General features: G+C 37.4%; 3 protein-coding genes across 7 annotated transcripts; 2 read left to right on the forward strand and 1 right to left on the reverse strand.

Annotated features, from left to right (window-relative positions):
- Nucleotides 1-34,537: 34,537 nt before the first annotated feature.
- Nucleotides 34,538-43,785, forward strand: LOC113065050 (uncharacterized). Its single transcript, XM_026236166.1, has 10 exons — nt 34,538-34,768; nt 38,130-40,179; nt 40,364-40,463; nt 40,676-40,753; nt 40,845-40,943; nt 41,024-41,156; nt 41,254-41,368; nt 42,578-42,702; nt 43,382-43,465; nt 43,544-43,785. The coding sequence occupies exons 1-10, from the start codon at nt 34,729-34,731 to the stop codon at nt 43,633-43,635; spliced, it is 2,916 nt and encodes a 971-aa protein (XP_026091951.1). The 5' UTR covers nt 34,538-34,728; the 3' UTR covers nt 43,636-43,785.
- Nucleotides 43,786-44,562: 777 nt separating this feature from the next.
- LOC113065051 (xaa-Pro aminopeptidase 1-like) lies at nt 44,563-54,986 on the forward strand. 4 transcript variants are annotated; one of them, XM_026236167.1, is made up of 21 exons: nt 44,569-44,679; nt 45,561-45,732; nt 46,005-46,129; nt 47,171-47,234; nt 47,794-47,898; nt 48,173-48,265; nt 49,545-49,688; nt 49,814-49,909; nt 50,061-50,142; nt 50,220-50,430; nt 51,241-51,330; nt 51,413-51,463; nt 51,593-51,651; nt 51,897-51,974; nt 52,071-52,142; nt 53,011-53,071; nt 53,196-53,265; nt 53,344-53,517; nt 53,625-53,701; nt 53,950-54,048; nt 54,697-54,986. In XM_026236167.1, the coding sequence occupies exons 2-21, from the start codon at nt 45,723-45,725 to the stop codon at nt 54,814-54,816; spliced, it is 1,881 nt and encodes a 626-aa protein (XP_026091952.1). In that variant the 5' UTR covers nt 44,569-44,679; nt 45,561-45,722; the 3' UTR covers nt 54,817-54,986. The 4 variants fall into 4 exon arrangements, with proteins under 4 accessions (XP_026091954.1, XP_026091952.1, XP_026091953.1 ...); XM_026236168.1 differs by having other exon boundaries at nt 46,008-46,129; XM_026236169.1 differs by lacking the exon at nt 45,561-45,732 and having other exon boundaries at nt 44,563-44,679.
- Nucleotides 54,987-55,008: 22 nt separating this feature from the next.
- LOC113065053 (uncharacterized) lies at nt 55,009-58,915 on the reverse strand. 2 transcript variants are annotated; one of them, XM_026236172.1, is made up of 4 exons: nt 58,217-58,915; nt 56,823-56,961; nt 56,586-56,682; nt 55,009-55,437 (listed from the first exon to the last, which is right to left on the reverse strand). In XM_026236172.1, exons 2-4 carry the CDS (start codon nt 56,905-56,907, stop codon nt 55,125-55,127), a joined length of 495 nt encoding a protein of 164 aa, XP_026091957.1. In that variant the 5' UTR covers nt 56,908-56,961; nt 58,217-58,915; the 3' UTR covers nt 55,009-55,124. The 2 variants fall into 2 exon arrangements, with proteins under 2 accessions (XP_026091957.1, XP_026091956.1); XM_026236171.1 differs by lacking the exon at nt 58,217-58,915 and having other exon boundaries at nt 56,823-57,800.
- Between the last annotated feature and the right edge of the window lie 2,033 nt (nt 58,916-60,948).

The raw sequence follows: 60,948 nt of genomic DNA on the forward strand, positions 1-60,948 counted from the left end.
AACACAACTATGATCCTGATGTTGTTGTCTTCAGTAGCCTATCCTCGTTACAAGGCCTTACAAGATCAAAACACACAGATACCTTCACTTCAAAAATACCGTAATTCTGAACTTTCATGAATGACCTGCAGAGAATTTAGTTCTTTCTTTTTCTAAATCTTTATTTATATATTTGACTCTTCCATTATTGGTAATGGAAAAAAATGTATCACAGTATGTAGAGAATTATATTTAAATGTATAAGTGGTTTATATATTTATAAGTGGTCTCGTATTATTTTTCTTTCAGTTTGCTGAAATGGTTTTGTTGAAGCGTCTCAGTGAAGCAGCTCTTGTCTGACCGTGAAGCTTCTCTCTTCTAAAGAACAGTCAGAGAAAAGAAAATGATTTCTGAAAGTTCAAATATTAATAAATAATGCTTCATTTTGCTTAGAAAACCTTGTCATGAATAAACCGTCTTTTTACCGTTGCTGTTTTCCCCTGTTCGTTTAAGTACAACCTCTGAAAATGGCAAAAACAACACAAATTTAACATTTAAAAATAACCGACTTCCTGTTGGGATTCGGATTTAGTACCAGGAGACTTTTTTGTACATATTTGGTGTGTTACATGTTTGTACCAATTTTCGTACATGTTTATGAAATGTAGCTCGAGGAGCACTCCGTTGAAAGTGTATAGGTGGCGCTATAGAGAAATTTTGCCACACCCAATCGAATAATGGCCTTCAGATCTGTTCAGGCCAGGACTCTTATCACACATGTGAAGTTTGTGGAAGATCTGACATTTTATGCCTGAGTTATAACATCTTTTATTTCCATGCCGAAACATCGAACTCAAGTGTCGAACGCCGTGAACATCGAACGCCGCCATCTACATGCCTGTTAACAAAAACTCAAGATCTTTACAATTTTACATCGCACAGGCCTTTAGGTTAGACTTAGATTAGGCTTTGAAAATCGCCGTTTTCCCTTGTTTTTATTTTTTATTTATTTTTCATTACTTTTCCAGTGAAGGTCAAGTATGAATATTTAACAACAGCTTTGAAAGTTGAACTATGTTCAAAGCAATATAAAACGTGTGTAAAGATAGTGTGTAGATATAATGCAGGCTGCAGACAAACAATGCTGCTTTTTCCATCTGAGTTTAAGTTAACTGTCTGAGACACATAAACACACTGGTACTCAGTTATACCTTCACTCTACACAAAGGTGAGAGACTCTGTTTGTCATTGGCTGTCAAGGGACCAAGTGACCAACCAATGGAATATATTTATGGTTTTGGTTAGAGCTTCAGTCGAGTTTAACCGCACTGTAGCCTAGTTACAATGTGTAGATATTTGCTGAATACAAAACTACATTAAAGCTGCAAGCAGCGATGAATGGGCCCTCGCAACCAGGCTCAGTGCCAGCGGGTGGCTTTAGTAAAACAGCAAACAGTGAGAAATATGGATTTTAAGTGGTAAATATAAGAGGAATATGTCAAAGTCATTTATATGTGGAAATCTTCTTTGTGCCAGCTGGTGGCGCTATATGACTGGATTTTGGCTCTGGATTTAAAATATTTAAACAAAAACAACTTTTAATGAGTGCAACAGCAGCATAAGGGATCACATTATTAAAAATTGAGAAAAAACACATGATCAGTCTTAACATATTGTCTAAGTTTATTCTCTGAGATACAAAAAGTAATACAAAATGCTAATACAAATTTTTAAAACTAAATTAAAATAGTTATTTCTTCAGACATGCAAATATTATGTTTGTTAGATAATTAATCCATGTTTAATAAAGTATTAATGATGTCCAAAGGCTTTGAATGTTAATACTAGCTTAAATAAAGCAAGTAAGGACCAAAACAAACCAGACCAAACACAAATATGAGCACGCAGAATGACATGAGGTGTATCTGTACGGATCACAGCCGTTTCAAAGTGAAATGTGTGGGAAGTGAAGCATGTTTTGTGAAAACAGAAAAAGCATAAAAATACCAGATGATAGTGGTGCCCTGTTGTCATTAATATAAACTGTACACATTAAAAAGTATTGTTAGAGGTCTCCTTTTTCACATTTCCAGGGTTCTCAGTAACGGAAGTCATTATAGATTCATAAACCGTGTGATAAACCTCTGGTGAATGAGAGACTACAGAATATTATTATTATAATTATTATTATTTCCACAACTTTGCTTTCACTTCGTCAGCTGTTGTTTTAGAAACCAGGAGGTCAGGCTTTGGCTGTTTAACAGGTTCATGTTAGATGTTTCTGGTTACTGTTCCTCTAAACCCTGCTGGTTGATGCTGGAACTGTACACACAGATCCTGATTGCAAGTGCCAAACAAATGATTGTGTCAAACTAATGTGCAATATTGGTGTGGAAAATTTTGTCTACATTATTAGTTGAGTCCAAAGGTTTTGTTTGTTAATACTAGTTTAAATAAAGAAGATTGGGCTAAAAAAAAAAAATGCAAATGGAGAACAAATGAAGAAAATCCTGTAAAATCAAACAAGAATTCTGAACCTGATTTCATCCAATGATTAGATTTCTGTTCTGTAAATGTATGCAAATATTTAATAAGATAATTCCTCATTTCCATATTTAAACATAACATTTTAGACAACTTGTGCAGTAAAGTCTTTGTAAATTGTAATGTAATCAATCATTTGGGGAAGTATATGGTGCGTCTTCATCTTGTGTTTGCCATTGTTAAATATATTAAATTTTATTTGTGTATATAATTTTATGTTAGTTAATATTAAAACTGATAATTTAACAAATCTGATTAATTAATTTCCTGTAAGAGACCATTCATATGAATTATATTGATTTGGGTCATTCACTGGGACTCTTTGTAAAAAGGTTATGATGAAAATAAATTGATATACACAAAATGTGTGCCAATGTGTTCAATAATATAAAATAAAAAATAAACACACACACACAAAACTAAGTTTACAGGTGCTGGTCATATAATTAGAATATCGCAAAAAAGTTGATTTATTTCACTAATTCCATTCAAAAAGTGAAACTTGTAAATTATATTAATTTATTACACACAGACTGATATATTTCAAATGTTTATTTCTCTTAATTTTGATGATTATAAATGACAACAAATCCCAAATTCAATACACAGAAAATTAGAATATTGTGAAAAGGTTAAATATTGAAGCCACCTGGTGCCAGACTCTAATCAGCTAATTAACTCAAAACCCCTGCAAAGCCTTTAAATGGTCTCTCAGTCTAGTTCTGTAGGCTACACAATCATGGGGAAGACTGCTGACTTGACAGTTGTCCAAAAGACAACCATTGATACCTTGCACAAGGAGGACAAGACACAAAAGGTCACTGAAAAAAGAGACTGGCTGTTCACAGAGCTCAGTGTCCAAGCACATTAATAGAAAGGCGAAGGGAAGGAAAAGATGTGGTAGAAAAAAGTGTACAAGCAATAGGGATAACCACACCCTGGAGAGGATTGTGAAACAAAACCCATTCAAAAATGTGTGGGAGATTCACAAAGAGTGGACTGCAGCTGGAGTCAGTGTTTCAAGAACCATTATGCACAGACGTATGCAAGACCTGAGTTTCAGCTTCGCATTCCTTGTGTCAAGCCATTCTTGAACAACAGAAAGCGTCAGAAGCATCTCGCTTCAAAAGAACCGGACTGCTGCTGAGTGGTCCAAAGTTATGTGCTCTGATGAAAGTACATTTGCATTTCCTTTGGAAATCAAGTTCCAGAGACTGGAGGAAGAGAGGAGAGGCACACAATCAACATTGCTTGAGGTCCAGTGTAAAGTTTCTACAGTCAGTGATGGTTTGGGGTGCCATGTCATCTGTGGTGTTGGTCCACTGTGTTTTCTGAGGTCCAAGGTCAACGCAGGCGTATACCAAGAAGTTTTAGAGCACTTAATGCTTCCTGCTGCTGACCAACTTTATGGAGATGCAAATTTCATTTTCCAACAGAACTTGGCACCTGCACACAGTGCCAAAGCTTCCAGTACCTGGTTTAAGGACCATGGTATCCCTGTTCTTAATTGACCAGCAAACTCGCCTGACCTTAACCCCATAGATAATCTATGGGGTATTGTGAAGAGAAAGATGTGATATGCCAGACCCAACAATGCAGAAGAGCTGAAGGCCACTATCAGAGCAGCCTGGGCTCTCATAACACCTGAGCAGTGCCACAGACTGATCGACTTCATGACACGCCACATTACTGCAGTAATTCAGGCAAAAGGAGCCCCAACTAAGTATTAAGTGCTGTACATGCTCATACTATTCAAGTTCATACTTTTCAGTTGGCCAAGATTTCTAAAAATCCCTTCTTTGTATTGGTCTTAAGTTATATTCTAATTTTATAATTTTAAAATAAATTAACTTTGAAATATATCAGTCTGTGAGTAATAAATGAATATAATATACAAGTTTCAATGGAATTAGTGAAATAAATCAACTTTTTGGTGATATTCTAATTAGACAATCTGAACTAGATTTGAATGGCAAATTCATGAGAAAGCTGGTAAAGTGTGCTGCAGGTTGAGTGTGTGACGGTGATTGACAAAAGGAAGGCAGGCTACAGGTTTTTTTTTTTTTTTTCTCTTTAAGTTAATTAACCTATTCACCATTTAATTTGAGTTGTAAATCTGTTAACCCTAGTTACTCTATGTGAGTAGCCTATATGTGTAAAATAAAACAATCCTCTGCTGCCCTCTGCAGGTAATTTATGTTCGTAGTTCAGAAACTACAGCTGCAAACCATCAAGCATGAATAGGATTACACACTGCACATTGTTCAGCAAGGGAGAAGCTGTTTGAGGCCTAAATACCCTTTTACCATGTTACAACAAAACAACGTATGATGAGTCTGGCATGAAATTCAAGGTCCCACTTGAAATAAAGGCCTCCTTATCGGAAATTCCAGATTTCAAGTAATTTTTAAAAATCATTAAAAATCTTAAAAACCTTAAAAATCGAAAAAGTTAATTTAAGACATTTCAAGAATTTTTAAGGACCCGTGGGGACCCTGTCAATAAAACAATTGTTAGGCAAATATTTTTGTTGTGTTTATTAGACACATCTAAGCATTTTTGAAAGGTGTGCCATTGTAGATCATGCCTCATCAAAAAGAACAGAAATGTCTGGCCACTGTTCTGTGAAGTGCTGTTCCACACTGGCTCAGTCACTCTGGCTTTATCGTGTTCCAAAAAGACAAGGCACTCCTTTCCATAGGTCATTTTATTATTTTTAATAGGCTGTGTTTCAAATATTACCCTGCTTTTTTCAGGCCTTTTTCCAAAGGTGTTACTTTATGTGAATGTATACATTTTTTAACGGTTTCTAAACAAATGTCCTTGGTAAATTTGGCCCAAAGTAATCTGTGAATAACAGTATAGGCTACTATGTTTCATCTGCTTATTTAATATAGTCAAAATAATCCAGCAATTATGTTTTTTAGTATAACTTGTATGCCATATATCCAGGAATTATTAGCCGTATTTCCACTGGCTGGCCAAGTGCGAGCAAGGGCTATAATCAGCCCAAAGTAGTGATTTTGACTGCTTAAGGGGCCGTTCACATATCGCGCCTAAAAACGCGTGGAAAACGCTAGGCGCGTCGCTTTCTCCTTCTTTCCAAAGCGCTCAGGCAGTTGCGCTCCTGAGGCGTCTGTCGTTGCTAAGCAACCATGTCTTGCTCTCTCCATGAAGACGCGGAAATTCCAGCAAAGGATAAATGGATTTGCAGCACTAAAATAACTTGCAGTAACGTTAGCTCTGCTACTAAATTTATTTCACAATGTCAATCCATATACAGCTATGATGGGCTGTTGCTTCATCTTTGCTGAGCTTTGGGAAAGGATGAAGCTGATTGGTAAGTTTTTTGTCACATGACCCGTGGAGCGCTTGCAGCATTCTGAAAAAGAGTGAGATGTTTCAACTCGATGCGGTGCGCATGGAAGGCCAAGATGGTCAAATACACGTGAATTTTAACACGTCAACAACACGTTAAATACGTGTATTTCACTCGTAAACAACACGTATTTAACCCATTATATACGTGCTGTGCTGTTTACGTGTGAAAAATCAGTGCGTATTAAATGTTTATTTCATGTGTTAAATACGCGTTAAATGCACGTGAAATACACGTGAAGTACGTGTTAAAAATCAGTTTGAACGGGTCAATGTCATTGGCTGCTGAGGACTTCAAACCACTTCTGTGAGCTTAGAGGGGTGTACCATTCATAGACAGGCAACCACCATTTAACATGCTATAGGTCAGCTTATTCAGCCTTATTATTTTGTCTTTTTTTTTTTTTTTATAGCCTATAGAAAAAAAATATATTAATTGCATTTTTATGAAATATTAATTTTTTTTACCACTCATGCCTTTTTGTAAATAAACATATTAGTGGACATTCTAGCTTTAATAGTGGTTGAACTTAAAGACTTAGTAATTAAGCAACAAATCTTTTTTATGGATGGTAACTGTAAAATTATTACTGAAATATTATTAGTAATTAGTTAGTTACTGCAAAATAAATACAATTAAAATAACTAAATTACTAGTTACTGCTCAACTGTGACTTTCAGTGAAAAAAATTTTGAGTGCTCAAGAGACATTTTTCATATCCATCTTATTTGATATTCAATATCTCAGGACATAAATAAGGTAAGTTTAGATGTATATGTTTACAATTTTGTGGTGATAGTATAAAGTTTTTAAAAGTTACAGTATTTTGTAATGAAACAGGACTTTTTGTTTAGCTCGACTCGCAGAAGTATACTATTTAAATACTGTTGCTTTCTGAGTGCCATACACAAAAAGACCAACTCATAACTCCACGAATATAGCAAGGAGAGTCAAAAGTTATAGTCTGATTCTACTGTGATGATCCAAGGGGCTGTAATATTTTATTTTGTCCAGCAGGTGTCATGGGGTAACACTTTTAGTGTCTTTAGGTTAAGTGCTGTGATGCAGGTGTGGAAAATTGATTGCGATTAACCATGCTGCCTATAAGATGCTGGCTTTCTTACCCTCGGGAGGGAAGGAGATCGGGGCTTTTTCTCTGCTGGTCTTGCTGTTTGGTCTTCAGGCGGACTTTCTCACGCTCTCCAGTCCAAGGCTTTGTGTTGTGTTTTTGTATCTTTATATTTTTTATGTTTTACCTTAATTTAGTTATGTCTGTTTTCTGATTAAAATACATATTTGTGCAAATTTGATTATGTTGTATGGACTCTCCATTCATGTTGCTACTCCTTGAGCCCAGTGGCGGCTCCAGACATTTTTGAGGGGGGTCCTGATCATTTCAAGGGGGTCTCATGAAAACCAACAAAAAATAAAGTGGGCACCGCTAATAACTTCATATTACTGCATCGAAAATACATTTTGGTCCAAAAATAGCAAAAACTATGACTTTATTCAGCATTGTCTTCTCTTCAGTGTCTGGTGTGTGAGATTTCAATACACTGAAGTGCAGTGATATCTGGTTCACGAACGAATCATTCGATGTAACCGGATCTTCTTGAACCAATTCACCAAATCAAACTGAATTGTTTGAAATGGTTTCAAGCATTAATCCACAAAGGACTTAAGCGTTAAAAAAATTTTTACGTGACTGACACTCCCTCTGAACAGGGCCGTGTAGAGACCTTTGGAGGTGCAGGTGCTCAAAGTATAAAAGGGGCATTTAAATGGCGCTGTTTAAAATATCAATACAGTGTTACGTACTAGGATAGCAGCAAATACAGGCATAGAGTCATGAATCTGTTTCAATCATTTATCTGAAACCCATTTGAAATAAATTTACAGCTCACTATATTCGTGTTTAACGTGTTAACATTCGTGTTTTTTTTTCTTAAACAACAAAAAATTAGCTTCCCGAATGTTCTCCTCCGCGAATTCACGCGCTATCGCGTGTGATCAAGAATGAACCAAACACAAAACATACTGAGATGATCACTAGCCATTTGACCGTATCCAAACTCGTTGACCTGCTCATGAACTCTTTTGTATGTTTATTTAAACTCTGCTCTCCATGCAAACGAAACATAAGAGGATTAAACATTGCTAACACCTTTACCACTGTGTATTACTTATTTTTACGTTATTGCCCTGTACTTAATTAGACAAATAGATGACCTTATGACAAAATAAAATACAGAATCAAATCAAAATAAAACAATACAATAGAGAAATAAAATGTAAGTGTGGGTTCATCACACCTTCCCCCTTAAAAGGGAAAATTTTGATCCCATAGATCAAAATTTTCAGACAGGTCTATCAATAACTTTTTAACACCGAGATAGACAATCAGCAATAACATTATCTTTATCCTTAACATGCTTTATCACCATGTCATACTCTTGCAAAATTAAACAGTTTAACAGTCTTCTGTTTTTGTTCCTCATCTTACTCAAAAACACTAATGGATTATGATCAGTATAAACAATGAGGGGTTTCTGACATGTACATAAGTAAACATCAAACTGTTGTAGTGCTAGAATCAAAGCTAATAGCTCTTTCTCGATGGTTGAATAGTTTCTTTGATGCCGGTTGAACTTTTTTGAGAAATATGCAACAGGGTGCTCAACTTTGTCGCTTTCATCTTGTTGTAACAACACCGCACCAGCAGCATCATCGCTAGCATCTACGGCCACTGAAAATGGTTTATTAAAATCAGGAGACTGGAGCACAGGGTAATGACATAACATAGACTTAAGTTTGTCAAATGCCTTTTGGCAGGATTCGCTCCAGACAAACTTCTCTCTTTTCTTAAGTAAATTTGTCAGGGGTAAGGCGACATCAGCAAAGTTCTTGCAAAACTTGCGATAATATCCCACCATTCCCTAGAATCTCCTCAAAGCTTTCTTATTGATGGGAACAGGAAAGGCCAATACTGCCTGGATCTTAGCATCAACTGGAACTACCTGACCTTGACCAATAACATGTCCAAGATATGTTATATGAGCACATCCAAATTCACTCTTAGCCAAGTTAACTGTTAGGTTGGCTTCTGACAATTTCTCAAACAGTTTGCCAACATCTTTGAGATGACTTTCCCAAGTTTCATTCCCAGTCACCAAATCATCTATGTAAGCACTAGTGTTGGGCAAATCTTTGATCACTGAATGAATAATTCTTTGGAACGTGGCTGGTGAATTTTTAATTCCAAATGGGAGAACCTGATATTCATACAGCCCAGAATGTGTTACAAAAGCAGATATTTCTCTACCTCGTACAGTTAATGGAACACACCAATAACCTTTTAACAAATCGATCTTAGTGAGGAACTTTGATTGTCCCACTTTGTCAATACAATCATCTACCCTTGGGATTGGAAAAGCATCAGTCTTGCTAACAGCGTTGACTTTTCTATAGTCTGTACAAAATCTTGTACTACCATCAGGCTTGGGTACAAGAACACACGGAGAGCTCCAATTGGAGTGTGATGGCTGAATGATGTTGTTCTTTAACATGTAAGCCACTTCCTCTTCAGCTAGCCTACATTTCTCAGGACTCATCCTATACGGATGTTGTTTAAGTGGTTGAGCATTACCTACATCAACATCATGAACTGCTACATGAGTTCTTTTAGGAACATCAGGAAACAAATCTCGATGCTGAAGCACCAAGTCCATCATTTGAGCTTGTTGCCAAGGCTCTAAATGTGACATTTTCACATCAAGGTTCTGCAGAATCTCAGAATTGGACAATTTACAAGAAATGATTTCGGGTTTGATGGAGGGTGCCTCCTCCTGACAATTATCACCTACAGCACTTTCACTCTGGCTAACAACTGAGACAATCTGCACAGACCTATCATGGTAGGGTTTCAACATGTTGATGTGACATAACTGTCTGGCCTTTCTCCTATCTGGAGTTGTCACAATGTAATTGAGGTCATTAACCTTGGAATGGATCTCATAAGGTCCATGGAATCTAGCCTGTAGGGGATTGGACTGCAGTGGGAACAAAACAAGCACTCTCTCTCCCGGCTTAAATGTTCTTGCCCTGGCCTTGCGGTCGTACCAAGTTTTCATCTTCCCTTGAGTAGCCTCAGGATTCTCCTTGGCTAGTGCACAGGCTCTATTAAGTCTCTCTTTGAAATTAAGGACATAATCCAACAAATTAACATGAGTGTCGTTGTTAGTCCACTGCTCACCCAGCAGGGCTAACGGTCCCCTTACCTGGTGTCCAAAGACCAGCTCAAAAGGGCTGAAACCCAGAGACTCTTGGATTGACTCTCTAGCCGTGAACAACAACAAGTGAACACCTTCATCCCAATCCTTCTCATTCTCAAAGCAGTATGTCCGAATCATGGTTTTCAGGGTGGAATGAAATCTTTCTAAAGCACCTTGGCTCTCAGGATGATATGCACTGGATGTAATCTGCTTGATTCGCAACTGGTAAACAACCTGCTGGAATAATCCGGAGGTAAAATTACTACCCTGATCCGATTGAATCTCTTTTGGCAGCCAAAACAAAGAGAAAAACTTTATCAAGGCCCTAGAAATGGTGGCTGCTTTGATATTTCTGAGTGGAATTGCTTCAGGGAACCTTGTTGATGCACACATGATAGTCACCATGTACTCATTTCCAGTTCTTGTTCTGGGTAAAGGCCCCACACAATCCACAATAACCCTTGAAAAAGGCTCACCAAAGGCTGGGATAGGTTTCAATGGTGCCACAGGAGGGTCAAACTGGTGTTTACCCACCACCTAACAAGTGTGGCATGTGCGACAGAAGTTTGCAACATCTTTGCGCAAACCTGGCCAGAAGAATTGCTTCATGATCTTGTTAACAGTCTTGTTAACACCAAGATGACCACCTAGAGGTAAGTTATGTGCCATGGTTAGTATGTGCTTCCTATAAACTGTAGGTACAACAACTTGGTTAATAACTGCCCAATCTTCATTGGCAGGAATATCAGGAGGTCGCCATTTCCACATCAAAACCCCATCTTTCAGGTAAAACCCAACCGGCACTTTGACAATTTCCTCATCAGGGAGAGCTTTTTCTCTCAATTCAGCAATCTCAGGATCACTGCTTTGCTCAGTGATTAATTGCTTTCTTGACAAAGATAAACCATCAGACGAATTGTTCCCAACTTCTTGTGGCGAACTAATAACATCGTGATCAAAGACTGCTCCAAGAAAAGTATCTGACAACTCATTAAAACATGAACTCTTACTAGAGCCACTATCTAACCTATGACCTATTGTACCGAGTTCTCCTCTTCTCCTGCCTGGTTGGCCATAGCTCGAGTCACTGCACATGAAGGGAAAAACTCCAAGTCTAACTTAGACTCATCTTCAGTGCTTGGCTTAGAGGTCAACTGAACAGAGGGAACGACTTTTCCACCAGCTAAGTCATTGCCGAGTAAAAGAGATACACCTTTGACAGGGAGGCTGGACATAAGCCCCACTTTAACTTGTCCTGTTACTAAGTCTGACTTCAGAAACACGGAGTGCAAAGGTACGGTCACAATTCTCCCCTCAATACCCTGAACAAGAATAAAGTCCCCTATCGCCTTGTCTTCACTTCCACAGGAGGGCAATGCCTCTTTTAACAAAAGCGATTGGGAAGCCCCAGTATCACGGAGAATTCTAATGGGTTGAGAAGGAGAATTTTCACTTGGAGAAACAAATCCCTCTGACACGAAAGGAAGGAACTCTTCCCTCAGAAGATCAGACGACTCAGCCTTTTTAGCATCATAAGGACAAAATGATTCACGTGAACCAAACTCAATAGGCATTTCTGTGACAGACTTCACCAAAGCATTAGGCGAGGGCCCCTTTTCTCTCTTTCTTTGAAGAATTAGGCACTCCGACAAGACATGACCTGGTTTCTTGCAATAATGACACGTAGGACCCGTAGGCGCCTCCTTCCTGGTATCACCAAACTTTTTCTTAACATCAGCACTTCTGTCTTTAACCTCTGTGGTCTGGGCTGAATTAAATTTACCACCACTCTTCTTAGGTGGATATGGCCTATCATGAGATCCAAACTTAGTCTTATGAGTGAGGGAATACTCATCTGCCAACTTAGCAGCTTCATGTAGTGTGGACGCGTCTTTCTCATCCAGGTAAGACTTAATGTCATCCTTTACACACCGCTTAAATTCTTCAACCAACATCAAGTCTTTCAATTTCTTGAAATCACTATTGACTGCTCTAGATGTACACCAACGCTCAAAGTACACCTCCTTATCATGAGCAAATTCAAAATATGTCTGACTATCAATCTTTCTGAGACTCCTAAATTTCTGTCTGTAAGCTTCCGGAACCAACTCGTAAGCTGACAAAATGGCTTGCTTAACCACATCATAATTCGAAGCATCATCAACAGACAAAGCTGAATAAGCTTGTTGAGCTTTTCCTTTTATAACACTTTGCAGCATCAAAGGCCAATACTCAATGGGCCACTTCAAACTCTCAGCCACTTTTTCAAAATGCTGGAAATATTTGTCAACCTCCAGCTCATCAAAAGGAGGAACTAACCTAACTTCTCTGCTAGCACTGAATTTGTTTGTATTTAATGGATCTGCTTTTCCTAACTTTGCTAACTGAAGCTGTTTTTCTATTTTTTCTCTTTCCAGCTCTATTCTTTCTCTTTCAATCAGCATCCTTTCCTTTTCCATTCGTTCCTGTCTTTCTATTTCTCTATCTTCTCTTTCTCTTTCCAATTTCAATTTATCCAGTTCAAACTGTCTTTCTTTTTCTCTCTCATCGGCACGTTCTTTTTCTCTTTCTCTCTCCAACTGAATCAGTCGTATTTTTAACTCTATGTCTGAGCCACTTTTAGGTTGAGGCTCCACATCAGATGCTCCAAACTGAGCCAAGTCTTCACTTGTAAAAACACCCTCATCATGATAATGTTGTGCTATCACTTGTACAATCAAATTTTTCTGTAACTTACATTCAAACCAGCTAATTTTAGCATCTTAGCAACTTCCAATAAATCAGTTTTTCTCAATTGCTGCAGACCCTTAACAGTAGGTAATTCCAAAAACTCTTTTACTGCTGCTGCCATAATTACGAGAGGGAAAAAAAACAATCACTTGGATTCAATAAATGCCGACTTAATGCAAATGACTCGTCAAAATGGTAAATATCCCGGACCCAGCCCCCAATTTTTGTTACGTACTAGGATAGCAGCAAATACAGGCATGGAGTCATGAATCTGTTTCAATCATTTATCTGAAACCCATTTGAAATAAATTTACAGCTCACTATATAACATTTGTGTTTTTTTTTCTTAAACAAAAAAAAATTCACATTCAAATCACCCCCAAAACATATTAACATTACTAGTAGCCTTCTGATACATCTCACTGTCCTTTAGGCATGGCCATCTCAACTATCCTACCATACATGCATGCACGTAGTGTCTCAGTCACTGTTTCAAAAGGGTGACGGCGCGAAAGTCCTGGAAAACATCCAAAAGATATGGTATCCACTCCCGAGAAAGACCACGAGATCTGTGACAAAAAAAAGTATCCAAAAAGTAAGAAGTCATATGGTCCAACCATGTCCTTCGTGAAAACGGAGTGCATCCGTCATCCAACAGAAGTCGCGCTTCCCGAATGTTCTCCTCCGCGAATTCACGCGCTATCGCGTGTGATCAAGAATGAACCAAACACAAAACATACTGAGATGATCACTAGCCATTTGACCGTATCCAAACTCGTTGACCTGCTCATGAACTCTTTTGTATGTTTATTTAAACTCTGCTAACACCTTTACCACTGTGTATTACTTATTTTTACGTTATTGCCCTGTACTTAATTGGACAAATAGATGACCTTATGACAAAATAAAATACAGAATCAAATCAAAATAAAACAATACAATAGAGAAATAAAATGTAAGTGTGGGTTCATCACAACAGCAATACTTGCTGATTCGCGTATCGATATGGATGATTATGTATTGATACAGCAGCAAATGCTTTGATGCCGTTTTGAAAAAGAAACAATAGAGAAGACAATTTTAAGTTTAAAATAATAATAGCTCTGGGATTAGAAACTGAAATGTCTTAAATTGTCCCAACCTAATGGCTTTTTCTTCTCTGTTCTACAGAATAATTAAGAACAGCTGTTATAGTAAAAACTATAGAAAACACTTGTGCCTCTACATTATCTTCTTTCTCACCAGCCTCTGTCTCCTGGCTTGCTGTTACCTGCTCTCTTTCTTTCACTTGTTGCTGGGTCGAAGGACCGAGGAGGAGTCCAGGGCTCGGAGGCTGGAGGCAGAGACAGGGAATCCACACACCAAGGCGGAGCTGGAGACTGGAAGTCCTGCGGCTGGTCTAGGAGGAGATGAGAGAGGAAGGATGGGAGGAAACACATGATCAAGGCTGGACAGGGCCAGCAGAGAGACAGGAGATACGGAGCTGGATTGAACCAGCGGAAGTGGATCAGGGGAACTGGCAGGTCTAGGAGGAGGTGGGAGAGGGAGGCTGGGAGGGAATACAGGAGATTCAGGGCTGGGCGGAACCAGCGGAGACACAAGAGATTCAGGGCTGGGCAGAACCAGCGGAGAAACAGAAAATTCAGGGCTGAGCGGAACCAGCAGAAATGAAGCAGAGGAACTGACTGGAGGAGGTGGGAGTGGGAGACTGGGAGGGTAAATGGTAAATTGACTGCATTTATATAGCGCTTTCAACAGACCACATGGCCATCCAAAGTGCTTTACAATTTGCCTCACTTTCACCCATTCACACACTCATTCACACACCGACTGCGGTGTCAGCCATTCAAGGCGACATCCAGCTCGTCGGGAGCAGCTGGGGTTAGGTGTCTTGCTCAAGGACACCTCGACACTTGGTCAGGTGGAGCTGGGGATTGAACCACCAACCTTCCGGTTTGTAGACAACCTACATGAACCACTGCGCCCCTGTCTGTCAACGTATCTGTAAGTTGTTCTACTTGCTTTTTTAAATTGGTAACAATCCATCTATCCTCACATGCAGCCACTTGAACTGAATCAATCCGGTCACGTGCCTGCTTTGGTGTAGTAGCTAATATGTAAAATTCTGTTTTCAGAGCTTTAACAGAATCGTTGGTCGTTTGTATGTCCAGAAGCAGGTCACGCAATGCAGGGGATAATACAGAGTCTCCAGCTTTTCTTACTGTTGAGGCTACAATTTAATCCAAATTATGCTGTTGCTGCTCCAATGCTAACTTAATGCCATTCATGATAGCGAAATCAAGATCTCCTCTGGAGATTGAGTCTTTGAATTTTTTCTTAATTAGTAATTGCTCAATTTCTCTTTTCCAGCTGTCTTTGATTAATTAAGTATTCATGGTGGGTTAAATAGAAATTAGATCGATATTTACTGACAGGATTATAGTACATTTCAACAAAGTGAGCGGAGCAACTGACTATGCATTCATCGTAGCCAAAGGGTCTTGTGATCCTTCACTGCTGACATTTCTAAGCCAGTCAAGCCCACTCCAGCCATTTCTACAATTTTGCCTGAGTTGGACGAGTTGTCTGCAGATACTACAGAGGCAATCAAGTGCACAGTATCAACCCGTCGAAAGCAGACGAAAAGTAAAGCCTGTGCTATCTACTAGTCCTCCTTCTCAAGTCCCAGTAGAATCTAGTCATCTAGTCATTTTATGTGAGGTCCAGAATAGCTGTACTTGCTAGTCATGTCATGCCCTCAGAGTTCTTCCAGTCCTGTCATGTTCACAGAGTCCTTCTCTGGGATGTTGTCAATGCCTGCTGTCACATCCATGGAGTCCGTTCCCAGGCATCCTATTCTGATGGCCACAGAGGACTTTTCTGAATCTCTTGCCAGTCTCGTCCAGTCCGGGAAATAAATTCTTGCTACCAAGTATGAAATCCCTGAAAGTGAAACTCCAGAGTCTGCTCTAGTCATGGAGCCTGTAGATACCACTACAGAGGAAGTTGTTTCTGAGCCCACTGCAGAGGATGAAGTTTCTGGGCCCACTGTAGAGGAAGATGTAGTTTTAAAGCCCACTTTTGAGAGAGCAGTCGCAGAGTCCACTCCCACTACTGAAAGAGCAGTCCCAGTTTCGGCTCTAGCCCCTGAGTCTGCTCCAGTGATGGCTCCAGCTCCTGAGAAAGTTTTTAAGTCAATGTTGAAGTCTGATCCTACTACCGATGAGGACATCTGTCAGAACCTGTCTCTGAACATGTCTTCAAGACATATAACTTCCCTCTCATTTCTGTCTTAACCCCTGAATCTATCACTGCAACAAAGCCCAGTTGGAAGTCCAGACCAGTTAGGCTGATCCCTGTACCTAATGGTGCCTGCAGTCATGTTCCATATGTGCAAGGTTACACATGTAACCAAGATGTTTTCCTTCAGCTGATGTACAGCTAACAATGATGGTCCTTATTGATAATAGTTGATAATAAAGCTAAACTCTTTAGGAATATAGGTCTCAAAGAACATTTATAAAATAAACATAAAATATTAAATGGGTGTTGTATGTTATAAAATGGTCTTACGAAATAAAGTTGTTCCAAAAACTATAGACAAATCTTTTTTCATTTTTTTCATTAATTAATATTTTTCATTTAAATTCATTAAAATAATGAGATCATTATGATCATTGGTTTGTCAATGGGATTACATGCACTCTATTTTTTAAATAACAAAATAAAATTGACTCAAGAAAATAATTTGGTGGTGAATCAGATCAGGTGATCATTGTTGCAGTGCTTTTTGGTGGTGGGGGTAATGGGGACTAGTTACTAGTATTAGTTACTGAGGCAGGTTTATCTAATGTTTTAATGATGAAATATCATATGGAAAAACAGTGTGTAATATACAGTACACACACATACACACACACTGATATCATTATGGGGATATTACATAAATGGTATTTTCTATCCCCTTTACCCCTACCCTTAAACATACCCCCTCACACAAAACTCAGACAATCACATTCTGTATGATTTATCAGCTGTTTTCCTCATTGGAACCTAAAATGTTCCTACAAGGCCAAAATATACTGGTAATACTATACTTTTGGGGACATTTGGACCCCATAACATAGCTTATACCAGGTACACACAAATAAATGTGCTTAACTTGATACAGTAACTAAAGTGATGATGATGTGTGGTCAGCAAACTTCTTCCTATTGATGTGGCAGAAGTTTGTTCCTGTCTTTGCTTCAGAGCTGCACTAGACTTCAGCTTCAGTGTCGTGTGAAGGGAACAAGGTTCATTTACAGCAACAACATGAAGATCCTTCAGCTTCAGCTTTGTGAGTGTATTTCATACTATGAAAATAATTATGTGCTTACAAAAAAAAAAACGTTTAAAAAACGTTATGCTTTAAAGTGATTTAAAAAAATTAATAATAATTATGATGCATGTTTTTATTTTATTATTATTATTATTTTACCTTATAGATGTATTGATCTGTTGTCAAGCTGCAGTTTCAGATCTACTGACTGATTTAGGATCAAATGTGACCATAAACTGTGATCTTGATGAAAATGAGGTTTATTGGATTTTACTGAAAACAGCAGATCCTCCGACACTGATTCTACGAACATTTCCAACACCAAAATCACCTTTTTACCCAAATAAATCATTCAGAAATAAATATTCAGTGCAGTTTAAACATCGTCTGGTTATTAATAATGTGACTGCTGATGAATTAGGAGTTTATTACTGTATGAACACAGAAACACCTCCAAAACTCAGCAACAGCACCAGAATATACTTCACTGGTAAGTCTATTTATCCTTCAGTGAAAAAGATGTATTGATCATCAAATAAGTTTTTTGTCTCATTTTTTAAATACTTATAATTATATACATGTACTATCTCCAATGTTCAATCTATTTTCAGTTTCACAAAATTACAGCCAGTGTACCAACAGTCAAACTTGTTATAATAACAGACTGTGGACACTTTCTTTACAGAATCAGCTCATCTAACTGAGTGTCACAATCATACTGTGGTGAAGTTTATTGATCAGAATCAAACACAATGGCAGATTATTATAATCATTTCTGCTCTGATGAACGGACTTCTGATAATTCTTCTGATAGGTGAGTTAATCTGTAAAAACACTAATATGATGCTGTTCTCCTGTAAAGGTTCTTAATTTTCACAATTTCATTGGTATTTTGCCATTTATGTCACATATATGTCCTTATCATGTAATATATATATATATATATATATATATATATATATATATATATATATATATATATATATATATATATATATATATTTACAATGCAGTATTTGTAAATACTGAATCTGATTAAATCACTGTTCCTTTTAGGAGTAATAAAAGTTTTTGTTGTTGGGGAAAGAAGTTCAGCAGACAAATCAGAACAAATCAATACTAATCTACAGCAGATGCAAGTTATAGAACAGCATCAGGACCCGAACCTATTACAGGTAGATCATGTGAAACCACCATCAAACTTTTACATTTATAAAATGTGTTTCTATTAGCGAGGATTTTTGCTGACCTATTAATCCAACTATAGTATCTGAGACAACTTAACTTCTGAAATGATAAATGTGTTGCTCTCATTGCTCTTTCAGTACGCCGAGGTGGATTTTTCCAAGCTGCGTAGAAATGTTCGGTCAAGCCAAATCAACAGCACCTATGCTGCTCTAAAGCCACCAAAATCTTAAACACTTGTATGACTGCTCTTGTTGATGTTCATGTAAACATCTAACCACAAACTAGACAGATTTAACCTGCAAAATAACAGCCAGCCTAACATTCGACATTAGAAGATTTCAAAGTGGGTCGGTAGAAACATTTTTAAAAATAAAGTGTAAAAATGTGTTTTTGTTTTTTGTATCTTGTTTGTTTACTTAGTTTGTTTTATTCAAAATATTTTTATTGTTTAAATATTGTATGAATGACAGAATGTTATACATTAAAATATAACTGCCTTTATATTTTAGGGAATCATCATATTCTGGAATCTGGCATCAAACGTATGGAACCCCTGCTTCAGATTATATATGGGTTTAAGAATTTTTTGTTTACTATTTGGTTTACTTTCAATTCTGTTAGCAATCTTTCCTTGGTCTGTATATTAAATTTTAACACAAATGGAAGGCTCTTGAAATATAGAATGTGTAAATATGGAGCCTGTTTGGTTGAGTTTTTACATGCGTTTGGACCTAGAAGAGCTCGAAATATCTGGAAAATTTTCAAATTATTATTTTTATTTTATTTATATTATTATTATTATTATTTTTATAATAGACATAACTGTTTATACTGCTAATATGCTTTATTAATACCTGTGTAATTTAATATGTAAAAAAAAAAAAAAGGAAATCATCTTTGATAGTTAAAGATTTTGTGGATTCATAACAATTTATTATTGATTTGTTGAATTTTTGCATTTGTAAATATTTTCTGGATCTAAACAATTAAATAATATAAATATGACTTCCTTTAATTCCTTAAATTCTTATACCTACATTAAATTTGCAATTAGATTTACAATAGTTTTTAATATTAAAAACTATTGTAAATCTAATTGCACATTTATATAAGAATAAGAATTTAAAATAAATTATATTTGCATTATTTATGCACTATATATATATATATATATATATATATATATATATATATATATATATATATATATATATAGTACAGAAATAAATAATGTAAATATAATTTAATTTAAATAAATACTCAAGTAGTAAATGCGATTTTAGCGTCATAATAAATAAAGTCACAGTCTCTTTTGATGAGTTTATGACTGTATGAACTCAGTATGAAACACTGACTATATGAAACACATCCTTATCAGATACAGTGTGTAAATAAATAACAAATAAATAATAAGTAATAAGTAATAAGTAAACCTTATAAAAGTCTTATGAAAGTTGAATGTACTGTTTTGTGTGTGCTTAGGCCTATATAATACAAACTGCATTCAAATATACACACTGCACAGTGTGGTTAAACTCAACTGAAGTGCTAAACCAAAACCATAAATATGTTCCACTGGTTGTCACTTGACAGCCAATGACAAACAAGGTCTGTCACCTTTGTCTAGAGTGGAGGTTTAACCTTAATTGAGTGTAGGTTTTCTTTTTCCGGTACCTTTATATATTTATGTATCTCAGTTCTCATAGTTGTCTAAACCTCAAGCGGAAACCTAGCAGTGTTGCAGTTTGCTGTCTGTTTGTATACTACGTAGGTCTACATAATTATTGTCAGATAATTTGATTTTATTAAGTGCTTTAACACACTGACTCTTGATACTGAGTGTTCTATTGCTGTGAATATCCAACAGTTTATAGACACCAAATGTCAAAGCCATCTCACATGGATTTATAGAGTCCTTCTCAGAGGCTTTGATAAAAAAAAAAAAAAAAATGCTTCTACATTGTCGTACTATAATTGCTGAAAATCTAGGGCTCATTAAAAAGAAAAAGAAAAAAGAACATAAAATGAATGACTGCAGTTTTGCTAATGGATAGCTGGCATGTAGGGATTTTAACATATAGAAAACTGGTTTCATTTAATTTGACTATCATTGTTTAACCCATATAAAAATAAAGTTTCATACTAATGTATTAGATATATAATTCATGCACATTGCATTTACATAGTACTTCATGGTACATGTTTAGAAAATAATGATAATACATGGTGGTGAGTGTGATTTCACCAAGTACAACATGTGTGACATGTATACTATTAAGTGTGAGTCTGTCTTTCTTTGCAAACACGCAGAACCTGTGGCTTTGATCTAGGGCAGACCCTGTTTCCCGCCCATCTTACAAGCATTGGTCTATTCCAGTTTCAAGTCCCTTGAGCTAAACCCCCTTAATACTCATTTAAAGTTTTGGGTCACTTAAAAGCCCAGAGTTTGAAAACAAGCAGCCACATGTAACCAGCAATGTGCTTGTGTAGAGATGCACCATAGTTCAAGCAAATCTCAGTGACATTACACAGACATTCAGTACTGACAGCTGAGGGAAGATTTATTATTCGGCAAGACTGTGTCCAGTTGATCCCGCTACTGGGCTTCACTACTGGGGGTAAAGAGTGCATAGGGGTGGGAGGGGCCCAGAATGATGTTCTCTGGGGGTCTCGAGTATTGTATGTCTGTTGTGGTGGAGGGTGTGACATGGTGATTAGCAAAAGGAGGGCAAGTTGATTTTCTCTCATATCAAATTGTTTACTTGTATATAGTGCCCCACCTGAACCCTTTCCTCCATAACTCTGTGAATTACTGTTAACTCCTGAGTAGACTTGTGTGATAAAATCACATATATACACAGAGATGCAAAAGAATAAATTGACCTAACATTAATTTCCTTTTAATTTCTTTGTCTGTCTTCTCTGCTTCTTTAGACAACATTTGTCATCAATCCGAATGATTAAAATCAGGATAATTTTAATAACAAAATCAGTCAGGATAATACACATCCACAAATCTTCACTTTCAAGAAATACATTAGCACATGTACAAACTTAAATACTTTTTTTTTTTTACTATGTTGGTGCACATAATATTTCCAGATTTCTCTGCGATTAACTGTCATTAATTAGCTACAGAGGGCACCAGAGGAACTGCTTAGCTGCAGATAATCATTACCAGCACATTTTCAAAATATCAGTAAATGTTTTACTCATACAATTACATTTACTATCATATTATCTTGTTGTAGTGTTATAGTGAACTGTGTTAGTATTGTGCAAAAAAGTAACTGTTACTTTTCCAATAAAATATGATTTTGTGGTGGATAGTTTGAGTTGTCTAAGAAGACTGCTTTTGAAATATTTATTTCTATTTTCTGTTATCACATAAACTTGTTGTTCTGTCTCAGCTCAATGTTACTAAAAATAGAAAGATTACCAATAATTTAAACAATGAATTAGCTTATAAAATGCTAAATTCTTCATGTACACCAACATCAATGGTAATTGTAAATTAAAGCTGCAGTAGGGAACTTTTGATGCTCTAGCGGTTAATAAACAGAACTGCTTGCGTCTTGCGGAAGAACATTGTAGCCGGAGCTTCTTCTCTCTGTTTATGTCTATGAAGAATCACAAAGGTACGGACCGCAGCTCTGATTGGTTGTTTTTTACCGGGAGCGCATGACTTTCTGCAAATGGCAATAGGACCACTGGGAGGAGCCAGAGGAGCTTGATTTTTTTTTCACAGATTATCTGTCTCATATTCTACTGTCAGGACATAATGACAGGTTTAACAAATATGTAAAAAATATTTTTTTACAAAAGTTCCCTACAGCACCTTTAATGCTTTAGTAAAATTAGTATATCAGTGATTAATCACGTTAAATAAATTCTAGTCTGCTTTATTGTCAATTGTTCCCCATGTACAGTACATACATACAGAGAATTGAAATTGCGTTACTCTCATACCTTCATGCATACAGATAACACTAGGAAGGTGTTAGATCGTGCTGTGTCTGGCAAAGAGGTGGCCAGAGTGTTGGCGGATCTACGGCAGCACGACAGGTCGGTGCCACACAACTCTCACATAAACTGGTGGCAGAACACTATCATGTCTTGGAGTGAAAATTTAATGCATCTTGTTTGGAGTCTGCTTGTTCTTCTGTGTCTTGTTCTGTGTTGCAGAGGAACGACAGACCTGTCTAGTGTGCCCGGGGAGTACTCAGACCTGAAGGAGGTGTTCAGTAAGTCCCGGGCTGCTTCTCTTCCTCTGCATCGTCCCTATGACTATGCCAAAGAGTTATTGCCAGTTACGTCTCTGTCTATGGGCGGGTTATACTCACTTTCCGCTCCGGAGAGGGAGGCTATGGAGAAATATATTTCTGATTCTCTAGCAGCCAAACTCGCCCGCACTTCCTCTTCTCCTGCAGGTGCGGGATTCTTCTTTGTGGGTAAGAAGGATGGTACCCTGCACCCTTGTATTGACTATTGAGGGCTGAACAACATCACGGTAAGGAATACTTATCACTTGCCATTGATGTCTTCAGCTTTCGAAAAACTGCAGGGAGCATCCTTATTCACTTCACATCATTTGGTCTGCATCAGGGAGGGAGATGAGTGGAAGACCGCTTTTAACACCCCCAGGGGGCACTTTGAATACTTAGTCATGCCTTTCGGCCTGTCAAATGTCCCTGTGGTCTTCCAGGCACTAGTTAACGACATGCTGAGAGACATGGTCAATCAATTTCTATATATTTACCTGGATGACATATTGATATTTTCCTCGTCTCTCCAGGAACACATTCAGCATGTCAGACAAGTGCTTCAGAGGCTGTTAGAGAATGGGCTTTTCGTCAAGGCGGAGAAATGAGTTTTTCTTCCACAGTCTGTCCCCTTTCTAGGATTTATTGTGTCGTCCGAGGGGATGCGCATGGATCCCGACAAGATTCAGGCAGTGGTAGATTGGCCAACTCCAGATTCCCGCAAGGCCCTGCAGAGGTTTATGGACTTTGCCTCCCAGTGTAACATGGTGGTTTTAACCATGGTGGACAGGTTCTCGAAGAGTACTCATTTTATCCTTAAGCCCAAATAACCTTCTGCCAGAGAAACAGTGGTTGCTGTCACAGACCACATTTTTCGTATTCATAGCCTCCAAATGGACATGGTCTCTGACAGGGGTCCCAAATCCCCAGAGACTTGTACATACTGTCTGGCTTTGTTTGTTCTCTTGAGCATTTAAATAAACATCATTGTTCATTCGCAACTGGATCCAGTGTTTCTGTCCCTGACAAGAGCAGTTATTTTATTTAAACTGACTGATGAGGTAGTAGAATGACGTCAGTTCCATGCTTAATGAGGTAGTGAGCTGACCAGTCCTGCACAAAGTGACTGGTGCATGCCAAAGTATGTTAATTGGAGGGGGGGGGTGGAAGGACCTGGGGGTGTGGGATCTGGTGGGGGGGGTTTCATAGCTCAGTGGTGCCTGGGACAGAAGAGGGACGGGGGGCAAGTTCGGGAGCAAGTTCAGCTTCCTGACAGCCTAATGGATGAAGCTGTCCTGCTGGTCCTGGCCTTGAGACTCCCTGATGGCAGCAGACTGAAGAAGTTGTGTAACTGGTATGTGGAATCACATGCGATGCAGAGGTCTCTGTGGGTGAGAAGAGTTCCATAAATGTCCTGGAGGGAGGGGAGAGAGACACCAATGATCTTCTCAGCTGCTTTCACTATGCATTGCACAGTCTTCTGGCAGGATGCATTGCAGGCCTCACACCACACTAATAGTTCCTCTGTAGAAGGTGTACATGATGGGGGGCTGGGCTCTGGCTCTCCTCAGTTTGCGTATGAAGTAGAGACGCTGCTGTGATTTCTTGGCCAGTGCTGTGGTGTTGCCGGTCAAGGAGAGGTCACCTGTGATGTGCACACCCAGAAACTTGGTGCTGCTCACTCTCTCCACAGTCGCACCGTTGATGGTCAGAGGATCATGCTGAGTGTGCACTTTCCTGAAGTCCACAACAATCTTCTTCATCTTTTCCACATTCAGAGAGAGATTGTTATCACTGCACCACCCAGCCAGGCGGCTCACCCCGCTTCTGAAGTTTGTCTCATCTTTGTTGATAATGAGACCCACCACAGTCATTGTGTCATCCGCAAACTTAATAAAGAGGTCGGAGCTGTGTGACGGTGTGCAGTCATGGGTCAGCACAGTGAAGAGGAAAGGGCTCAGCACACATCCTTGGGGGCCCCAAGTGTCCAGTGTGATGGTGCTGGATGTGTTGCTGCCGACCTGTACTGCCTGAGGTCTTCCAGTCAGAAAATCCAACAAGTCAGTTGCACAGCAAAGTCTTGAGGCCCAGCTGGACCAGTTTGTAAATGAGCTGTTGAGGTATGATTGTGTTGAATGCTGAACTGAAGTCTATGAACAGTGTTCTGGCATATGAGTCCTTTTTATCTGTATGTGTGAGTGCTGAGTGGGGGGCAGTTGTGATAGCATCATCTGTCGAGTGGTTAGACCGGTATGCCAACTGGAAGGGGTCCAGGGAGGGGACTGGGAAGACTTGATGTGCTACATGACTAACCGGTCAAAGCACTTCATGAGGATTGGCAAACAGTAAGTGCAACAGGACGGTAGTCATTGAAGCAGGATGGAGATGGCTTCTTCGTAAATTGGAATGATGGTGGTAGCTTTGAAACCTGTGGGAACAACAGCCTGACTTAGTGAGATGTTGAAAATGTCTGTGAAGACATCAGTGAGCTCTGCTGTTTTGTTTCTCAAAGCGAGCGAAGAAAGTGTTCAGCTCGTTCAGCAGAGAGATATGCTGTCACAGGTCCACAGTGGGGGCTTGTAGTCCATAATGGTCTGTATCCCCTGCCACAGGCTTCAAGTGTCTATGCTGTCGCTGAATTGATGGGCTATCCTTCTAGAGTGATGTCTCTTAGCTTCTCTGATACCGTGGGACAGGTTGGCCCTGGCTGTTCAGGCCCACCTCATCTCCAGCTCTGAATGAAGTGTTCCGTGTCTTCAGGAGTCTGTTGACCTTCCCTGTCATCCAACATCAATACACTTGGTGATGTAGGCAGTGAGAGTCTCGGAGTACTCTTGGAGGTCAGTGGTGTTATTGTATGTGGCAGCCTGCTTAAACATATTCCAGTCAGTTGTGTCAAAACAGTCTTGAAGAGCCTCTGACGATCCTTCCGGCCACACTTGAATCTGTTTTTGAACTGGTTTGGTGACTTTAATGAGCAGCCTGTATGCATAACATGTGTGCTTAAAGACAGTTAGATGCGATGAAGACATACAAAAACAAGATACGCAGGCAAAAACCAGGAAATACAACACAAAATATATGCGTGTTGGGGCTCCAGGAACAAGGTTGAGAATCACTGATGGAGGGAAAGAAAACTCTCGGACTAAATATAAAATATCTTAAACTGTGTTCTGAAGATAAACTGGGTCTCACGGTTTTGGAACGGCATGAGGGTGAGTTATTAATGAAAAATTTTTCCTTTTTAAACTAACCCTTTAAGAAAAAAAATTTAATTGTTTAAAATATCAATGCTCTTCTCGATAGACAGGTGTATTTGTTGTCATTTTGTAGTTTCCTTTTTTTTTTTTTTGACTGATATTATTTATATGTTAATTTGAGAATGGATTATATAACGATTAGTAACTGTTTGTCATGGTGTCTGTTCTGTGTTTCCTTGGGTCTCCACTAGTGGTCTCACTTGCCCATAGGCACCTCACCGCAGGCACTACAATTCCCACAAGGCCTTGTCCCTTCATCACAGTAATTGCACCCCTGTTAATTGCACTCAGGTGTCTTCACTTCATAGTCATTACCCTGCCTATTTAAACTGGTCTGTTTCTGTTTGTTGCAAGGAGTCCTTACCTTCCGTCACCCAGTTTCCTCGTGTCCCTAGTTTCGAGTTCCTGTTCCTGTTGCTTTTTGTTTGTTTGTTTGTTTGTGTTTTGGATTGATTTTTGGTTTTAACCCCCTGCTTGTTGGATTCTGTTTTGGATTACCCATTAAAATGCACACTGTTTTTGGATCTCTCGTCTCCTGTGTCCCTGTGTTCCCGATCGTCACGGTCACAAGAGCAGAGGGCGAGATTCCGCAAATTAACCACCCTCCGTCAAGAGGGGAATGAAGTGGGTGGTGTGGCACATGTGTTCTGGACCCTGGCGGAATGTTATGGGATATAATGATGCGGCCCTGAAGGACCTTTTCAACGCCGGTCTGGATGACCTGGTGCCAGAGAGGAAAATGGATCAGTTGGACATCTTTGATTTTTGGGGGTTCATCTTTTACCTACAACATTGGTCTCCGTGGAATACCCCAGCCACACCTGTCTCTCCCGGTGGGATGGCCGACTCTAGACCGGGGTCTACAGACAGGAAGACCGCCAGCCCAGCACCACATCACAAGGTGGTCGCCAGCCCAGCGCGACAGCACAAGGTGGCCGCCTGCCCAGCACCACAGCACAAGTTGGCCACCGGCCCAGCACCACTGCACAAGGTGGCCACCGTCCCAGAGCCATGGCACAAGATGGCCGCCTATCCAGCACCTCTGCACAAGATGACAGCTACAGTTGACCCTCCATAGTCGAGTCAGGTTCCCGTTGACCCTCCACAGTTGAGTCCAGTTCCCGTTGACCCTCCAGAGTCGAGTCAGGTTCCCGTTTACACTCCAGAGTGGGGTCAGGTCACCGTTGACACTCCAGAGTGGGGTCAGGTCTCCGTTGACACTCCAGAGTCGGGTCAGGTCACCAATGATCTTCATGGGCAAAGGCAAGTCACCAGTGTTCTTCATGGGCAAAGTCAAGTCACCAGTGTTCTTCATGGGCAAAGTCAAGTCACCAGTGTTCCTCATGGGCAATGTCAAGTCACAGACTATCTTCTTGGGCAAAGGCAGGTCACCATTGTTTTTCATGGGCAAAGGCAAGTCACCATTGATCTTCATGAGCAAATGCAAATCACCATTGATCTTCATGGGCAAAGTCAGGTCACCAATGATCTTCATGAGCAGAGTCAAGTCACCAATGGTCTTCATGAGCAGAGTCAAGTCACCATTGATCTTCCTGAATCCAGTCTGAACACCACGGATCTACCAGAATCTCTCCATGTCTCTGCTGAACTACCAGAGCCTCTCCACGTCTCTGCTGAACTACCAGAGTCTCTCCACGTCTCTGCTGAACTACCAGAGCCTCTCCACGTCTCTGCTGAACTACCAGAGCCTCTCCACGTCTCTGCTGAACTACCAGAGCCTCTCCACGTCTCTGCTGAACTACCAGAGTCTCTCCACGTCTCTGCTGAACTACCAGAGCCTCTCCACGTCTCTGCTGAACTACCAGAGCCTCTCCACGTCTCTGCTGAACTACCAGAGCCTCTCCACGTCTCTGCTGAACTACCAGAGCCTCTCCACGTCTCTGCTGAACTACCAGAGCCTCTCCACATCTCTGCCGAACTACCAGAGTCTCTCCACGTCTCTGCTGAACTACCAGAGCCTCTCTACGTCTCTGCTGAACTACCAGAGCCTCTTCCCATCTCTGCGGAACTTCCAGAGTCTCGTCACGTCTCAGCCGAACTCTCTGAGCGCTTTACTTATCCTGTCGTGGCCACGGAGGCCACCCTTAACCTGATCATGTTCTCTGTTTCAGACTTGCCTAACCAGACTTGCTCTCCTGTGTCATCAATCCCACTGTGGTGGTCTTCTGCGCCGCTCTGGTGGGCTTCGGTCTCGACCGCACGGATGTGGTGGTCTTCTGCGCCGCCCTGGTGGGTTTCTGTCTTGACTGCATGGCTCCAGTTCCACCTTGCTCCACCCTGGATTCCTGCCCTGTCTTCCTGTATCTGTTACCCTCTATTACCTGGCCCTCCGTCCCTCCCCCTGGTCCTCCGCCGGTCCCCCTCCCTCCTGGTCTCCTTGTTTTTGTTTTTTGCACTTCCTGTCTCTGTTTCCATATATTACCTTGACCTCCGTCCCTCTCCCTGGTCCTCCACTGGTCCACCTCCCTCCTGGGCTGCTTGTTTTTGTTGTTTGCACTTCCTGTTTCTGTTTCCCTCTGTTGCCTGGCACTCCGTCCCTCCCCCTGCTCCTCTGCCGGTCCACCTCCCTCCTGGTCTCTGTGTTCCTTGGTCTGTTGTTGTGTTTGGGTGGAGCATCTGGTAGCTGCTCCGTAGAAGATGGGGAAAAGTCACGGTGTCTGTTCTGTGTTTCCCTGGGTCTCCACTAGTGGTCTCACTTCCCCATAGGCACCTCACCGCAGGCACTACAATTCCCACAAGGCCTTGTCCCTTCATCACATTAATTGCACTCCTGTTAATTGCACTCAAGTGTCTTCACTTCATAGTCATTACCCTGCCTATTTAAACCATTCTGTTTCTGTTTGTTGCATGAAGTCCTTACTTTCTGTCACCCAGTTTCCTCGCGTTCCTAGTTTCGAGTTCCTGTTCCTGTTTGTTTGTGTTTTGGGATTGATTTTGGTTTTGACCCCCTGCTTGTTGGATTCTGATTTGGATTACCCATTAAAACTCACACTGCTTTTGGATCTCTCATCTCCTGTGTCCCTGTGTTCCCGATCATCACACTGTTTCATTCTTAGTTTTTTTCCAATGGAAAAACACAACTACTGGAAAACCACTTTTATAAAGCTGATGTGTGGACACAGGTTGTATATAAATTATAATACCCAAACCAAATAGTTTTATGATAGGGTAAATTTATGCGAAATCACCAAAATACATGAGTTCTGTGATTAGAGAGTCAGAACTGCACTTTCACATGTCACTGGAACATAAAAACATCATGTATAGAAACAGCAGTGAAATATGATAAAAATCGCTGAAAAAAATTGCTGACTTTGCCCCAAAATAAGGTTTAAAACCCCTTTTTCCCCACAGGCTATACCTTTACTACGCATGCGAAAGGGTTCCTGAACTGTGCGCATACGTCAGTGGAGCCAGACGATAGGCTTAAATGTTTCCCGGCTTGACTGTTAAAAGCAGATGATTCGCTTTCCAGCAGGAGGGGTGGGGCATGTGCACACAACCGCCATTTTGCCGTTACGGGTTTTCCTTATATAGTTGTATTGAGGATTGAGGAAGTGACATGTCTCTTATAAACTGTCTCTGGTGTTACTCTTTGAGTAAAAAACTTTCTTTTAAACTAATTTAGAAGGCTAATTTGTGTAGACCAGGAAAAAGATACAGTTTAACTGATCGTATGATGATTGTATGAACAGACACTTATTAAACATCATCATCACATTCATTAGTAAATGGTCCATCTGTTGTCAAGTCTGCTGTGAAGACCTGCTTTATTTAAAATGTGTTTGTATCTAAAAATAAACTGAGTGTCTGTCTTAAATGTGCTGTTCTATGGTGAATGTTCATTATAAATTATTATTGATGTTTATATATCTATTTCAAATAAAATATGTAAATGAATTTGTAATTATTATAAGTATTATGAATCATGCTATACATATACTGTATGTGACAACTGACAAATTGTTTTGTACATCCTTTTTTAATATACGTATATATTCTTAATGTACATGCTGCACAGTGTGGTTAAAGGGACAATAAGTAACTTTTTAGGTATTTTATTATCTAAAATCAATGTTTTTATTCATAAATATGCCCTCAATGGTGTACAAATACCTATGCCAATGTTTAAACTAATCCTTGTAAATGAAGAATTTATTATCTTTGGGACGGGTAGGTCGATGGAGGCTTCCATGTAGTTCCGCCATCTTGCAAAACTATAATAGCAGAGAGGGACAAAAAGTACTAAGCCAACGCGTTTCCACAGCGCGTTTTCGGTCAGAGCCAGAAATGCAGGTGCAGAGCAGTGAGAGGCGCTTGAAACTGCACCGGCAAGTTTAAAAGTCTGGATTGCATTCTTATTATGGACCATACATATGCCGCGCCACAGGAGAAGAAAACATCGTCGCCAAAACAGTCAAAAATAGAACGTAAAAGGAAATGTGACCGTAGATTACAGAAAACAAGAGTTAATGTCGGGGAAGCTTTTTCTAGGTGGAAAGAGCTAATGCTTGATAAAGATTTCAAAAGAGACGCTGAAGTGGCCAGTTTTCTTCTCGACAGGTAAGTCAGTGTTACAGTCTATATTATAATATATTTTTTTATATCTAACAATGCATATAATTCAGAAAATATAACGAATAAAGAAGACATAACTACTAATTACAATATTTCATGTTTTCCACAGTCAGTAATTCATACTGTAACATTCGTTTGTTAGTTGTCATGTTGCAATTTGTTTGAAATAACACACCTGTTCACCTGAAGGAAAACTCGACGAAGTGCTATTAGAAGACATCCTGTCAAAGCTTTTTGGTACATATCGCCTACCGTAGATGCAACGCGCATTTGAAAAAGCGAGGCGCTGGAGAGCAAAATTAGTTTGAATGCAAAATACAATTTCACCACTAGATGGGAGTGATTCCTACTTACTGTCCCTTTAAACTCAACAGTGTTTATTTAAAATATAATCTTATGTAACATTATAAATGTCTTCACTGTCACTTTTAATCAACTTAATTCATATTTGCTGAATAAAAGCATTAATTTATGTTAAACGCGCACACACATACCCATAACATTTGTATGGTAGTATCAGTATGATTTCTGAAGGATCATGTGACACTGAAGACTGGAGTAATGATGCTGAAAAATTCAGCTTTACATCACAAATAAGTAACATTTTAAAATATATTAAAATAGAAACCAATTATTTTGAATTGTAATAATATTTCACAATACTACTGTTTTTATCATATTTTGGATCACAAAATTGTAGCTTTTGGGAGCTGAATGTAATGAAAAACATAACAAAGAGCATGAGTAGCACCTTGTATTTTCAATTGTAATGTCCTGACTGTTCTACATTTACATTGATGTTCTCATCGTAATCATTTATAAATGTATGTGTGACAATAAAAAATAAATAAATAAAAAAAAACAATGAGCAGGAAATCCAGATATATGTGCCACTTGTTGGTCTCTTGGTCAGTTGGCAGCCAATGACAGTTGAAGTTTAATCTTAAACCACTTGCTACTATCTTCAGACCTGTAGGCCTACAGTATCTCAGTCCTCAGAGTTGTCTTAACCTCAATTGGAAACAGCCGCATTGCAGTAGCCTACGTCAGTGTCTGCTGTGGTTTAAATACTTTAGGAGATGATACTCCTATCTACATTTACACATTTAATATCAAATAATTTAATAAAACATGTAAAGGGCTTTCAAACTTGGTTATACTTCTGTAAATGTTCAACAATAACATTTCATAATGATATATATCATAATGATATTTCTCCCCATTTTAAATTCTTAATATCCAATGAAAGGTCAGATTTTTGGGAATGTTTTAAATAAAAGATCACAAGGATAAACAATGTAGATTAATTTTCACAGCCTCCTTTGATCATATTTATCAAGGGCGCCAATATTTTTGGCCATTACTGCATATACTTGTTATAGTTATTAAAATAAATGGGTAATAACCAGGTTATAACTACCACTAAACCTTACATTAATCAATGTAGGTACATTATATTATGCAGTACTTTGTAAAAAAAAAAAAAAAAAAAAAAAAAGATTTTAGATGCAGCCTAATAGATTCTGAACAAAAATAAATAAATTTATTATGATAAAAGGGATTAAAAAATTCCATATTTGCTAGTCAGTTATTTAAAGATATATTTTAATAATGTAGTGGCTTCTAGATATTCTCAGTATGTTTTTGCATTTGATAAACATTCTTAAAATGTTTTTGTTCAGGACAATGAAAACACAAAAGTGAACATTTAAAAAAAAAACATATTTTTGGTGAAAGTAAAGTTAATAAACTGTGTATTGTAAGAAACACTTGTGTTAACTTTAGTGATTGTTAAAATCACAACAAGTACACATTTCAGCGTTTTAAAAACATTTGAAAACTGAAAACTGTTCCTAACTTTTCATAACCTAAATGTGTAGGCCTACCCTCTGATCCTTTGCCAGAAACTGTTAAATGTTCACTCAGTCATACAATTACTATATATATATATATGATTTATGAATATCTGAATATTTTATTGAGCATTGTGTTTGTAAAAAAAACCTCACGTCTCTTTAAGAGCAACGACCCCCCTTGTTGATTCACTTAGAAAAATGAAATAAAATGGTTATCTACTGTAAAATAGTTTCAATTCGAATTTATTTTTACATTGCATTGACAATGAGGCAAAAAAAAATACCCTCTCAGAAACATCCATCCACTCTGAAATGCATGTCCATTGTATTTACATAAGGTGGCTACATCGTACTTCTAGGTACGTTGTTGTATGTAACATGTAAAGTTTAAGCGAGTCTATCGGTACCGAAATACAAAACTTGTGGTTAGTATCTATAGGCTGTGATGCAGCGGTGACTTACACAGATTTACACAGAGATACAAACTAATAAATGACATTAATTCTCTCAAAGATGAACTATCATCAATGACCTCCAGAGAGCAGCAGATAAACTGCTGAGCTGCAGAGAAATGAATAGCAGCAAATGGTCAAAATATCACCTCAATGGATTTTACTGATAAAATATGCCTTTACCTGAACAAACATACACAGTCAACACCAATAATAAATGAAATAAGCACTTTAGAAAAAAAAATCAGCAATTAAGTGAATTTAAATCAGTGTAAAACTGACATTAGTGACAGTGAACTATATCTTGTCTGATCTTCTGACGCTGGTGAAGATTTATAATGTGAGCAAATTAGTTTCCTGAAGTTTAAACATTCATAGACATACTGTATTGCATACATTTTAATAATTAAGTGAAAGTGGAGATTTGATCATTGGGGAGCAACAGATTTGCATAGCAGCTTACTTAAATGCTTAATATTAGCATTTTATACTTTTAACTTTATATTTTTATGTTTTAAAATCATACACATAATATTTCTTCTACCTACACTGCCTATGTTTAGCAATAATGCTGTGCATCTTTCCAAAGAAGGACTGAGTCTGTGTCTTTGACTGAACGACTCTGGTCTGCATCACATCTCCTCACCGAAGCCTTTACAGTCATGATCTAAAATAGCAGCAGCTCAAGAGCTTCCTTCTTGAAACAACTCAGGCCCAAATATCCTGCTCCTAAAATAAGAAAAAAATTTTTTTTTTTTGCTGCATTGGCAACATTGAGAGAAATTAAGCAAAACAACAGCAAGAAACAGTAAAGTATATATATAAACGAAAACAAAAATGTGGTCCTTATTGGGACAGTTCACCCAGAATTTGTTGAAATTGTAAAAACATCTCAATAATTCACAACTAATCATCTTGTGATTCAAAAAGCTCACATTTAAAGCTTTGTATTAAAGTAAAATCCAAGCCATCTATCCAGAATATTGCTTTCTCCAGTGAAATGTCATCTTGTCTGAATCAGCAGAAAAATCTGCACAGATCAAGCACCTTTTTACATGCAAAAACAGTGCTAAACAATTGTTTGTGTGGATTTTAATGAGGAGTAGACTTTTTCACTGAAGGAAGCATTGTTATGGATTATGGACTCATATTTAGGTCAGAAGCAACAATTTAAAGTTAAAACTCCTTGATGTATTTGTTTCTTACAAACCCTTAGCTTGCTTTTCACAAGACATTGACTGATGGTTATTTGTAGTTTATTGTGATGTTTTTATCAGCTGTTTGGACTCTCATTCTGACGGCACCCATTCACTGTAATAGATCCATTGGTGACCAAGTGATCTAATGCCAGATTTCTCCAAATCTCTTTTGATGAAGAAACAAACTCATCTACATCTTGGATGGCCGAAGATTTTTTTGGGTGAACTATTCCATTCATTTTTGCCTACCCCAAAGATGTATAACAGTATTTATTTTTTCTGTAGTGATTTTATCACTTTCAAAAACCCTTTATTCAGGGATAAAACGTGCTAATCCATGTTTCCATGGTTTTAAATGATGTGTTGTGTATGTTATCAGCTGTGTATATGTCAAGAAAAAGTTGAACACAGGATGTAGGGAAGCCACTCCCCCTGCTGCCCTCCATTGAGACTGTAGAAGAGACAAGCCAGAGTCTCATTCAAACCAGCCACACACTGAGACAGCAAGGAGTTCACTCACACACACACAAACTCACACAGATACAAGATCTAGTACAGAGGGTTACAAGAGAGGCTTCCCTTGTGAAACCACTAACACACAACTGTGTCTAGACTATATCACTTTCTAACTATTGCTTGAATACATACACACACATACACACTCTCTACACAAGCAACAGCTGTCAAGATGTTGCTGCCAAGAGCTTTGACCCTGTTCATCCTGTGGGGTAAGTTATTTTATTTATTTTATTTTTTCTTCAATTTTTTCTTCAGAAAATTGACTGAAGGTTCTCAGTGTTCGGTCTGTCAAGTTTGAGTTTCTGGAAAACTTCTGCAAAGTTAAAGCGAGAGGTTTCTGAATTTGCATCACATTGTGTCACAAGATACAATACTCTGTACTTTTGGACATTGGAATTATACATTCTTAGTTAAAATGTTACTAATTTAAGCCTAATTCTTAAGCCTAATTGCTTAAGAATGGTCAAAACTAGTGATACCTAGTGTTTGTATGTGATCCTTAGTGTTTCATTAGGAATAACGTAATGTTTAAGGCATAACAGGCACTGTAAACAAACTTCAAGGTTAATGTACTTACATGATTAGTTTTTATTACATGTGAAATATTGTTAATTTTAAGTCACATTTTTCAACTTAGTTAAACTGTATCCACACTACAGTTAGGTTGTATGAATTAAAAATATAATTTAACATTCATACCTAAACACAATTGGGAAAGTAGTGGAAAAGTATTTGATAATCTTTATGAATTGGAGTTTTGGATAAACTTAGCTGTTTTTTGCATTAATTACTCTTGCTCAGTATGACTCTGCTCAAATGTGACATTGTTTAATCAATAAACCTCAGAATTCGCTGAATTCAACAGGACAATCCTCAGCATTCTTCTTAGAGAATATCTTGGAAATGTCATGTTTGCAACTTAAACACTAAAGTGTTCCTGTAGCTCAACTGGTAGAGCACTGCGCTCCCAAGCAAGCAAGCGCAAGGTTGGGGGTTCGATTCCCCGGGAACACATGATATGTAAAAATTGATAGCCTGAATGCACTGTAAGTCGCTTTGGATAAAAGCGTCTGCTAATTGCATAAATTTAATTTAATTTAATTTAAAAACACTAACACCTGAAACCACCCGTCAAATAAAGGTGATAATAATGTCCTGTATCTGCTTTATTGATATCTAACAATCGTACACATAACAGAGGCGCTGACATGAGTAATATGTCTCTTCTTACACTGGAAACATGACTCAGCGTCTAAGATTATATTAATATTTCAGTGATACAGCATCCGACTGATCTGTTTGATAAATCTGCATGTGATCTGCTAAAATTAAATGCTTGAAATCACAGTTTTATAGACTTCCTGAAAAGAATGAAATTTTTTTTATAGTAATACCCAGGGCTCGAATTGAGGGTAGATGCATGTCTGGTGAAAAAAAAATGACAAAAAGCATCCCCCCGTTAAACCACCCTCCCCCCAACCATCCCCTTTAGACTTATAATGTTGTGTATTATGTAAAATTAATTGTGCAAATTAAATGTTGAAATTCCTAAATAATGGCGATTGGCCAATCAGGACTCAGTAACAAGCTCCCGCAAGCTGAAGCAATTTCAGTAATTTTTTGATGCAAAATGGTTCTAGCGCAACTTCTGAAGTTCTTTAAAAAGAAGACAACAGAAGGAATATTTTTTTCCTTGATTAGACTTTAAAGACATTGCCCTGACACAATGGTGTAGCCATAATTTAATATTTGGCGGGCCAGGGCAAAAGTGTGCTGGCACACAATGCGGCCATACAGTGGCATAGAGCAAAACGGCAGCCCCTAATCTCGAACCCTGAGCCAATGGATATCAAACAAGCAACAAGCTAACTTTGCGTAAGAGTTAGGCATTGAAACTCTTGAATTTCTTAATCTCAGTTGATTCACTAGAAAGTGAAAGTAAAAACCGACATTGACGACATATATTCTCTGAGACGCTGAGAAACTAATCTACTTCATCAAAATGATTAATATATAAATGTAAAAATAAATAAATAAAGAGAGAAAAGGGTATTCCTATTTTGTGTTAAAGAGGTTGTTTTTTCTTTTTTTTTTAAAGTTGGTGCTTTAAATAGAGCTTTTTTTAATATAATAATTTTAATTATAGGCCTATAATTAATTGTATAATAAACCTCTTTAAAAAAAAAAAATTCAATGAGGAGCAGCCTAAACTAGCCTAATCTTTTTTTGTCCTCCCAGTACGTCATGCGGTGATGCACTATGAAATTACTTCGGGGGAAATTAATTGTAATAGAAACACAAAATGTTTTTAATTTTAATAATTTAATAATAAAAGAAACTTAATAATATGAATAGGCCTAATAATCAGAAGAATGAAACTCAAATTTGAATGTAATTCAACACGCACAAATGTACACAATGCGCAACATGCCCGAAAAAGCCAGAATAACCATTGGATAAAACGGCTGTAAGTCAAACTCATCAAGAACTATGCAAAAACACATAAAAGTTTTAGTTTTTTCAGATGTTATAATAGTTATCTAATTGTGTTAAAATAGATGAAACTATAATTATTTAACAAATATTATATTTGAATAATAAACTGAGGAGGATGCGCCCGTCAGGCCCGTCCGCTGCCTTTGTCTCTGCCCTGGCATAATATCATTGTGCTGTAGGTGTGACTGTAAGGGACTGAGACGAGCTGACGGGTATGTCACCGACTTTGCAAAAAAGAAACAAAAGCACATCTTGAGAATCCAGAAGCATTCACTGCACAAAGACCATTAGAATGCAGTTAGAATGCCCTTTTAATTCAAGCAATCAAAGAAAAAATACCCATGCATGAGTTTTTATGTTTTAATATTCATTGCACAAGCAATGTACTTTTCTGAATATCGGCACATAAATATGCTAATAATTGTATACAACAGTGTAGACCACATTGAAACACTGTGTTTAATTTCTTGAATGAATCTTGATCCAGTGATTTAACAGTCCATTCACTTGTTTTCCACCATATACTGTACACATAAACTGACAGTCACTACTGATAAGCTACTGTACTACTGAATTTCCTTAATGATTTGTATTGTAAAAAGCGTTGTACAAATAACCTGAATTGAATTGAACTTGTTTAGTTTCTAATTTAATCAGCCGTTTTGATCTAATCATTTGATTTGAATGATTCAATAAATCATTTATCAGAACAGGGATCGACTGCCACCTAGGTGCGGTTTTATTGTTATCTTTATTTATCCATGACAGTCCTAAACCAGTACAAAAACACATTCAGCAAAATATTGTTTACTTTGCAGTACTGACACAAATTCCTCCGTTACAGGCCCCAGAATGAAATAAAAAAGCTTTACAATTATAGTCTCTTTAATAAGGCTAATTTCTCATTAAATACAAACCTTCTCAGACAAACCATTGCTTAAAATTAGCTATGGGACAAACCCCAACCCTACCCCATGCAAAGAAATTGATCACACCACCCTCCCCCCGAATTTGCAATTCGACCACTGTTAATACTTATGACTTTATTTTGTGTATTCCATTGACTCTGTTCAGGTTCTGCCTCTTGTGTGCAGTATCGGGCTGACTTCAACATGATGGGAGTCACTGGTTGGATCCTCTTTGACTCCACAGAGCAGAAGTCCACCACTAATCTCACAGGAACTGGCACATGTCGAATCAATATCTCCCTCACTACATTCCCGGTTATGTACGGCCATTTTGCTTCACCTTGTCAAAAGTCACACATAGGAGAGAGTGTGTTCACATTTTCTGTAGATCAGCCTCAGGCTGTTGTGAATGTGTCCAGTCTATTTGAACAGAACATTAGCCTCGATGCCCTCTCTGTACTTGTGGACACATGCACTGGCACAAGGATTTGTGCTGGACTTACATCAGAGTCCCACGTAAGGACATGGCAGGCACGGTTTTACAGTCCCATAGCTGGAAACATCTACATCCGGCAAGTGACAGGAGAAGCAGGGGCAAGGGTTCTCTCAGATCTAAAAAATGTAGATCAGACCAGGACTTTTCCAAATGTCACGATCTTAGTGTCACAAAGCTCTGCCACCAGCTGCAATACACTTCTTGGTAGTCTGGATCCCAAGAGTCTTACAAAGCTGGGTGTTTTGACCGTGGGATCACCTCTAGAGCCTGTGAAGTCTCGGTTGGAAATATCCACTCTCAATTCTAATGTCCACTTTGCCGTTCTCAACTTGACCTCGAGCTACATGTGTGCAGAGATCCGAAGCGTTGCAATGAAGGTAGTTAGTGCTGTTGTGAACATGCAAGGGATTAAAGGCTACTTCACCTTCCAACAACCATCTCCGTTCGATCTCACCACCATCATTGTTAACCTGACAAACCTGGACAGAAGAGTTGGCCCGTACCACGTTCATCAGTTTCCCCTGCCCCAAATGAGATCTCCATCTGATAGCAGCTGCAGTAACAACAACCTTGGGGGTCACTGGAACCCCTTTAATTTGAATACTCAGGCACCAAGAGGCTCAACTCATGATCTCTTTGAGGTCGGAGATCTGAGCGCCAAGCATGGATCTCTGGAGAATTCAAATAACTTTCAAGCCACTTTCACGGACTGGAACCTACCTCTGTTTGGGCGGAATAGCATTGTGGGTCGCTCTGTCGTGATGCACCTTCCAGATGGGACCAGATTTGCTTGTGCAAGCCTCGGCTACCCAGGCGAAGTGTCTGTCGCCAAGGCTGCCTTTCGTGGACTGGTTGTGGGGACGGTCCTTTTCACCCAACTCAGTAGTGACCCATATTCTGATGTCTCTGTATTTATGGACCTATCCTACGGACAACTTTCTGCACCTTCTACGATGAATCACAACTGGCATGTCCACAACTATCCCATCAGCACAGAGACTGACAGTGACAAGGGAGGTTGTCTGTCCACTGGAGGACACTGGAATCCATACAACATAGACACCACGGGGAGTGTATACACTGTTAACTGTGCTCCCGACAGTCCTTTTGCTTGTGAAGTTGGGGATATCTCCGGCAAGCACAAGACTGTGGACCTACAGTCTCAGATGGGAACAGTGGCAACCAAGAACTTTTTTACTGACACCACCTCTTGGTTGTCTGGAATGGTTGGACGTTCTTTGGTGATACATGGTCCAAACCAAGCAGGTCCACGGATTGCTTGTGCAAACCTCACCTTGTACCGTTTTCCCTCTGCTCGCTCGGATTTTTGGCTTGGAACAGGAACCTCTGAAGGTCAAGTCAGATTCTCCCAAGTTTCTCCTCAAGGGCCAACAATCCTAAATATCTCCTTTACTGGGCTTAACGCGAGAGCTGGTGGCTACCACATTCATATTCTTCCAATCAAGAGCACCCAGGAACCTTGCTCGGACACCAACATCATGGGACACTTCAACCCGTTTTCTGTGAACACAGCCTCATCTCCAGCTCCAGGGAACGGCACGGTTGACCAGTATGAGATTGGAGACATCAGTGGGAAGTTTGGAGACCTGACGGGTCAGAACAGCTTTCAGAACCAGTACACGGATGGTAACATGCCACTTTCAGGGCCGAACAGCATAATTGGCCGGTCTCTGGTCATACATTACGCTAATGGCTCAAGGTTGGTTCCTTCTTACGAAAATCATACATCCTCAAACATTTTGACCTTTGAAATAAATACAACCTATTAGTTTACTTCTCTATAAACTATTAGAGGGGGAACCATAAATAAGTGAGACAGGAAAACAACTGCAGGTGCAACTGATTCCCATTTCTGCATTTTCTCTCATTATTATTACTCACAGAATGAGATGTGCAGATATCTCAGCAGAGGTCTCCCAAGACGGAAACTTGGTGATCGCCAAGGCCATGTTTAGTAGTGCTATAACTGGGACAGTGATGATGGTAAAAAGCAAAATATATAATTTGTATACATACTGTAATTGTATATTTCTAGCACATTTTGTCCAGAACATCTGGTGCATTTGACATCTGTCTTTCATTTTTTAACTTTGCTTCAACCCATTCCTAAACCTCACCCTAAAAAATGATTATTTTATAAACAAATATTAAATGTAATAAATTAATGCTAAGTGAAACACTGTGCATGTCTTCAGTCGCAGCTATCGTTTCCAGATGGCAGTTTTGGTGACGTTATGTTAGAAGTGGATGTGCGGGCATCACAGTCATCAAATGTAAGTTATATTTTATCCGTTTTTTATTAGTCATGTCAGCTATCACAATGATTTTTAATTTAATATGAGGAATTTTGCTATTGGTTTCTAGTTTGCAGAAGCGTCCTGGTACATTGCAGATAAGCCGGTGGGGTCAGATGGTACATGTCCTGGTGAAGAAGAAATGTATAATCCATTCAACACGACAAATGTGAGGGAACTGCTATTTTCCCTTACAGTTGTAAAAAAATTCTATGCAAAATAATTAAGACAGAAATCTTTCTCTCTCAGATGAACAACTGTTCTCAGGACAGGGCTTTGTCTTGTTTGGTTGGAGATCTGACGGGCAGACATGGATCCCTCAGTCTTAAAAAGAGACAACTGTACAATGACATTCTGCTGCAGCTGGCTGGAGACTTCACAGGTAGCACATTTGAAGAACTTGCACAGACATGATATTTTACAATAAAATTCTGCATAACGATCAACATAGTAATTGTCTCAAATGTTGTTCCCCCTAGCTGTCCATAGGGCATTAGTTCTCAGACTCAATAACACCACAACCGCATGTGCAAATATTCACCCAGAATCCCCTTCTGCCACCCAGATTTTCCCCACAATGGCCTCCTTCAGCAGGTATATTCTTCAAAATGATGTTCATGCTAAATATTCAGATATATTATCTGTATCAATGTGATAACAAAAAAGTTTTTTTTTTTTTTTTTAAATACTAGATAAGATAGAAGTAGATCCTTAAGTTGACAATTGCATACTTTCCGAAAAATCATGGATGGGAAATAATTATAATTCAGATGACTGGTTTCGCGTAACACAATAGTTCACCTTCCTGTTTAGTTTAGTTAATCTTCATTTATTTCCCAAAGACAAAATTGTTGCAAGCATATCACATAAGACTAAAATGCACACATAAACACATAATACAAATAAACACACTATAAAGTCTCCTTCCTATAATTTTGTTTGGTTCTTTGACCTGAAATTTAAAAACTTTACAGTTAAGGGGACAAAAGAATGTCTAAACCGATATATTTTACTAATAGGAGTTCTGTACTGAATGCCAGAAGGGAGAAGGTGAAACTTGTGATACGTAGGGTGGGAATCGTCTAATAATATGCTCTGGGCTTTACACAAAACCTGTCTATGATATAACTGGGCCATAATCATCTGCTTCCTTCCCGTCATTTTACTTCCTTTGACAATTCTTGTTTTCACATTTAGAGAACCGCTGCTTCAGAACATTGGTTTTGAAACTTGTGAATCCATTAGGATGTGATTCATATATGCACAGATTTTTTACATGCACCCCTAGTTTTCTCTTCCTCTTCTCTAAAGCAGCACAACATGGCCTAGCCCCCTTTGTTACAGTTTATCTGGGTTTGTGATGTAACAGACCCAAGAAGAAGCTTGTTGTAGTCCCTCACCAAGTGTTTTTGAGGCATTAACCTGCCAGAATGTTAAAAGACGATATTTCCATTTGCATTGAATTTTCATCACTGCAACTTCGCTCATCGCTCAAACAGCAACATTACAAACTAACTAATGTTAAAAAAGTGAAATCGCAACCACCCCTTTAACTCTCTGTGTTCTCTGCACGAAGAAATCCAACCCAAAATCATTAAAGAGTTTCTCAACTAAACTATGAGGCTGAATGGTATTAAAACCTTTTTTAGTACATGCTGCTATGATAATGTGATTTTTTTATCCTTTAAAGCATAAAATAATAATCACAGGTCAATCATAACATTATATTTAAAACATATTTTCTGCATAAGCAATACATGCTTTATTATGACACATTGTAATGTGTAATAATTTTGTGTACAGGCATGATTTCCGTAAGAGAGTGGCAGATGTGTTAAACCTGCACATATCCAGAGTTTCCATCTTACCTGGTTCTCCTTCTCAAGGGCCTGATGGGAAATGCCAGCAGGTCATGTATCTGGTGTCAGGTAAACAAAAGCACGGACTATGAAGTGCAGCTTTTGTCGCTTTTCAAGGAATTGCTTTCAGCTTCAAATTACATCTTGAAAAAAATTGAACCCATCGAGTGAGACACAGAAGAAGAAAACTGTGAAATGTTCTTCAGACACATGTATACATTGACTAAAAGTTAAACACTTGTTATACAATAAATTACTCTACAAACTATTCTAGAAATATCCGTATCTGTATATACAAACATATTTTATAATGTGTAAATATATACATATATAAATATTATGTAACTAAATCAAACACAGTTTATTCATTAACACTCCTATAACGTGTAAATGATTTTTATAATTAGTATGATCATTTATATGATCGTCTGTCACAGACAGGTTGCCGCAGGGATGGGAGTATGAACTGACTTAGTATGCTTTGTCTGTTAAAACAATGAACAATCCTGTCCTTACAAAAGACACACACAAAAAAAGACAAATGTTTTATAGGAATCAATTCGAAATTGTACACCGACAGTGAGTAGTGAAATTGTAACGACAATCTAAACAATCAAATTTAAGTCTTAAAAAATGTAAGTCCTAGAAATATAAAATGCTAAAAGATCTATTACCAAAATGACCAAATTTATAGTGACAGGTTAAACAGATAGAAACATAAATGTTGTTGTAACAACTTGTTTTCCAGGTGAGGTGAGCCAAGAGAAACTGAGATCAGTTAAGACGAGTGACATGATGGGTGTTTTCAAAGAATCAAAGACGTGCATACCAAGTAAGCCTGTGTTTCTTAACATTTGAATCATTATTGAGTGTTTTACACTTTATGACCTGGAATCCCTTCCTTCCTCAGCTGGAAACACGGGACTGATGCTGGTCCCCTGCAGGATGTTACTGTCAGCTATGACGGCTGCAGTCTGTCTGCTCAGGTCACTGAGGCACTAGATGGACCTTGCAGTGATAACACAACACTGCCTGTACTTCATTACCTGAATAAACCAGGACACCTTTGGCCCAACTGCAGGAATACATCAAACTGTCAATATTTCTATACCAAATCTTTAGAGAACATTCCTCATTTTATCATGTTACACACAAAAAGTAATATGATCATGTTTTTGGATCTTGCTGCTCTGTTCTTTTCTTTTTTTTTTTTTGTATTTCTGGCAGGTGATTTGCTAAGAATATTACTCATATAAATGTTATGTAATTGTGGGGGATGTAAGAATTTAAAATAAATAAAGTATTCAACAAGGATATAAATGTTACACTGTTAAAAATACATTATTTCAAATTAACTTTATGTCAAAGAATTCTGAAACCAGCCTAACTTGTTTTCAACGTTGATAGTAATAATGTTTCATGAAAAGCAAATCAGTATATTATAATTCTTTCTGACACTAAATTCATAATGATACTTAAACTGTTAAAATATATTCATTTTTAAATATATTTAAATTAGATTAGTTTAATTTGTAGTAATATTTCAGAAAAAGGTTACAATATTTGTAATAAAGCAATTGAAACCTGTAAGCATGCAGTCCTTTACCTAACCCAAATATGCATTATTACACAGATGTAACATAAAACACTTTACTTTTTATAAAAAGTAACAAACACATTTGGTTACATTTTTAAAGAGTAACGCAAAATTGTAATGCATTATTTTTAAAAGTAACTTTTTTCGACACTATATATATATATATATATATATATATATATATATATACACACACACACACACACACACACACACACACATACACACACACACACATAAATTTTATATAATATGTACTTTTTTTAAATGCATTCCTCTATAACTAAACATATTAATGCTGTCAATCCAAACACTGACCGCTGCGCGCGCCACGTGACTGTCACATGAGCGCACGCGTCATCACTGTAATGGCAGCTTCCTTTGCACACTAACACAAGGAACAGCAGAGTTTTCCCAATAGTTTACATCTCAAGGCTCGCTTCTCTAAGGTAACTGGTGAATTGCTTGATGTCAGTCGTTCGCTGTACGTGCTCCATGCTCAGGAAACAGCAGTGGATCGTGCAGCGCGAGAGCAGCGCGAGTGTTGTTGTTGTTGTCGTCACTTGCATAACACGCGTGTTTTGATAAATGGAGAAGCGTTGGCAGGGATCACAGATTCTCTCTCATTTGATAACAAAGAAGATATGTCATGACATAAGTGCACATAAATAACACAAATAAAGTAAGTTATGTTTGCAGATTAAGATCATTGTTTTGTTTTGGAAAGCATTCCATTTAGATGATACGGAACGACACGGAAACTGCCACACCTACCACGAACAAAACATAAAACAAATAATTTACAACCAAGTTTTCTTTCGGTTTAATTTAATTTAATGATGCGTTGGCATTTCCTCGTACACTGCCGATTTTCCGTTTAAATTAATGCTGGAGAACCGATTGTTTAAATGTTTCATTGTTTATGTTGTCGCAGTTCATCCAATCAGCTGTCGATATGATAATTCCATCGATATGATTGGATGATGCAGTGTATTCCTTTTGAGAACAGTGCGTTTTATTTGTGAATGAATGAATGAATGAATTAGCACAACCCAAAGGGGTTTTAACCATACACATAAATAAGAGGTATTTATGATATCTGTGATATCTTGAATTTCCTGGAATCCCTACAAAAATTAATTATAGTAACAATACTTTACTCCAAATTACATAGTACTTTTATTAGTATTATAAAATTATAATGTAGTCCCTTATAGAAACTATATTTATTTATTCGTTAAGTTGATTCCCTCATTCACTGATATTAATGACAGAAACTGGTATCTTTGAAAGAGGACGTTTAGTGTCTTTTGTTTCACATTTGGTAAAGGTTGAATGATCACAGGGCAAGATGACAGTAAATCTTTAACTATGGGATGGCCGCTTCATGCCACCCAAGAGACCGTCTGTGCAAGGTACAGGTTAACAATCTCATATCTTTCCAACTTTGAGCTCCACATTACCAGCAAAGTCTCAGGTTCACAGAGAGAAAATGGCTTCAGGTAAATAACTGGTTACAAAAGGCTATTTATTTATTTTTTTTTATTTATTTTTTTGCAGACTTGCACACATTTCTCACTTTGCAAGTGTCAGTGCATTAGTAACTTGTTAAGTGTGTATCATACATCTAACATCAAGGTTGCATTTTTTCCTGGTCTTGGTTAACAGGTCTGAAAGTGAAAGGTCATGTGTACTAAAATTAGATATTGACTGAAATATTACATTGGCAAATGAGTGTGAAGATGACTGGTGTAAATTTGACCACTTCTCTCAGCAGACGCTATGTCCCCAAAGATCACAGTGGAGCTGCTCAGGCAGCTCCGGCAGGCCATGAAGAACAGCAAGTACATCACAGAGCCCATCCAAGCATACATCGTCCCGTCAGGAGATGCACATCAGGTGATATCTCAATACACTCAAACCTGCTGCTCTTAAAACACCTGAGCTGGGCTTCACAAATGTGATTCCTGTGATTTAGAAACATACAGCTTGTGGTGTATAAACATGTAAGCCTATAAACGCACAACTTGTGTTAATAAACATTCAACATTATAAATATAGCCTGTGATTAAGAAACATTCAGGCTTATAAATATAGAGCCTGATTTAGAAACGTACAACCTGTGATTATTAAACTTGTAACCTTGTAACTTTGTAACCCTAAACTTGTAACATACACCCTGTGATTTATAAATGTACAGCTTGTGATTTGTAATGTACTATATACTGTTTTTATAAACTTATAAACAGAGCCTGTTATTAATAAGCTTTCAACTTGAATTTACAAACATATAGCCTGTGATTTGTATAAATACTGTTTGATATATTTATAAGCATTTCACTGTGTAAACATAGAGTATGAGATTTATAAATGTACAGCCTGTGATTTATAAATGTACAGGCCATGATTTATAAATATATGGACTGTGATTTTTAGACACATAGCCTGTGATTTATAAGCATTCAAACTCTAACAACCTGTGGTTTATAAATACAGAAAGTGCAAACACTTTATTGTTTGTAAAAACAAGTGTGATTTTATCCAGCTTTTTTATTTCTAAACATTCAACCTGGTTTATAAACGTACAGACTGTGATTTGAAGAAAACCCTGAATGTGATTTATAAACATTTCACTTTATAAACATAGACCTTGCAATTTATAAACATTCAGCCTGTGATTTATAAATATACACCCTGTTATTTGTTTTTAAAACATTTAACCATATTAACATCCAGAACCCTAGAATCAAAAAATTACATAATCCACTTAAGCTGCTGCAGTGTAATTGTGTGTGTGTAGTGTCTCTGTCCCCTCAACACCCCCGACCCAAACCCCAAATCAGGTAAATCAGCAGTAATTAAGACCGATTGCTGACAGAGCTGATCTCACTTATTTCCTTAATCTCTCTCTTTTTCTCGCTGCATCTGTCCTTCCTGCAGAGTGAATACATCGCACCTTGTGACTGCCGTCGTGAATTCATCTGCGGATTCAACGGCTCTGCAGGTGCGTGCAAAGGATTCACTTGAATAAAATGAACTACAGTAACATGTAATACTCTTTTTACTCAGTCACAGTGGAGATTTATCAAATATAGAGTTACAGTAATTGGAACGATTGCATTGATATAAAGATATTGATTACTTACATAACTAGAAATAGACCAAAAGCACACAATATAATCCCAGAATTAAAATAAAAAACGAATTGGCAATTCTTGATATTGTCAAGACAAGACAATGCTGTTCACTCAACGAAATGCCATTCATTCAAAGAATGGGGAAGTAATTATATCTAGAAGATATCTAGTAGATTTATATCTTATGACGATGAAAGGCTTGTTATACATGATTTACAGCTCAGTGGTGTGACAGTTTATTTATTTTTATTTTATTTATTTTTTACTGTGGTGGCCCATGTGGACACAGATTCATTCAAGGGTGGGATGAGGTGTAACTCAACTCAAACATGTAATCAGTGATTTACAGATGTGCAGACTGTGATTTGTAAGCATATTCCACATTATAAACAAAGAGTCTGTAATTTACAAACATGCTTGTTTCAGGTACTGCTATAGTGACAGAACAGCATGCTGCTTTATGGACGGATGGGCGGTACTTCCTGCAGGCCAGCCAACAGATGGACACTAACTGGACCTTGATGAAAATGGGTACAGTGAATAATAGCATAGTTTTATGACATATAGTTGCTATAGTAGGTCATTACATCTGTTATGAGATTGTTATGACATAATCCTGAAAGCATGTCAGCCAAGAAGCTGCTTTTCATAAACCATTGCAAAACATCTATAAGAATACATCGTTGAATTTGAATCTGAACTTCATGACTTAATATAAATCAGTGTTGAGCTTTGCATTGATAACTGTATATGCAACATTGTTCAACAGCAATCTGTGTATGATTCTGATGTTTTGTATTGTCAGGACTGAAGGAAACACCATCTCAGGAGGACTGGCTCATCAGCGTTCTCCCAGAAAACTCCAGAGTGGGAGTTGATCCTTGGATCATTGCTGCCGGTGAAGAACTCAAGACCATAATGAATAGAGTTTTGATCCATACAAATATTTTCATTCATAATAATAGCGGTGTCATGCAACTTTTTTTTTGTTTTAAAGGAAACATGTTATTTACATATGCATACAAATATGTGTTAGTGAATTCAAAAATATGTTTTTATTAAAGTTATATTAATATTTGTCTTTATTTACATTTAAAATTAAACTAAATTTAAGCATTTAGCAGACACTTTTATCCAAAGCGACTTAAAAAGTTAACATTTTTAACCTAACATGTTCCCTGGGAATCGAACCCACAACCTTGCGCTGCTAACGCAATGCTCTACCACTGAGCCACAGGAACACTAACACTATTTATTTAAAAGTTATTTTATGCATGTCTCTTCTGCATATTAATCTAGACTACTGAAAATAATGAATATAGTTATCTATAGAAATATTTTCAGTCATATTTTTTATTTGTAATTTTTCTTATTTTTTTGTACAAATATTTTAGTGAATTCAAAAGCATTTTTAAATAGTAATAATTTTAAAAAATAATTTTAGATATTTTTAATAAATATATTTTATTAGTAATCATAAAAAAAAAAAATCTAAAATTCTTGTCAATGTGCATGATGCTTTTGCATTTTACTTAAGACTATTGAAATTAATAAATATACATCCATATCCAGAAAATATATTTCTGTTCTTATCAATAGGGCTGTCGTGCTACATTTTCTTTATTTTTATTAAAATTATATTACAATTTAAAAAAAATAATAATAATTATAATTGTATTACTGTTTAATATTCAAGATTTAGAATTAATTTGTATCTTTTATAATATGTGACCCTTGACCACAAAACCAGTCTTAAGTCACTGGGGTATATTTATAGCAATAGCCAAAAATATATTGTATGGGTCAAAATTATAAATTTTTCTTTCATGCCAAAAATCATTAGGACGTGAAGTAAATATCATGGTCCATGAAGATATTTAGTACATTTCCTACTGTAAATATATTCAAACTTAAATTTTGTTTAGTAATATGCATTGCTAAGAATTAATTTGGAGAATTTTAAAGGAGATTTTCTCAGTATTTAGATTTTTTTTGCCCCAAAAGATTATCTCGACCAAATATTGTCCAATCATATCAAACCATACATCAACGGAAAGCTTGACTGGTTTTGTGGTCTAGGGTCACATATAGTCACACAGTATTGTGGAGATATCCTAATGATTTGAATTGTTGGATGTCATGCGGGTGCATCATGTGTCTGTGATGGTGTTTTTCAGACCAGTGGAAGAACATGTGGAAGGCTTTGAGCGGCGCGGGTCACTCTTTGGTGGCGGTGCAGGACAATCTCATTGATGCCATCTGGGAGGATCGGCCACCTCGTCCCAGCACCAAACTCATCGCCCTGGGACTCAAATACACCGGTCAGCACATCTCACTGGATGATAATATAGAAATGTGATCCTGAAGGTCAGTCATGAAGCCTCCACACAAGTTTGTGCCACAGTAAAGTAAGACAAAATGTTTTTGTCGCTTTTTCCCCACGCAGGTCTCACCTGGCAAGATAAAGTTACAGCTCTGAGAGGGAAGATGGCAGAAAGGAGGATCTCCTGGTTTGTGGTCACAGCTCTAGATGAGATTGCATGTACGTATCACCACACTGCACGCGCTCTGTGTGTGTGTGTGTGTGTGTGTAGCGTGCACCTATTTATTATTCACATTTAATACATTTTACTGCATGAGAGAAGATTTATGAATTAATACTGAGAATATGAAATCTCTCTTTCTCTCCACAGGGCTTTTTAACCTGCGCGGGTCAGATATACAGTACAACCCCGTGTTCTTCGCCTACGCGATCATCGGCATTAGCAGCATAAAGTACAAATGCATTCCTGAGTCTGCACTTTATACTGAAAATGTCCCAGATTTCAGTTGAGCTCACTTCTTGTTTTCAGATTGTTTGTGGACAGCAAGCGTCTGTTGGAGCCTGCGGTCCGGGAGCATTTGGAACTGGACAGCCCCAGCAAACCAGATCTGACCGTACACTGTTTTCCGTACGAGTCTGTGTACACCGAGCTGCAGGCGGTCTGTGCGGCGCTGGCACCCAAAGAGAAGATCTGGATTTGTGACAAGGCCAGCTGCGCTCTTACACAAGTCATACCCAAGGTGAGTCACAATAGGCAGTCATTTCAGAGTTTATACTGATATATTATTACTTAACTATATGGCAGTATATGTTTTCAATGCAGGTCATATTATGGAAGTTAAATGTTTTATTTTATTTTTTTATGTTTGCAGTATGACCCGTCCTCAATAGCTAAGGAATAGATTACCAAAAATTTTAATTAGCTTAAATGTACTAATCCTTAGGCCATCCAAGATGTAGAAGAGGGACAGATTTGGAGAAATTTTGCATTGCATGACTTACTCACCAGTGGATGCTCTGCAGTGAATGGGTGCCGTCAGAATGAGAGTCCAAACAGCTGATAAAAACATCACAATAATCTACCACTCCAGTCCATCAGTTAATGTTTAGAGACAACAAAGGCTGCATGTTTGTAAGAAACAAATCCATCACTAAGATGTTTTAACTTTAAACCATCACTTCTAGACAAAATACCAGTCTGTAATCAATAACAACGCTTCCTCCAGTGAAAACATCCATCCTTTGTTGTCCTCTCACATCAAAAACTTCACTGTATATTTACTGATTACTTTGATGTTTTTATCAGCTGTTGGGACTCATTCTGACGGCACCCATTCACTGCTGAGCAAGTGATGCAATGCTACAATTCTGTTCTTATAAAGAAACAAACTCAAATCTATATCTTGGATGATCTGTGGGAGAGTAAAGTTTTAGCAAAGGTTCATTTTTCTGTGCCCTATTCCTTAAAGAGGTCTTGATATCTGACTTTTTCCATCTAAAGTGGCTGAATATAAATCAATATCGTTGATTAAAGGATTGTAACTGTCCAGGCCCACAGATCTGCAATCCCATACACACCCTTATGTCTGGCTAAAGCCGTCAAGAACCCCACAGAGATCCAGGGCATGAAGATGGCACACGTGAGTCCACATGGCTAGAGATATTTCAGAAACCCTTCACTTGATCTGCTTTATTTAGTCTCTTCATTTATTGTTATCACAGATCAAAGACGCAGTGGCGCTGTGTGAACTTTTTGCTTGGCTGGAGAAAGAGGTATCATTGTATAGATGTTTTATTAACTGGAAATATAATTAGGAGTCTTTTCTGCTATTTATAGTAAAGTTTCCTTTTTTTATTGAATGAATTAAGAAAATATAAGGCTTGTATTTTTCATTTGTACAGATTCCCAAAGGAACGGTTACAGAGATATCAGTGGCAGATAAAGCTGAAGAACTACGTAGGTGAGTCAAACATGCTGCATTTGACCTGCAAAAAGTTTTATCCACACTCAATGACTTAATTACATTTGTATATATTTCTATAAAGAACTGTAGCATCATAATACTGACGTCATGTTTGGCAGTGAATTTTAAATGCTGCCTTATGTCTTGTTTTTGGCGCCACCAACTGGTGATCTGTGGAACTGCAGACAATGAAAAAATAAAACTACTCTCTAATGACAATCTTTTCTTTTATTTCGATCTAGTCAACAGAAAGACTTTGTTGGGTTAAGTTTTCCTACCATCTCTAGTGTGGGACCGAACGGGGCGATAATACATTACAGGTCAGCTCTTCAGCTCTTGATAAACCAGTATTTAAGGAAACACTTAATGGAGTTTTTATTCTATTTTTAAGTACCCTTTTCTGTCGTGTCTTTTAGGCCTCTTCCAGAAACCAACAGGACTCTTTCTCTAAATGAAGTTTATCTTATTGACTCCGGGGCTCAGTACTTGTAAGAACATGAACACTGCTCAAAAGAAATCACAATCAACCTAAGATTACATGTTTTTGAAAAGTTAGGTGTTCCTGAGTGAAATGTAAAGAAAAAAAAAAATAAAATAAAATAATAATAATATATATATATATATATATATATATATATATATATATATATATATATATATATATATATATATATATATATATATATATTTTTTTTTTTTTTTATTATTATTATTATTATTATAAAAAAAATTTTTTACACATGCATATATGCTATATATTGCAAAAAATCATAATGTTATCCATGTAAAATAAAATATTTGTATATTTTTAAGATTTTTTTGTTTTTCAAAGCATTCTCTAATGCTCATTAGGGCTGTATTTATTTAATCACATATACAGTAAAAACAGTAATATTGTGAAATAATATTACAATTTAAAATAACAGTTTTCTATTTAAATATATATTTCTATATATAGCAATTTATCCCAGTGATTTAAAGCTGTATTTTCAGCATCATTACTCCAGTCTTCAGTGACACATGATCCTTCAGAAATATGCTCAAGAAACTTTTTTTCTTATGAAGTTTTTGCTGCTAAATATTTTAGTTGAAACTTAATGCTTTTTTTCAGTATTTTCTTAAAAATAACAGCATTTATTTTAAATTATTTCTATATAAATTCCCCTTTAAGAATGTGTATATATATATATATATTATTGTATATTGTAATATTTAAACATTTTATTTTAATAGGAACATTTATTTACATTGTCTGAAAGAGCAATAACGCTACATTTAAATATGTAAATACCCGAGTTAAAATAAATACAAATATCTAGTATGAAATTATTTTTTTTTTGTATCTTTGGTATTCAGAGATGGAACTACAGATGTGACGCGTACGATGCACTTTGGGACTCCTTCTGATTATGAGAAGGTAAATAGTAAACCCTTTTCATTATTTATATTATTTTTAACACTCTTCCTACTTCACAGTCTGAAAGCTATGGGTCTACCCAGAATGCCAATAGTTCTGTCCTTCCACGCTCTGATCTCCACAGGAATGCTTTACATATGTGCTAAAGGGACACATCGCTGTCAGCGCTGCAGTGTTTCCCAGTGGAACCAAAGGTACGTCTCTAAAACCAGTCTTTCTCAGTGAATCTGAAAGAAATGTTTCGTCTCAGTGGACTGTGCTCTTGTGTGCAGGTCATCTGCTGGACTCGTTTGCTCGCGCCTCTCTCTGGGACGCTGGGTTGGACTATCTTCACGGTACCGGCCACGGCGTCGGATGTTTCCTGAACGTGCACGAGGGGCCGTGTGGCATCAGCTACAAAACGTTTGCCGATGAGCCTCTGGAGGCTGGAATGATTGTCAGTGATGGTATGGAAATGCATATGCGCTGTAATAATTATTTTCTTCTTGTTATTGGAGTGATATCTTTACATCTTACATTAGGAATTTGATTCTCATGGATGTTTTGTTTCCAGAGCCTGGATACTATGAAGATGGATCTTTTGGCATTCGGCTGGAAAATGTTGTCCTGGTAATTCCTGCCAAAACTAAGGTAACTACTTCATCAAGTCACACCATAATCTGTTCACAATTATGCCTAGAAAATGCATTAACTTTCTGACACAGTTCATTTTAAAGATACACTAGCTAAATTGTCTTCTGAATGTCTGTGATGCTTCATCCACACCAACAGGTGTCACTGTTGAGTTCAAGATATAAAAACACTAATTCAAAACCGATTTAATGCATCTAGAGAGGGCTAGTGTATGTTATATCAGTTTTTCCTTTCCTTTCATTCAGTATAACTACAGAAACAGAGGTAGTCTGACCTTTGAACCCCTCACCCTGGTCCCCATCCAGCTGAAGATGATCAACACAGAGCTGCTCACACAGAAAGAGGTAAGAGCAGCCCAACAGATACTAGGGTAGAGTTGTATAAACACCCCCAGTTAGCATGCTAATATTGTTTTTAGTTATTAGGCTGTTTGTAGTCTGTTTATTACTTTGAAAAAAGTCTCACAAACATTGCTCGTTACAAAGTGTTTATTTATTTCACTACTCACTGCTGTGTGCGTGTGGATGGGTTAAATGCAGAGCGCAAATTGCGAGGATGGGGCCATACTTGGGCTACACGTCACATACATACATTCCTTTTTAAAGCCCAAAGTATACTTTAGTTTTGACACGAATGTTAGCATACACTTGTAGCAGAACACACAACCTTTCAAAGTAATACTCAAGTAGTTGCATTTCCAGTAGTTTGTTATTAACCACAGTGGGTCAGTGGTGCCACCTTGTGGACAAACTAATTAGTGCAAAAATATTTACAATATTTACATCAACAATATTTACATCATTTTGTTACGTTTAGGTCATTTACTGTACATCAATTCATGACATCAGCATACGTGTAAAATCTGAAGTTTACTTGCTTTTTCCTTGAGACCTCGTGTGAGCGTTTGAGTTACATAAATCCTTCAGACCACTCTGAATTGGCTTTCATTATAGCACGGATTGCTGTAATAACACATATCTGTCGTCCTGCAGCGTGATTGGGTGAATGACTACCACAGGAAATGCCGGGAGACGATTGGGGCGGAGCTCGAGCGCCAAGGCAGGAAGGTGGCTCTGGATTGGCTGATCCGAGAAACTGAGCCGATTGTCTAAAAATATTGTTTACTGGTTTGTTTTGTCATCGTCATATCGATGGCCATTGATTTTTTTTTCCCTCTTGCTCTCTCTCAGCTTTTCTGGTGGATATATTTCAGTTTCTGCTTCTTTTGTAAAGCACGCTTTCATCAGCTGTTTTATGAACCAATTAAACCATATGGAAAAGATGCACAGCCTTTGTCTAACACAACCATTCATTAACATTTTAAGAAAAAGAGCAGCACGGACATTCTGCTAAACGTCTCTTTTTGTGTCGTATCACATGATGGTGAGAAAATACTACCTGTTCCTGGAATACTACCTTTCTACAGCTGCATGTAAAAAAGGGGCGGGGCTAGGACGATGCCGCTGTTGGGGGCGTTGGTGTAGTCCTGAAGTGGGAGAGGGGTGTGTATAGACACTGTGTGAGGGGGGATCCTGTCTTCCTCGTGTCCCACAGGCAGAGGGTTGGTGTAGATGTAGTGGATGCGGGAGTTGTCCTTCAGCTTCTCCTGTCTTCTGAACAGAGCGAGCGGGTCACAACAACTATGGGTTTTCCTCACGCACATAACACCCAGCGGCTCTTCAGGAACCTCGCAGGCCACGGCGCTCTCATAGACGTGTGCACGCTTACACTTCCTGTGGCACAAAGATACATAATGTTGCAGATGTTAGACACACTTTAGGATCCAGTAAGATTGCCTAGACCAATTAGGACTATACAGAAAACGATTTCAATGCTTTTGCATTCTCTAGCAAACTTTGGAAATTCTTGAGAAACTTTGCATTCGCACTCAGAACATTTACATTATTTTGCAAAATATACTGCACTTCTGTGGAAAACTATGCATGCGCTCTCAAAGTTTAGCTTTTTTCCTATGAATTTTTTATATTTAGTTCCTCCGAGAAACTTGACTTTGCTCACAAAAGTATGGAGTTTCCCTGAAAAACGTTGCATTCTCTCGCAAAACTATTGCGTTCTTTTGCAATAAACGTTGCCTTCTCGGGAGAAACGCAGTACTTTTGCAAAAGCGTGCAAAATTTTTACCTAGCAAACTCAGAAGCCTTGGAATAAATTATATTTCAATGCTTTTGCATTACCTCAAGAAACTTTGGATTCGCTTGCACAACTTTGCGATTGAAAAAATATGTGGTTGAGAGAAAAAAGTATTTTAACACCTTTGAGCACAAACGCAGTTTTTGCGAGCTCAATATTTTAGCGAGAAAATGCTAATTGTATTGGATGCAAACTCAGAATTGAAGTGAATTTTATTTCAATGATTTTGTGTCCCCTGAGAAACTTTGCAATCGTTCGCAAAACTTTTGTTATGGAAATAATATAAGCTGGGAGGAAAAACTATATTTGAATTGCTTTTGCAAGCAAACTCAAAAGTGCTAAAATAAAGTATATTTCAATGCATTTACATTCCCTCATAAAAATATTGTAATGGACATAATTAGGGCGGAGGAAAAAATTGCAATACTTTCGGAAGTAAATGCAAATTTTCTCGGAGAAACGCAATACTTTTTGAGAAAACAAAACCATTACAATTATTATTATTTTTCTCCCATCTCATATACTTCCATCATCGTGTCTTGGCTCTAAAGCTATACAAATACATATTTCTTTATTTTTATTTAAAAAATACTTTTTTTTCATTTTGAACAATATATCTATGATTTTTAAATAAAAATTGCAATGTGAAATAGTTTGCTAAAGTATTTTTTTGTGTTGTTTAATTGCTAATTCATTGCAATTTTATTACTTTTTTCATCTGTTTTTTCACCTTCTGTGTCTTCTGTACGAGATACAGCTGAGGATTCCTGTCACTGTCAGGATGCACAGAGCCACTGAAGAAAGCGTGATATTGAACACCTTGACTTCTGTGTGAGAAAAGAAAATATATATATAGATAACATAAGCACATTTGCTTGATTTTAAATGATAAAACGGTAAAATATAATGTTCAAGATTGCCAAATTCTAGCAGATCATATTAATGAGTTCAAACAGGGTTTACTCACCATAGAGAGCAGCCTGTGATTCTGTGTCATTTGATTTCAGTAAGGTGGTCCCGTTAAAAGACAGATCAATCCCTGTTAAGCTCATGCTGATGATGGCATAGGCCAAAAGTGTCCAGCAAACTGGTCGGTCTGGAAGGAGCTGGTGAGAATATTCATTAGTATGAAGCCATGTGACTGTGTGGATTTGTTTCCACAGAAACTCTGCTACCTCATCGCCCCCGTGGCCCCCTAACTTCATTCAACTTTGACAGTTTGGGGTCTTTAATCATCCAGGCCACATCCCAACAAAACAGAGTGTTTTTGTGCCGAATCCAAAGAATCCAGAACACAAGATCCATTTGGAAACTCGTTAAAAGTGTTTGCACAAAATAAAGTTGAAAATGTGATAATGTGTGCAGCATCTCTTTCAACAAGATAAACACAAAGCCTGCATTCATTAGCATCCATGCTTCATTTCGTCTGAGACTTAAAAAAAACTATATTACACAATTAACCCTGGCTCTGGACATGAGAGCGCTTGGAAATATTCCCATGATGCTCACACATTTTCCCACATTGTTTACAAAATGCTGCATATTCTTAACCTTCAATGTTCTTTTCTGGAATAGTTCGATTCTATTTTTAGAAAATCCCTCTGGTCTTACTATTTATAAAATAAACAGATTTCGGCTGAAGATTCCTTAGACACAAATCTACACTAACATTGTGAATCTGTCAACAATGTGTTTTACAAGATTGAGACGGCCCAGTAAACCAGCGTAAATGCGTCGTACATTTTCAACGTCTTCATACATGCTCTGATCATATTTGATGAGATTATGAAAGCTGTTCCTTATTAAGCCAGACCTAACTTCAAACGGCATATTTGTACACAAAACACACGTACACACATCAATTAAGTGCAGTAAATGTAATGATTTCATGAGTGTACTGCTCATGCAATGCTCTGACTAACCGCTAGAGGTCAGCGTCGACGCTCAAATCATGACGATACTCTGGCTATTATTATTAAAGTCAATACTCATATAATACAAATTATAGACACATAAAATGTAGAAAAACATATAAATGCATAAAACACGAATCTGTTTTTCAAATATTAAAAAAATTAATACAAACACCGGCAGCTTTGGAGTCTTGTATCGTTTCATTTGTTTTTAAATCGATAAATAGGCTACTTTTGAATACTACTAGCATCCATTTTCTTGTTTTCTACGGCGAATGTACAATTTGGCGACTAGTCGACTAAAAGTTTGTTTGTGAACACGGGGTTCCTGACGAAACGTTCAGGTGATGTTGAACTCGTTATGTTCATTAAGTTTAAGGTTTTAAACATTTAATCAATAACAAGTCATATGAATTGCAGTAGGTGAAAAAATAAACATCAGACTTACCGTATAAATATTCGCTTATATCGAGCAGGTATCGAGCACGCGCAGGACGTGTTAAAGTTACAAGTAAATATGAGCAATAAAACGAGTCATATTTCACATTACTACACATAAACCTCTCTGAGAGGTTTTGTAATGAGTAATGAATCATTGGCCTCTAAGCTGCAGATTTATTGGCTCTTCACTCAGTAATATTTGTGTTTGTAAATGTAGGCCTACCAGTTTTCCTGGAGGAAGTTTGCTGTTGTTTCTTGTAATTTTACAGCAAATGGAAATCAAGTATTTTCTGATGAAAGGCACAATCATATAGCACTATATTTCAAGCCTGATACCAACATGTGGAATAAATTACCATCTTGTTTGGTCTCCAGTCTGATCATGGGTTGTAAACGAGCGCTGGGTTTAATTATTTGTTTAATTGTGTTTCTCTTCAAGTTGTGCCAGAGCAGATTTGATGCAGAACTGTGTGCCCGGCTGGCGCATAAGAATTCATGGGATCACTGACACCTCACTGCCCTCCACAGTGTGTTTGCTGGACAGCTGCTGGGTAAATATAGTTATATTGGACTCAGACATGGGTCAGTGAGAGGCTTCAATGCTGATTTATGACAAATGCCAGTTATAATAACACAGACAGATCATTCTCAACATATGCCAAAGGCCGCCACACAAATACCAATCAATTCCTGTGGCTTGTTCCCGGTGATCTGCCTACAATTTTCGATTCAAGAGTCTGAATTGTGAGATATAAACTCAGAATTGCGCCAATAAAAGTTAAGTGTGAGATAAAAAGTCCCAATTACCTTCAGATGGCGCAGATTCCAATGGATTGATTGGATTTCGCCTGCGAAAATTTGCCAAACAATGCAACCACAATAACAGGTGACTGACAAACACCAAAAATCAGAAAGTGCATAAGAACGCCATTACACAAAGCAAGCATGATGTTTTTATATCAACAAAACCTACACTTTATGTAACCATTTATTTTATTGGGTTTACGTTATGCAAACTAGACATCTGATAAAAAAAAGAAACATATAAAAATAAAATGTTCACTGTCTTGCTAATTATATCCAAATAAGTCTATGTTTCCACATTTGGAAATGGCATATCTCAGTGAAATATAGACTACAAAATGCATCCAAAATGGAAACTATTAATGTGCATGATGTATATAATATATCAGTAGTTTTACATGGACCATGACCCATTAAACAGACTAATAGGGGTTTTGTGACCCTAGTCGACCCTACATACATACAGAGGATAAACACGGGATATTTATAATGCATAGACACACAATATATACATATGGACATGCAACAGAGGCATAAAACACATTACAAGTATTTAATTGAAAGTAAAATTTTGTAATGCAGAAGTAAAGTAAAACAGCCCATTTTAGATATTATGTTCTAACAATCTGCAGCAGTTTCCTGAAGAAAACAGTGAATAGTGTTATGCAACGCAGTCTTATCTAAAGCATCAGAATATTTTCATTCATCTGAGAAATATTGCTTCAGAACCAGCATTGAACTGTAAATGCACAAGGTTCTTAGTCTCAAAGTCTGACTTCATCAAGCAAAAATGTAAATCAAATTTATATTCCTCATAATGGTGCTTTTGTTTTCTTCTGCTTTATTTTTGATTAAATTATGCTAATTATATTTTAACCTAACTCTGCAGGGTTATATAACCTAACCTTAACTTAGAAACTTTTTTTTTTTTTTTTTATCATTGTTTGATGTTCCATTTATTTAGTTTCTTTTTAGGTTTGGTTTTATTTTATGCATTTGTGTTACTCAGACTCAGCGTTACTTTACTATGCCATTTACTTATTTTCAGTTTTCAATTTAATCTCAACTTAATTATTTAGCAATTATATGTGATTTAAAAAGAAAAAGTTTGTTTTGTTTTAGTTTTAATTTTATTTTGGTTTAGTTTAGTATTCTTTTTTTTAGATATTTATATTTAGGTTTTTATTTTTTTTATTTTTTTAGTTCGGTATAGTTTAGTATTATTTTTAAATATTTCTATACATTTTTTGTTTGTTTGTTTTGTTTGAGTTTTAATTTTAGTTTGGTTTAGTTTATTTTTTTTATTTTTTTACATATTACTGTTTCTTTTTTGTTTGTTTGTTTTTGAGTTTAAATTTTTAGTGCAGTTTTAGTTTTATTTATTTCCGGTAATTAATTTTAGTGCTTCATCTTAAAAACTTAAGGCAATAATTGAAATTTTATTTTAATCTACTCTAATTTTCTTAGATTTATATTTCATAACTTTCTATATTTATATTTTCTATTTCCACTTCATTTATTTATTTATTTATTTATTTATTTATTTAAATAAAATGTTATTTATTTAATTCTATTTTAGCTTGGCTTATCATTTTGCATTTCATATTTTACAAAACATTATTTAAATTAAGATTTTTGTTATATATTATAAGGCATGATATAAATCGCCAACTGTACCAAAAGGGAGATTTCTTCTTCTGTCTAGAAACAACCATTGAGATTTCAAAATAGTAAAGCTTTCTTTAAAAAGTTTTTTCTTCGTAAATGATAGTTGAACTGTTAAGATAAATGACTGATTTAAATGATACTGACAACATTCAGTGAAATGTTTGGCAAGAAATGCTAGACTGAAAAGTTGTCTGAAATATTTTAAGCTTAATGATTATTAACTAATTTTTATTGCTGCGCTGATGCATGCATTTAACAGAGAGATGG

This window comes from Carassius auratus, chromosome 47, assembly GCF_003368295.1.
Source record: "Carassius auratus strain Wakin chromosome 47, ASM336829v1, whole genome shotgun sequence".
In the NCBI taxonomy this organism is placed as follows: Eukaryota; Metazoa; Chordata; class Actinopteri; order Cypriniformes; family Cyprinidae; genus Carassius; species Carassius auratus.

What these genes read in the sequence shown, in the direction of transcription:
- LOC113065051 (XM_026236167.1), top strand. An exon ending in AGCTCTAGATGAGATTGCAT is followed by an intron (nt 49,910 to 50,060) that starts GTACGTATCACC and finishes TTCTCTCCACAG; the next exon opens with GGCTTTTTAACCTGCGCGGG. An exon ending in ATCGGCATTAGCAGCATAAA is followed by an intron (nt 50,143 to 50,219) that starts GTACAAATGCAT and finishes TCTTGTTTTCAG; the next exon opens with ATTGTTTGTGGACAGCAAGC.
- LOC113065050 (XM_026236166.1), top strand. Translation starts at nt 34,729, where the DNA reads ATGTTGCTGCCAAGAGCTTTGACCCTGTTCATCCTGTGGG. An exon ending in ATCCATTCAACACGACAAAT is followed by an intron (nt 40,944 to 41,023) that starts GTGAGGGAACTG and finishes TTTCTCTCTCAG; the next exon opens with ATGAACAACTGTTCTCAGGA. An exon ending in GCTGGCTGGAGACTTCACAG is followed by an intron (nt 41,157 to 41,253) that starts GTAGCACATTTG and finishes TGTTCCCCCTAG; the next exon opens with CTGTCCATAGGGCATTAGTT.
- LOC113065053 (XM_026236171.1), bottom strand. Translation starts at nt 57,060, where the DNA reads ATGAAGTTAGGGGGCCACGGGGGCGATGAGGTAGCAGAGTTTCTGTGG. An exon ending in ATCACAGGCTGCTCTCTATG is followed by an intron (nt 56,683 to 56,822) that starts GTGAGTAAACCC and finishes TTTCTCACACAG; the next exon opens with AAGTCAAGGTGTTCAATATC. An exon ending in TCGTACAGAAGACACAGAAG is followed by an intron (nt 55,438 to 56,585) that starts GTGAAAAAACAG and finishes TTTGTGCCACAG; the next exon opens with GAAGTGTAAGCGTGCACACG.